Here is a 72,089-nt window from a genome sequence, read left to right as displayed (position 1 = left end):
GCATTAGATGAGTACTTATTGTATGCTTGTTTGTTTGTCTGTGATAGAATACCCGGAGTGCGCCGCTTGTTACTTCGAATCTCTAGGTTTCGCGGATCATCAGCAATGCAAGTAACACTTTGATCATACCTTTTCTACTACCCAGTTTTATTGCATTAGATCAATCCTCACACATTGCATGATTAGGATCAAATTAAATTGTGGGATGGGAAGTAGTTGAGGTAGTACCTATTACCTGCTTTATTATCAAACCTTTGGGAGTTACTTCTACGTTTGCCATTATGTTATGCTATGCTAGTAGACGTGGATTGGGTGAGTGATATTCATGACAGATGTGAGTTTGTTTATTAATGGTTTATCTAAGGTGGCAACTTAAACACACATCTGGGTGGATTGAGGTACCTGGGTATTCCAGGATTGCCTGTCTAGGCACCTGGGTAGACCAGGATTGCCTGTTTCTTTTGGACCGCCACCCAGGCTCAAAGGGATCATGGGATTGTTCATACTAGAAACTTCTGTGTGCAGCCACAAGCCATTATGGGCTCTGGCATAGTTGAATAAGTCGTGCGAACTCTTACAGGGTAGACTAGCAGATGTAGGGGAAAGTAGGTGTAACGGTCTATCCATCGTAAGGTGCTAGCGCTTCTGAAAGACTGTGTCGGTCATCCGTCTTCTCAAACACCATGAAGTGCGAGAAACCAAACGGAGGCGATCGAGTCTTGTGGGGAAAAGTGCGCAAACCTCTGCAGAGTGTAATAAACTAATCATGATTAGCCGTGTCCCCGGTTATGGACATCTTGAGTATCTAGTACCTGGATTATCATGTGAATCTCAACATGTTACTCTAAATTAATTTTGTTGGGTTTTGTTTAATGATGATGCTTAATTGGGATTGAGAATGCTGTCAACCATTCTCAATGTTTAACAACTACCATGATAGTTAAATAAATTTATTCCTTTGTAGTAGGGAAAAATTGGCTTTACGCAAAACTGTGACCATAGAGCTTTCCACCAGCGAAATATGCATATAGTATAGTTGTTTCATTCCATTACTCTTTATGTGTTACCTTGCCAGCATATTCCATGTGCTGACCCATTTCGGGCTGCAACGTTAATGTTGCAGACTTTTCAGATGATGATTAAGGAGTTTTTAGGTCGTGGTTCTACACTCAGTGATGCCGTTGGAGTTGATGGACTCACTTATCTTCCAAGCCTTCCGTTGTTATCGTTATTAGATGGCCTTAAGCCATATTTATTGTAATAAGTTCTCTTTTGAGACACTCGATGTAATAAGTGTGTGATTGCAACTCTGTTATAAATCCTCCGAGTACTGTGTGGTGTCAGCATTACTGATCCAGGGATGACACCGGAGCACAGAGATCAGAATGTTTGAGGTCTGGTCGCTACAATCTTGCTCAGCTACTTGTGCTGCAGCTCCCCAGCAGGGCTAACCTTTCTTGAACTCTATTGAAGTGATGTCAGTTTTGTATATTATTTTGTCGGCGTATTTATTTGCACTGGTGGTGATCTTTGATGCCCAGTGTATGTAATTTGCTGTCTGCTTGTGCTTTATTATCATAGTGGCGAACTTTGATGCCCAGTGGATGTAATATGTCGTAATTTCTTTATTGTATAGTCTATGTTTTTTCTTATTCACGATGTTGCAGTTATTTTACTGTATGTATATCCTGTCTTCGCAGTAAACCAGCCAAACCGTAAGATTACGGTACATAATCGGGCCGTCATGCAATCACGATGTAGGTTGGTCCTGAAACGTGCCGAACAGCTCACGGGCCGGCAGCAGCCCAAAATGAACCCCGGCCCATGATTGTGCGAACAAATCACGGGCTTTTAACATGCCAAAATTGTCTCGGTCCTTGTTTGGCCCAATCAGATATTGGCTGCGAGCAGGCCGGATGCAAACCGGGCCGTAGTTAGGCCCAACTATATGACGGGCTTTTAACAGGCCGAAATTAATATAGGGCCGAAATGTTAAAGGGGCCCTTAACAGACCAAAACTAATATCAGGCCGAATTACTAAGTGGGCCTTTAGCAAGTGGGCCCAAAAGCATAGTGTCCAGTTGACGGGCCGAATCTGATATGGGCCATAATTGAGCCCAAAGCCTCTTAAAGGGCCGGACCTAATCTGGGCCGTAATTTGGCCTAGAACATGGTAGGCTTTTAACGGGCCGGATCTCATATGGGCCACTATTAGGCCCGGGGCGTGGTAGGCCATTAATGGACCGGATCAAATATGGGCCGGCCTACTAGGGTCCTCAGAATCTTGTGGGCCTATAGCTGGGTCAGCACATTAATGTCGGTGAAATCTTATGGGCCTTTAGCTAGGCCGGTCCATTATGATCCGCAAGAATCTTGTGGGCCTTTACCTGGGCAGCCCATTATGGCACACAAAAATCTTGTGGGCCTTTACCTGGGCCGGCCCATTATGGCCCGCAAAATCTTGTGGGCCTTTAGTTGGGCCAGCCCATTATGGTCCGCAAAATGTCGTGGGCCTTTAGCTGGGCCGGCCCATTATAGTCCGCAAAATCTTGTGGGCCTTCAGTTGGGCCGGCCCATGTAAACTTGATGGGCCGGTCCACATGTCAACATATCATAGGCGCGTCTCGCCCATTGGATGAGTGACACTTGTGCCAACGCGGACCTGACACGTGTCTCCTCCAGCCAATGATGATTTTACACGTGGAAAATCCCCATTGGTCGGGGCTGTTAATGGGTTATCGGATCCAAAACCTGACCTGATAGCTTAACGGCATTCCGTTACGGTGGATGCCACGTGTCGCTCACCCTTGACGAAAGCACTTCTGTGACGCGCGATATATCGTCATGGAAGTGGACACTTCCGTGATGATAATTTTGGTAATGTCATGGAACACTTCTACGACAGCACAGGTATGACTATCTTGATTCTGTCGTAAATTTGTCATGGATGTACATGCATGACAAAAAATGTGACCTACTGTGACAAACACGTATCATCACGGAAGTGTATTTTTTTGTAGTGTTTATAACCCGGCATCTTGAGCTGCAGATACACATAACACGGCCGAGCCATGAACTTGGCGTAAGCCGGCCGTCCAAACAGAGCAAGATATGGGCTTTTGATTTTAACCACCTCAAAAGTTAACTTCTCAGCCCTGGAATCATATTCATCCCCAAAGGGTACTTCCAATTCAATCTTACCAACTGGATATGCTGACTTACCAGGGACAACACCATGAAAAACATTGTTGGATTGTTTAAGACTCTTATACGTCAACCCCATCTGACGAAACGTCTCATAACAGAGGATGTTGATGCTACTGCCTCCATCCATGAGCACCTTAGTGAACTTATATCCACCTACCTAAGGTGCCACCACCAAGGCCAAGTGACCCAGATTATCAACCCGGGGAGGGTGATCTTCCCTACTCCACACAATAGGCTGTTCTGACCACCTCAAATAACATGGAATCGCCGGCTCAACAGCATTGACAGCCCTCTTATGAAGCTTCTGGTCCCTTTTGCATAAACTAGTGGTAAATACATTGTACTGCCCACTATTCAACTGTTTTGGATTACTCTGATACCTGGACTGTTGCTACTGATTACTTTGGCCGGGTTGCTGATTATAGCCACCCTGGTTACCCAGATGGCCCTGACCGTGAAAACCGCCCCCGCCTAAACCGGCGCCCGGGCCATGAAAGCCGCCTCCGCCTGAACTGCCGCCAGGTCCGTGGCTACCATCAAACATGTTGGAATTTTTAAATGCCTTCATGATCATACAGTCCTTCCACAGATGGGTAGCTGGCTTCTCCCGGGTGCCATGTCTCGGACAAGGTTCATTTAGTAGTTATTCGAGGGTGGGACCTGACCCGCCTGACCGAGGAGGTGGCCTACCCTTGCGTCGTTGGTTGTTTCCCGGTGTATTGGTTTTAGCCACAAACTCGTCAGCCTTACGTTTATTACCTCCTTGATTCGCTGGGTTATGCTGGTGACCCTTGTCGTTGTCGTTCTTCTTTCCCTTCCCTGTTTTTTATTCATCAGACACGGGATCCTTGGTACTGTCAGAATCAGCATATTTGACCAGGGCCGCCATCAACTGGCCCATGTCATTACAGTCACGCTTGAGCCGCCCTAGCTTCTATTTCAGAGGTTCAAAACGGCATTTTTTCTCCAACATTAAGATCGCAGAGCCGGCATCCATCTTATCAGATGAATGTATTATCTCCTTCACCCGGCGCACCCAATGGGTCGTGGACTCACCTTCCTCTTTCTTACAATTAGTCAGGTCCACGATTGACATAGGTTGTTTACATGTGTCCTTGAAGTTCTGAATGAACCGGGCCTTTAACTCCGCCCATGAGCCGATGGAATTGGGTGGCAACCCTTTCAACCAAGTGCGAGCCGTTCCATCCAACACCATGGTGAAATACTTAGCCATTGCTGCATCGCTGACTTCCAACAGCTCCATCGCCATCTCATAACTTTCAATCCATGCCCCAGGTTACAAGTCGGCCCTGTAATTAGGTACCTTACGAGGCCCCTTAAAGTCTTTCGGCAAGCGCTCATTACGTATAGCCGGCACCAAGCAAGGGACACCTCCTGTTCTTGTGGCTACTCCTGCCTCAACAGAGGTTGCCGGATAAACCAGAAAAGCCTGATGTGCCGCCTACTCAACTGCCAGTTGAGCCGCCCACTCAGCCTCTTGACGAATTCTCTCCTAATCCGCCAAGTTAAGGGCTCCACCCTGCGCCGGCTCATGCCTATGTGGTTGGTTATGGCGTTGAGCGTTGCTCGACATAGCGGCTGAATCCATATGCCTGCTATAGCTCGGGCTCCGGCTTGGGTGAGGGGTTGAATGGATTCTGTCTCGACTGTAAGAATACGCATCCTGCTGCGCTAGATCCGTCTGAAGAAGTTCTCTCACCCTTCGTGTTTCAATTTCTGTCGGAGAGTCGCCTTCCATCGGGAGAGCCGCCAAACGAGCCGACGCAAAATGAGATTCTCCAAAGGGTTAGAAAAGTGACCCAGTGGTATTGGTGTGTAATGAGGCGGAGCGGTATTCATACGAGGTGGTTCCATGGCCCGCGGTTGAACCGGCGCCCCAGCCCCGGGGGTCATGATCTGGTTTGCCTCTGGCGGGTTATTTGGACCAGCCCAGGTGTGTGGAAAAGGTTCCTAGGTTCGCACGTTAGAGGCAGACGTGACTGAGTTTTCCGGTGCCTTCTCCTCATGACCTCGTTTGACGCGTTCAGATCCACTGAGAGCCGGAAAGTCTCCGCTTGAAGCTGCTCAGCACGAGCATCCAAAGTCGCCCGCTCCGCGGCCATCCTGACCTCTTCTACTGCTAAATTTTCCTTGGCATGTGCCATCTCTTCGCGTAGTCGGGCCACCTCCGCGTCATGCTGAGCCTTATCCGTCAGCTCCACTACAGCAGTAAACAGAGCCGTCAACTTATCCATGAGGTCCATTAGTACCTAAGCCGGGGGCGCGCGGGGTCTCCCGACCCGGCTACTGCCGACCCGGTGGTTATTGCTGCCGCAACCGTAGAGTTCTGCCCGGGTTGAGTGCTAGCCATGAAGACTCTGGTTCGATTTGGTGGCTCAGAGAGGTCCGGAATACTGCTGCCATCGGAACAGCCCCAAGCACGTCGTCTTGTAGCTGATACAAAGAATATGTCTCTCCTGAGGACGACTCACTGTCGGAACAGATGGCCGTCTCACCGCCATCCACTGATCCTTCAGAAAACTCACCTCCATGGATGCAACCCACGAAGGCATGCCTTACGGCAGGTTGGGCCCGGGCGGATCTCGCGCACTGAGCCGTCTCGATGAGGTTGGTGCAGACGTCCGCCTCAGGGCCCGACTCGCCGATCCTCCCGATGAAGACATGGATTCCGCCAAAGGGGACCCGATACCCGTACTCAATTGAGCCGGCCTCGGGGCCCCAACCTTCGTCGTCGATGTAGAGCTTGCCGCGATGACTCTTGGTCATCCGGCCCACAACGTATCCCTTGAGCCCTTCGAAGTTGCCCTTCAAGAACTCAAATCCACCATGCGTTGGCCCCATGGTGGGAGCCAACTGTCGTGGAATTGTCACTGCAAATGTCCTAGCAAAAGGACTTAGTCGCAGGGCCATCGCAACTAGGAAGCTTAAAGGGGTTAATCGGGACAAAGGACACGAGAGTTTTATACTAGTTCGGCCCCTTACGATGAAGGTAAAAGCCTACATCTAGTTGTGTTGGAATTGCTGGGATCTCGATGACAAGGGAGCGAATCCGCTTTTCCTGGCTTCGAGTTGTTGTTTCTTGTCCTAAGCCACCGCCGGGTCGTCCCCTTATATACATGGGTTCACGCCTGGCGGCCTACAGAGTCCCGGACGGCTCATAAAACGTGTTCGGCTCGGTGACTTATTTTATATGCCTTTCTTTACAAGTCTTTCTTTACATACGGCGGTTTACAATATTGGGCCTTAAGCCGCCTCTGGGCTTAGGCCTTCTACAAGTCTTAATAAACAATCACCTTGAATATTACTGGGCTTCTTTTGTAACCCTCCATTGGGGTTGACTCGGCCCCTCCTGAGCGGGTCTTACCTGGTAGCTATATTCCCAACACTCTTCGTGATGGTGAAATCGACGAAGGTAGAAATCAAGAAAAGCATCAAGTGTTGATGGTTAACAAGACCACTAGTTTCAAGAAAAGGGCAAAGGGAAGAAGGGGAACTTCAAAAAGAACGGCAAGCAAGTTGCTGCTCAAGTGAAGAAGCCCAAGTCTGGACCTAAGCGTGAGACTAAGTGCTTTTACTGCAAAGGGACCAGTCACTGGAAGCGGAACTGCCCAAGTATTTGGCGGATAAGAAGGATGGCAAAGTGAACAATGCTATATTTGATATACATGTTATTGATGTGTACTTTACTAGTGTTTATAGCAACCCCTCGGTATTTGATACTGGTTCAGTTGCTAAGAGTAGTAACTCGAAACGGGAGTTGCAGAATGAATAGAGACTAGTTAAGGGTGAAGTGACGATGTGTGTTGGAAGTGGTTCCAAGATTGATATGATCATCATCGCACACTCCCTATACTTTCGGGATTAGTGTTAAACCTAAATAAATGTTATTTGGTGTTTGCGTTGAGCATGAATATGATTTGATCATGTTTATTGCAATACAGTTATTCATTTAAGTTAGAGAATAATTGTTGTTCTATTTACATGAATAAAACCTTCTATGGTCATACACCCAATGAAAATGGTTCCTTGGATCTCGATCATAGTGATACACATATTCATAATATTGAAGCCAAAAGATGCAAAGTTAATAATGATAGTGCAACTTATTTGTGGCACTGCCGTTTAGGTCATATTGGTGTAAAGCGCATGAAGAAACTCCATGCTGATGGGCTTTTGGAATCACTTGATTATGAATAATTTTGATGCTTGCGAACCATGCCTCATGGGCAAGATGACTAAGACTCCGTTCTCCGGAACAATGGAGCGAGCCACTCACTTATTGGAAACAATACATACCGATGTATGCGGTCCAATGAGTGTTGAGACTCGCGGCGGGTATCATTGTTTTCTGACCTTCACATATGATTTGAGCATATATGTGTATATCTACTTGATGAAACATAAGTTTAAAACATTTGAAAAGTTCATATAATTTCAGAGTGAAGTGGAAAATCATCGTAACAAGAAAATAAAGTTTCTACGATCTGATCACGGAGGAGAATTTTTGAGTTACGAGTTTGGTCTTCATTTGAAACAATGCGAAATAGTTTCGCAACTCGCGCCACCTGGAACACCACAGCGTAATGGTGTGTCCGAACATCATAACCGTACTTTATTTGATATAGTGCAATCTATGATGTCACTTACCGATTTACCACTATCGTTTTGGGTTATGCATTAGAGACAGCTGCATTCACATTAAAAAGGGCACCATCTAAATCCGTTGAGATGACACCGTATGAACTATGGTTTAGCAAGAAACCTAAGCTGTCGTTTCTTAAAGTTTGGGGTTGCAATGCTTATGTGAAAAAGTTTCATCTTGATAAGCTCAAACCCAAGTCGGAGAAGTGCATCTTCATATGATACCCAAAAGTAACTGTTGGGTACACCTTCTATCACAGATCCGAAGGCAAGATATTTGTTGTTGAGAATGGATCCTTTCTAGAGAAGGAGTTTCTCTCGAAAGAAGTGAGTGGGAGGAAAGTAGAACTTAATAAGGTAATTGTACCTTCTCCCGAATTGGGAAGTAGTTCATCACTGAAATCAGTTGCAGTGATGCTTACACCAATTAGTAAGGAAATTAATGATGATGATCATGAAGCTTAGGATCAAGTTACTACCGAACCTCATAGGTCAACCAGAGTATGTTCCGCGCCAGAGTGGTACAGTAATCCTATTCTGGAGTTCATGTTACTTGACCATGACAAACCTACGAACTATGAGGAAGCGATGATGAGCCCAGATTCCGCGAAATGGCTTGAGGTCATGAAATCTAAGATGGGATCCATGTATGAGAACAAAGTGTGGACTTTGGTTGACTTGCCCGATGATTGGCAAGCCATAGAAAATAAATAGATCTTCAAGAGGAAGACGGACACTGATAGTAGTGTTACTATCTACAAAGCTAGACTTGTCGAAAAAGGTTTTTGACAAAGTTCAAGGTGTTGACTATGATGAGATTTTCTCACTCCTAGCGATGCTTAAGTCTGTCCAAATCATGTTAGCAAATTGCCGCATTTTATGAAATCTGGTAAATGGATAAACAAAACTGCATTCCTTAAAGGATTTATTAAAGAAAGAGTTGTATATGATGCAACCAGAAGGTTTTGTCAATCCTAAAGGTGCTAACAAAATATGCAAGCTCCAGCGATCCATCTATGGACTGGTGCAAGCATCTCGGAGTTGGAATATACGTTTTGATAAGTTGATCAAAGCATATAGCTTTATACAGACTTGCGGTGAAGCTTGTATTTACAAGAAAGTGAGTGGGAGCACTACAGCATTTCTGATAAGTATATGTGAATGACATATTGTTGATCGGAAATAATGTAGAATTATTCTGCAAAGCATAAAGGAGTGTTTGAAAGGAGTTTTTCAAAGAAAGACCTCAGTGAAGCTGCTTACATATTGAGCATCAAGATCTATAGAGATAGATCAAGACGCTTGATAAGTTTTTTCAATGAGTACATACCTTGACAAGATTTTGAAGTAGTTCAAAATGGAATAGTCAAAGAAAGAGTTCTTGCCTGTGTTACAAGGTGTGAAATTGAGTAAGACTCAAAGCCCGACCACGGCAGAAGATAGAAAGAGAATGAAAGTCATTCCCTATGCCTCAGCCATAGGTTCTATAAAGTATGCTATGCTGTGTACCAGATCTATTGTATAACCTACACTGTTTTTGGCAAGGGAGTACAATAGTGATCTAGGAGTAGATCACTAGACAGCGGTCAAAATTATCCTTAGTGGAATAAGGATATGTTTCTCGATTATGGAGGTGACAAAAGGTTCGTCGTAAAGAGTTACATCGATTCAAACTTTGACACCGATCTGGATAACTCTAAGTCTCGATCTAGATACATATTGAAAGTGGGAGAAATTAGCTAGAGTAGCTCCGTGCAGACCATTGTTGGCGTAGAAATTTGCAAAATACATACGGATCTAAATGTGGCAGACCCGTAGACTAAACCTCTCTCACAAGAAAAACATGATAAAACCTTAGTACTGTTTGGGTGTTAATCACATAGAGATGTGAACTAGATTATTGACTCTAGTAAACCCTTTGGGTGTTAATCGCATGGCAATGTGAACTATGGGTATTAATCACATGGCGATGTGAACTGTTGGTGTTATATCACATGGTGATGTGAACTAGATTATTAACTCTAGTGCAAGTGGGAGACTGAAGGAAATATGCCCTAGAGGCAATAATAAAGTTATTATTTATTTCCTTATTTCATGATAAATGTTTATTATTCATGCTAGAATTGTATTAACCGGAAACATAATCATGTGTGAATACATAGACAAACAGAGTGTCACTAGTATGCCTCTACTTGACTAGCTCGTTAATTGAAGATGGTTGAGTTTCCTAGCCATGGACATGAGTTGTCATTTGATTAACGGGATCACATCATTAGGAGAATGATGTGATTGACTTGACCCATTCCGGTAGCTTAGCACTTGATCGTTTAGTACGTTGCTATTGCTTTCTTCATGACTTATACATGTTCCTATGACTATGAGATTATGCAACTCCCATTTACCGGAGGAACACTTTGTGTGCTACCAAATGTCACAACATAACTGGGTGATTATAAAGGTGCTCTATAGGTGTTTCCAAAGGTACTTGTTGGGTTGGCGTATTTCGAGATTAGGATTTGTCACTCCGATTGTCGGAGAGGTATCTCTGGCCCCACTCGGTAATGCACATCACTATAAGCCTTGCAAGCATTGTAACTAATGAGTTAGTTATGGGATAATGTATTACGGAACGAGTAAAGAGACTTGCCAGTAACGAGATTGAACTAGGTATTGAGATACCGACGATCGAATCTCGGGCAACTAACATACCGATGACAAAGGGAACAACGTATGTTGTTATGCGGTTTGACCGATAAAGATCTTCGTAGAATATGTGGGAGCCAATATGAGCATCCAGGTTCCGCTATTGGTTATTGGCCAGAGACGTGTCTCGGTCATGTCTACATAGTTCTCGAACCCGTAGGGTCCGTGTCGGTGTCAAAACCGGCGGATCTTGGGTAGGGGGTCCCGAACTGTGCGTCTAGGAGGATGGTAACAGGAGACAAGGGACATGATGTTTTTACCCAGGTTCGGGCCCTCTCGATGGAGGTAAAACCCTACTCCTGCTTGATTAATATTGATGATATGGGTAGTGCAAGAGTAGATCTACCACGAGATCAAGGAGGCTAAACCCTAGAAGCTAGCCTATGGTATGATTGTTGTTTCTACGGACTAAAACCCTCCGGTTTATATAGACACCGGAGAGGGCTAGGGTTACACAGAGTCAGTTACAATGGTAGGAGATCTACATATCCGTATCGCCAAGCTTGCCTTCCACGCCAAGGAAAGTCCCTTCCGGACATGGGACGAAGTCTTCAATCTTGTATCTTCGTAGTCCAGGAGTCCGGCTGAAGGTATAGTCCGGCTATCCGGACACCCCGTAATCCAGGACTCCCTCAGTAGCCCCCGAACCAGGCTTCAATGACGACGAGTCCGGCGCGCAAATTGTCTTCGGCATTGCAAGGCAGGTTCTCCTCCAAATTCCGTGTACCTGTTGAATAATGTCTAGTTTCTTGTAAATGTAGCGCTCCTTGGCTTCTACGCCCAATAATGGCCGTCTTCCACATGTCAAACGAATACGAAAAGTCAGGGTGTTTTTACATTTACACCCCTAGCCACGTGAATGAGCCGCCTATTTAAGGGGACGAGGATTTAGATCCAAACCACACCTTCTCCCCTCCGTGAGTATTCATCAGAGCGTATCCGACAGAGGTCCATTCTATCATGGCCGGCCACCACAGCTCCTCCTCTCGCCCTTCCAGCCCTCAGCCTGGAGATTGGGAGAGATGCTCCATCCCACACAGCGAGCTAGTGACGCTCCAGACCAAGGAATTTCTCCCCCCGGCCTATATGGTCCCGGTTCGAGCCGGACTTGCCACCTATAATGGCGGAGAGCAAGCGGAGAGCGCCCCCAATCCCTCTAAAGGAGAGCGTGTATGCCTTGTCCCTTACTTAATAAGAGGGCTCGGATTTCCAATTCATCCGTTTCTCCGGGGGCTCCTGGAGTTCTATGGCCTCCAGCTGCACAACCTCACGCCTGCCTCCATATTGCATATCGCGGGCTTCGTAGCCCTTTGCGAGCTGTTTTTGGGCTGCGAGGCTCATTTCGCGCTGTGAAAAAGGTTATTCTGCCTTGTGCCCCGTTCTCAGAAGGGGTCAATATATCAAGTGGGTGGAGCCGAAGTGTGGCGCATCGCTGGGACCGGATATCTATCCGGAACCCCAAAGAAGGCGTCTGAGGACTGGCCTTCGAAATGGTTTTATATAGAGGACGTTCCGCTACCGGATCCTGTCCGGATCGGCCTCCCTGAGTTCGACAGTGCTCCCCTAAAGAAGTGCCTAAGCTGGCGTCCACGGAGCCCTCAGAGGGAAAGCGACAAGGACGTTCTTTACCTGATGGGCCCGTTAAGATTGTTAGCTCATTTCGGACTGACCATGATCGGGGTCATGCTCGCATGCATCATGCGAGGGGTGTAGCTGCTTCAGTATAGAGGCCACCCCATGTGGGACTTCAACGGGGAGGACGACACCACCCGCCACGGCCGTAAGGGGCCGGATTCGGCTGTCGCTCTAATAAATATCTTGTCCGCTTTGTAAAAGGGAGAAGAGGAGGGATTTCTCCGCGTCAACCCACAGGGTGCATTTTCTATGTACAATCCCCCAAGTTGGGTGTCGGTGTCAAAACCGGCGGATCTCGGGTAGGGGGTCCCGAACTGTGCGTCTAGGCCGGATGGTAACAGGAGGCAAGGGACACGAAGTTTTACCCAGGTTCGGGCCCTCTCGATGGAGGTAAAACCCTATGTCCTGCTTGATTAATATTGATGATATGGGTAGTACAAGAGTAGATCTACCACGAGATCAGAGAGGCTAAACCCTAGAAGCTAGACTATGGTATGATTGTTGATGTGTATGTTATCCTACGGACTAAAACCCCCGGTTTATATAGACACCGGAGAGGGTTAGGGTTACATAGAGTTGGTTACAATGGTAGGAGATCTGAACATCCGTATCGCCAAGATTGCCTTCCACGCCAAGGAAAGTCCTTCCGGACACGGGACGGAGTCTTCAATCTTGTATCTTCATAGTCCAGGAGTCCGGCTGAAGGTATAGTTCGGCTATCCGAACACCCCCTAATCCAGGACTCCCTCAGTAGCCCCTGAACCAGGCTTCAATGACGACGAGTCCGGCGCGCAGATTGTCTTCGGCATTGCAAGGCGGGTTCCTCCTACAAGTACTTTATAGAAGATTTTAAACACAAAGATAGTGTCCGGCTCTGCAAAATAAGTTTTCCACATATTGCCATAGAGAGAATAATATTTACACAAATCTAATCTGCTGACGTATTCCGTAGTGCAACACACCACGGCCAAGCTTTTATCCGAGTCATTTCATTATCTCACCTCAGCGCGTCATGCGAGGCGGTTTCCTTGGCACGTCTTGTCAAAGCAGAGATCATGTCCCCTTATTCCGGGATTCTCATCAATACGGGCGTGGGTAACCCAACCGCGCCTTTGATTACGGCGCTTGGAGATAAGCGAGTTTTACCAGGCTGGTGGGGACATGTAGTTGCGTCCACCCATATAAGGGGATAAGGATCCACCTTTTCACCCACGCCTTCTTCCTCCTTTGCCTATCCATTCTTGCGCACTCGAGCTCCAGCGCCCAAGTCCGCACTACCATCTCAACCTTCTCCAGTCATGTCCGGAGCGGGAGGCAAGTGGATGGTCTCCTCCGTCACGGAGGGACACATCAAAAAGCTGAGGAAGGCCGGATATCTGGCTAGCGACATCGCGCGCCGGCTTCCCAAAAAGGGGCAGCTCATCCCCACTCCTAGGCCCCATGAGAGGGTGGTATTCCTCCCCCATTTCCTCCGCGGACTGGGCTACCCTCTGCATCCATTTGTCTGGGGGCTCATGTTCTACTACGGCCTGGATTTCCACGATCTGGCCCCGAACTTCGTCCTCAACACCTTGGCGTTTATCGTCGTGTGCGAGGCGTTCCTCCGCATCCGCCCCCATTTCGGCCTATGGCTTAAGACTTTCAATGTCAAGCCAATGTGGTGCGCGGCAGCTAGGCGGAGTGCGGCGGTGCCATGGTTGGCAAGATGGCCAATGCCCTGTGGCTCGAGGGCACCTTTGTGGAGACCCTGAAGGGGTGGCAATCATGGTGGTTTTACGTCACCGAGCCGCGCGATGCCGAATGGGTCGCACCCCCTGAGTTTCGATCCGGCCCCCCTACGTGGCTCACCTCCTGGAAGGAGACAGGCCTGTCTTGGGGTAAAAAAGGAGAGCTGACCGGACTCCAAACATGCATCCAAACCCTGGTGGACAAGAAGCTCAAGCTTGTCAACGTAGTCCAGGTTATGCTCATCCGCCTGATCCTCCCGTGTCAACGACGGGCCATCAACCTATGGGAGTTCGACCCGGCGCAGCATCGAACTCTAAACGGGCTCTTTGACACGACGTATGAAGATGCCTGGAGGATGATTTTCAAAGGCGCCGAGGCTCCCGCATCCGCTACCGAGGATCGCGGATTCAGTACTCAGCATCACGCTCATGCGGTAAGCTGTTTTTGTCCTTTTACAGGGTATCAATTTTTCATAGTTTGACTCTATGCGGGATCTAAGCTCCCTTATCTTTGACAGGATTGGGAGGTGACGTCCGGACAGATCAACTATCTGGCTCCTTTGCCCGAAGGCCCAGCGGACACTCGCTTGGTGAAGCTGCTAGTTCCGGCGCCCTATGTGGTGCCGGAGAAGAAGGCCACAAAAAGGGCCACAGGGACTCGAAAGAGTGCCTGGCGCTAGGAGGTGTCGGATTCGTCATCCGACGGTCTCGAAGCGCCTTCCTCTCGTGAAGACGAGGAGGAAGAAGAAGAGACCTCTCCCCCTCCAGTGGGAGGAGAGAAGAAAAGGAAGGCCGCCCTCTTTGAGGAGGCCGGAGGGTCCAAGAAGGGGAAAACCCTTCCTCCGGACTACTCCAACGACGTCGACGACGGCGAAGAGGAGTGGCAGCCCAAGAACAAGCCCCTGGAAAAATCGTAAGTATCCGGATACCGGAGTAATTCATAGTATTCGTTTATTGCACAGCTTTCCCTTATGTCGAATATGCTTATGCAGCCCACCCAAAGACCGGCTCGATGCGTCGTCGAGCAGCTCACTGGACTCGTCGGATGTGAACTCGCTTCCGACGGCTTCCTCCCCCCGCCCTATGGACGACACCGAGGTGTTGTCCCAATAGGTTCCAAGCAGGGAGGAGGTGGTCCCGGAGGCGCCGCAAGGCGACCTCCCGGACTCCAGGAGTAAAGGGGATGAAACCCCCCAGGGCTCCAAGTACGGCTCTAGGCCGGACACCGCTCCGGAACCTTCAAGGGTTCCGGAGTCCAGTGGGGGACCTCCTTCCAAGAGGAGCAAGTCCACCGTGCCGGCGACCCCCGTCCACCCGGAGGCGCCGGACAATATGTTGGAGCCGCTCCAAGGCGCCTCCATCGACGAGGAGCACTGCGCTATTATGAGTGTGGTGGTCCAGAAGGTTCAGTCCGCCAAGAGCGTACTGACTGAAGCTTGTACTAGCCTTTTGACAGGCTTTGAGGTAAGTAAATAATGTGTAAATGATATTACCGCATAGACAGTAGCCCCTAATGCTCTGTTGGGCGTTCGGGAAGAAAAGCCGAATAGAGGATCAAAAAATTCGCAGGAGTCTAACAAAAGGAGTCAATATGCGTGTGCAGGCTTCTCTGCTGGCGTCCTCCGTACTCACTGCGGAAGTGGACACGCTGAAGCAGAGCCTCGAGAAGTCCGAGCGAGAGCTCGGGCGTGCCTAGAAGCAGCTCGAGGAGAAGGAAGGTAAGAAATACCTTGGTTGAATATGTATATAGAAAAGGTGCAATTGCAAGAAATGACAGGATTAACATGGCTATTGTAGGGGCCACATCTAAGGTGGCGACCCTTAAGCAAGCGCTGCTCGAGGCCGAGAAGAGTGCGGCCGCGGAGCGCACCGAGCGGGAGAGGTATGAGGCCGAGGTTGGCAAGGTGCGGCAAGAGCTCCAGGTTCTCATGAAGAAACATGAGAGTTTGGAGCTTGACTCGAAGATGCGAGCGTCCGAGCTCCCGGCGGCTATTGAAAATGCCAAGTCTGCCAAGGCCGAATCCCAGAAGACCCTCCAGGAGTTGGATGAGGTGAAGAAAATAGCGGCGGGTAAGGCATTCTTTATGCAAAGTAAAAACATAAACGTGAGTTACTTGATACTTACCCGAATCCGGAGCTCTCCAGGGGCATTTGCAGATCTTCCCCGGAGTGTATCCGATGCCGCCGCATTCTATCGAGCCGAGAAGGGCAGCTCGACGGAGAAGGTGTTCTGGTCTCAGTATGCTGAGGCCGGACACCCCGTGCCCCTGAGCGACCAGCTGAAGCAACTGGTCGAGCTCCACAAGGCGGCCGAACAGGCCATGAAGGGCCTCCTAGGTCGGCTGTGGCCTGGAGAGGCTCTGCCTGGGAGCTATTTCGGGCTGGTGCGGCGGCTGGTGGAGGCCTGTCCAAGGCTTGAAGTCATAAAGCGCTCCGTCTGTATTGAAGGTGCCCGTAGGGCCTTTGCCCGTGCTAAGGTGCACTGGGGAGGACGGGCCACCAGCGGGGAAAGAGCATCGCAAGCCCGAAAATTACTATAAGGATGTTCTGAAGGGTCCCCGCCTTGTGGCGGATGAATGTACTAGGGATGTAATTTTTGCGTAAAACTCGCTCATTTTTGTCCTGTGCGCTGAAAACTTGTTCATATGCACTGAGCAATGTTGCTTGAATTTAAAATGTTACCTTCTGTGCGGTTGTTTATCAATACTGAGAGATGGCGAGTTGTCGGCTTCTGCCCCCTTGCCACTAGTGCTGGGGTGTTCGGGGATAAATCTGGGCGCTCTTTTTCCCATGTTTGGGTCCTTCGAGGGAGGCGCTCAGCCCGACAAACGAGGCAATCGGACTATAATGCGTGAACACTCTCACTTAGCCATAGAATTCTATAATTTTAAATTTCGGCGAAGCCCCTAGTATTCGGAAGACCGAGTTCGGGGCGCTATCCACGCCTTGGCCAGACAGAGCCGACTCGTCGCCCTAAGCGGCATAAGTCTTTAGGGACTCGAAAAAACCTCTCGAACAGCGACTAGCTCTCGCTTCATCATGACAGTCAGTTTTAGCTTTCTCCACTGAGGTGCTTGGCCCAGCTCAACTGGGGCACAATCGCAGTGGTTCTCCTAGTGCTACCTTAGCCGATATAGCGGAACGTAAGGCACCAAAACATAGGAGCCGGGCAAACCCAACTATTGACCCAAGACATGATTCGGAGCCGATGCATATAATGCTATAAGTTCGGGGTGCCGCACTTGTGAAAGTGTTTGGACTTCTCACACCATATTGAGGGGTGCTAAAAGCCCCTGGCGTATTTTGGCCGTACCGAGTTGTACGGGTGCAACATGTCGTTAAGGAACATTTATTTATAAAAAGATAATGCAAAAATAGACAAAAGCTATGCATTGTTTATTAGAAATAGCCGCGATCAAAGCAGAACGATACAAGTAATGCGATAAACGAAAAGTTGGACTATTTAACATATCTGCTCCAGGGGCAAGCTGCAGAATAGTATGCGAAACAGGTATACTACTCGTGATAGAGACCACCTGGGATTTCCGTAATGCGGCATGGCTTGTCTGCTTCCCTGGTTTTTGCATCGTTTGTGCGGCAAGTGAACTGCCGAACAGGCCTTCCGAAGAGTAGAGTCCTGGAAGTAAGAGAAAAGTAAAAAATCGGCAGCCCCTGGTCCGGTTTAAGCCGTGTTTTGGGTGTGCCGTGATGGTGCCCCTCCCCCTATGCCCATGGTATTTCTGGAGCGTAATTATGTACGCGAAGTACTGGCGTCGCCTTTTTGCTAGGGTTGGGGTTGGGGCCGCATTGCTACGCCTGCTCGGAACGTGCCAGGCAGTCTTGTTGTAGGTTACTCCGGGCGCGCTTGACGGTGTTCGGACATTTAATGGCCGGACTGGAGAACTGCCTGGAGAGGCTGCTTTGTACTTTCGCTGCAAGGGCCGCCGTGTGCTCCTCCGTTCGGAGGGAGCGTTCGGTGTTTCCATTGACCGTAATTACTCCACGAAGGCCTGGCATCTTGAGCTTAAGGTATGCGTAGTGCGGTACCGCATTGAATTTGGCGAATGCGGTTCGTCTGAGCAGTGCATGATAGCCACTGCGGAATGGGACTATGTCAAAGACCAATTCCTCGCTTCGGAAATTATTCGGGGATCCGAAGACCACTTCAAGTGTGACTGAGCCTGTACAGTTGGCCTCTACACCTGGTATTACGCCTTTAAAGGTCATTTTGGTGGGCTTAATCCTTGAGGGATCGATGCCCATTTTTCGCATTGTATCCTGGTAAAGCAGGTTCAGGCTGCTGCCGCCGTCCATGAGGACTCTAGTCAAATCTGCCATGACAGATGCTAGTGGGATGGTCTCTTCGATCAAAGGTGATCGGGCAGGAGGACCATGGGTTGAACTTTGGGGCGACTGGCTCTACCGTGTATATGTCCCTTAACGCGCGCTTCCGCTCCCTTTTTGGGACGTGGGTGGCGTATATCATGTTCACCGTCCGCACTTGTGGGGGGAAACCCTTCTGTCCATTGTTGTTCGGCGGCCGGGGCTCCTCGTCGTCGTTGCTATGCAGCCCCTTGTCTTCATTGTCGGCGCTTAACTTGCCTGCCTGCTTGAACACCCAACAATCCTTGTTGGTGTGATTGGCCGGCTTTTTGGGGGTGCCATGTATTTGGCACAAGCGGTCGAGTATTTGGTCCAAGCTGGACGGGCCCCTAGGATTCCTTTTGAATGGCTTTTTTCGCTGACCGGATTTAGAGCCTCTAAATCCGGCATTAACTGTCGTATTCTCAGCATTGTCGCCGTTAATGCAGCACTTCTGCTTGTTGCGACGCGACCTGCCACTAATGTCCCAGGTGTCCGAACTACCAGGGTCCTTGGTCATATTGTTGCTACGAGCAAGCCAGCTGTCTTCTCCCGCGCAAAAGCGGGTCATGAGTGTCGTGAGTGCTGCCATAGATTTCGGCTTTTCCTGTCCAAGGTGCCGGGCCAGCCACTCGTCACGGATATTGTGCTTGAAGGCTGCTAGGGCCTCAGCGTCCGGACAGTCGACTATTTGATTTTTCTTTGTTAGGAACCGTGTATAGAATTGCCTGGCCGATTCCTCTGGCTGCTGAATTACGTGACTTAGGTCATCAGCGTTTGGGGGTCGCACATAAGTGCCCTGAAAATTGTCGAGGAATGCGGCTTCCAGGTCCTCCCAACAACTGATTGATCCAGTTGGCAAGTTGTTGAGCCAATGCCGAGCTGGTCCTTTAAGCTTGAGTGGGAGGTATTTGATGGCGTGAAAATCGTCGCCGCAGGCCATGTGGATATTAAGGAGATAATCCCCGATCCATACCGCAGGGTCTATTGTGCCATCATATGATTCGATTTTTACGGGTTTGAAACCCTCGGGGATTTGATGATCCATTATTTCGTATGTAAACCACAGTGGGTGTGCGGCGCCTCTGTACTGGGCGATATCATGACGTAGCTCCAATGAGTTTTGTCTACTGTGTTCGGCCCTGCCGAATTTGTGGCCGGCGTGACGGTTACTGTCTCGAGCCGTGGGGTGCCCACGTGATCCGTAGATCGATCGTGTTTGCCTTGCCTTGTCCTACAACATGTCTCGTAAGTCCGGTGCATATTCCCGTGCCTTGGTACGGGGTGCGGCTTGAGTGGAGGGCCGGGAGGCCTCTCTGTCGCGGCCACGAGGTGGCCGTTCGGCCGCATCAAGTGCTTCCTCCTCTAATTGGGGTAGCAACATGCGCTTTGGGTAACTCTTGGAGGGGCGTTCGAGTTTATGCTCTTCGGCCGCAAGGACTTCGGTCCATCTGTCAACCAGCAAATCTTGATCAGCTCAGAGCTGTTGCTGTTTTTTCTTGAGGCTTCTTGCCGTGGCCATAAGCCTGTGTTGGAAACGCTTTTGCTCAACGGGATCCTCTGGCATGACGAATTCGTCGCTGTCGAGGCTTGCCTCGTCTTCGGAGGGAGGCATATAATTATCGTCCTCGACCTCTCTGTCTGCCGCTCTCTTATGAGGGCTGGTTTCTCGATCCTTCTGTGCTAAACCTTGCTGGAGGGGGTTTTCTTCGGCACTCTCCGGAGTATTATTATCTCCTGTGCTGGAATCACCGTTTTTGTGTTGGCGGGATTTTGAGCGGCGCCGCTGATGCCGGCGCTTGGGTTGTTTCTTGGAGGGGTCATCCTCCGCTGTTCCATCGCCCTCTCCCTCTTTTGGGGTGTCCACCATGTATATGTCATATGACGAGGTGGCTTTCCAGGGCCTGGTAGGCGCTGGTTCTTCATCATCTCCTTCATCGGCGTCCATATCGTCGATGTCTTTGGAGTCGAAGTCGAGCATGTCGGTTAAGTCGTCGACAGTGGCTACAAAGTGGGTGGTGGGTGGGTTTTGAATTTCTTCATCGTCCGTACCCCAACCTTGCTGACCATAGTCCGGCCAGGGCTCTCCTAATAAAGAGAGAGACTTTAGTGACTTCAGGATATCGCCAAAAGGCGAGTGCTAAAAGACATCCGCGGCCGTGAACTCCATGATCGGCGCCCAATCGAATTCGATCGGCAGGGGCGCGGAGGGTTCGGAGTCCTGAGAAGAATCCGGCTCCATGGAGTCACGAGTCTCGCAGAGTACGGGGCTGGTGTTCGGCTCAACCGCCATTGGGATCATAGCCCCCGAGGTGGCGTCCAACCGCCCATCCTCGATCGGCGCGGTTGGCTCCAAACTAAGGGTCGGAGCCGATGCGGGTGCGGCCTCCAGGGCACTGTTCGGCGGTAGAGCTAGATCATGCTCGTCGTGACAGTGCAGCGCGCTCAGCGGTGGTTCGAGTCCGTCGAAGATCAAGTCCCCGCGGATGTCAGCCGTGTAGTTTAAATTTCCGAATCTGACCTGACGGCCAGGGGCGTAGCTTTCGTTCTACTCTAGATGGCCAAGTGAATTGGCCCGCAGTGCAAAGCCGCCAAAGACTAAGATCTGTCCGGGGAGGAAGGTCTCACGCTGGACTGCATCGCCATTGATGATCGTAGGAGCCATCGGGCCTGACAGCGACGGCACAGAGGAACTCTCAATGAAAGCACCAATGTCGGTGTCAAAACCGGTGGATCTCGGGTAGGGGGTCCCGAACTGTGCGTCTAGGCCAGATGGTAACAGGAGGCAAGGGACACGAAGTTTTACCCAGGTTCAGGCCCTCTCGATGGAGGTAAAACCCTACGTCCTGCTTGATTAATATTGATGATATGGGTAGTACAAGAGTAGATCTACCACGAGATCAAAGAGGCTAAACCCTAGAAGCTAGCCTATAGTATGATTGTTGATGTGTATGTTGTCCTACGGACTAAAACCCCCCAGTTTATATAGACACCGGAGAGGGTTAGGGTTACATAGAGTCGATTACAACGGTAGGAGATCTGAACATCCGTATCGCCAAGCTTGCCTTCCATGCCAAGGAAAGTCCCTTCCGGACACGGGACGGAGTCTTCAATCTTGTATCTTCATAGTCCAGGAGTCCGGATGAAGGTATAGTTCGGCTATCCGAACACCCCCTAATCCAGGACTCCCTCATTGGGTAAGTGGACACTTTTACTTTCCCATCCGTTTTATATTCCCATCGTTAAATATTCAGTCTAACGACTTCAACGCAGGAACTGCGCCAGCCTGTTAAAGAAATAAACAGCCCTCCTCCACAACCCAAGGATCCGGGACGGTCCCTCAACCCGGCCTCTCAAGAGGATCTGGACTTATCTGTGGAGCTGATTGATGGGGTGTTTCATCAATTGAGCAAGGACAACACCTTGGTGGCCATTACGGCCGATTACCCAGGGCTACTCCCAGCCTCACAGGTAACTGAGACCGAAGTCCCAGCACTTTGAAAAGGGATCTATCCTCGCGTGTTTTCGATTGCCGTATGACAACCGTGTTTTGTAGGGGAGGTCCTTGAGACAGGAGGCCGAGCCTGCGGCGACTAGCCAACGAGGGGCGGCAAGGCCCCGCGGGCTGAAAAGAAGTGCGGTCCGAACTGAGATGCCGGCGCAAAGGTATAGCGCGCCATATTATTCCCAGGTGTTACTCCTTCAAGGCATATTGACGCTCGTGCTCTCTTCAGGACGAAGAGACCTCGCCGGACTATATCCGGTGAGGTTGCCAATCGCGCCTCCACCAACCAGGCTCCAAAGCCTGGTCTGGAAGCGGAGGCGAACACAAGGCGCGCACCGGACGCTCCTCCGACAAAGGATGCGGACAGGCTGTCTGCCACCAATTCTGAGGTGGAGAGTGCCATGAACCACAGGCGTCGCCGAACAGTTCTTCGTGACGCTTGTTTCTCCCAAGAGGCATTGGATGCCTTCAATTCGGGAGATGCGTACCTCCGTGCCGCTCAAAATGGTCTAGCCAGAGCCACGGAGCAATATGTAAAAGACATACGGGTAAGAAAATTTTGGTAATTATATATATACCAGTAGCCCCCGAGACTTGAAATAGTTAGAATAACTGATTTAAGGATCATTTGTTATGCAGGTTCTTACAGAAAAGAATACCCTACTGTCCCAGGAGCTAGAAGAGTGCAAAGCCCAACTTGAGGCTGCACTAGCCGTGGCAGGGGAGCCCAAGGAGACCCCCTCTGGTAATATATGCTTCAAAAGATAAGTATTTTGCGAAGTGCGGCGTGGGTGCAAATCTGACAAATGAAATTGCAGATGGTGCCGGATTAAATCCGGAAAAGCAACAACTCCTACGCCAGCTGAAGGCTGGTGAGAGTGTGCTGACAAAGGTGAGGCGGGAGAAGAACGATCTCCAAGATGCCAACACCAAGCTGGGCGTTGAACTGAAGGATGTTCGTGCCCAGCTGTTGGACTCTGTTAAGGAGAATCAACGGCTTCGACGCGGCATATTTAGTAAGTGCTTAAACGAACTTTGAAAAAAGAGTTCGGCGAGGAAGTCGACTAATAGAGTAATGTCTATAGGTATGCTAACAGGACGTCCTGCAGAGGAAATGCCCGGTTCTACGGGTGACCTTCTTCCCGAGCTCTCACAACTGCACGAGCGAGTTCGGCAGGTGATGCAAGGCGTCGCCCAGGCTTTGTGGCCATCCGTCTCCATGCCCGAAGGCCTTGGAGAGCTTGTAGAGAAGCTGAAGGGAGCGCGGCGGCGCTTCCGATTGTGGAAGATGTCGGCCTGCCGTCAAGGCGCCAGGGAGGCCTGGGCCATGGTGAAGACGCGATACACGAAGGCTGACCCAAACCACATGGCCGAGGTCGGCCCCGTGGGGCCCGATGGGAAGGAGATCCCTATGAGCTTAGTATACGGCCAAGTAGAATTGGCCGCAAAGTATTCCCAACAGGACTGTAAGCTAGACAGGCTGTTAGATGGTATTGAAGAGGAATACAATCAGTCAGATTGACTATGTAATTTTAATTGACATGTGTAATGCCTTCTAGCCGGATTGTAGATCGTTTGTCATGGCCGACCTTTTCGCTTCAACCTCGGGACCTGACGGTCCGGAGTGTGTCCGAATACCCTCGCGGTTATATAAGAACCGGGGTGTGCATGGAGACCAGGCGTAGGGGTCATTAGTGCTTGAACAGACAAGTGCCCAACTAGTTATGTTATATTACATGGTTAGTAAGAAACATCTTCCAGGGAGAATAGTTCCGTTAGGGGTTCCTTTCCCTGGGAGGCATGCCCTAAAGTGCATGTCCATTCTGCGAAAAGAGACGCGGGAAAAACATCTGGGGGCGTATAGATAAATAAGTGAAAAAAAAGATCATCTTTAGTTCACCGACCGAATATTCCCTTAAGAACGCTAGCTTTCGGCTTCACCCAGTCTGAGGTACACATCCGGCTGACCCGGCAGTAACAATTGTAGAGGTGCTCCCTTTACCACCTAGCCGAACAATCGGGAACGTAGGGGTAAGCACAGGAGCTAGGCAACCCAGCTTGGCCAAAACTTAAGTCATATCGATGCATATAATGGTGAATAAAAGGTACATCCGGAAGTGTGACACATGTGTTGGGCATGAAGCCCGTACAAATAAGCTTCTGTTTAAAGAAGCCCCCAGGTTTAATGAGCGCGGATAGCGCGTCACTTTATGAGCCTATAAAGGCTATAAGAGAGAGAGAGAGAGAGAGAGAGAGAGAGAGAGAGGAGAAGGAGAGAAATGTAAGACAAAAAGTATATAAAAAATGGACAGAGGAAGGAGACGAACACAGAGTCTGGCGCTAGGCATAGAATCTTCGGAAATGGGCTGCGTTCCATGGGTTTGGCTCGAGTCGGTTATCCGATGCATCTCGCAGGCAGTACGCTCCACCAGTCAGGACTTGGTCAATTATGAAGGGACCTTCCCACTTGGGCTTGAGTTTGTCCTTTTTCTTGTCCGGCGGGCGTAGAACTAATTTGCCAATGTTGTAATTTTTGGCCCGTACTTCTCTGCTTTGGTATCTTCGAGCCTGCTGTTGATAGAATGCGGAACGGGCTTTTGCCACGTCACACTCTTCCTCCAAAGCGTCCAAACTGTCCTGCCGATCGAGCTCGACTTCTCTTTCTTCGTACATGCGCACTCGAGGTGAGTCATGAATTATGTCGCAGGGCAAAACTGCCTCTGCGTCGTACACCATGAAGAATGGTGTGTATCCGGTGGTGCGATTCGGCGTGGTCCGCAGCCCCCAGAGTACGGAGTCGAGCTCCTCTACCCATTGCGTATTAGATTCCTTAAGGACCGCACTAATCTAGGTTTGATGCCGCTCATGATAAGACCATTTGCACATTCGACCTGGCCGTTAGTTTGTGGGTGGTAGACGGAAGCATAATCGAGCTTGATGCCCATGTTTTTGCACCAGAGTTTTACCTCGTCGGCCATAAAGTTCGTGCTGTTATCAGTGATGATGTTGTGGGGGACGCCGTAACGGTGTACAACCCCGGATATAAAGTCTATCACCGGTCCGGATTCGGCCGTCTTATCAGGCTTGGCTTCTATCCATTTGGTGAACTTATCCACCATGACCAGTAAGTGTTTTTTCTTGTGGGTTCCGCCTTTAAGGGGTCCAACCATGTCAAGCCCCCAGACCGCGAAGGGCCAAGTGATGGGGATAGTTTGGAGGGCAGTGGGTGGCATATGGCTTCGGTTTACAAAAAGCTGGCAACCGACGCATCGTTGGACTAAGTCCTGGGCGTCTGCCCGGGCCGTCGGCCAATAAAAGCCTGTACGAAAGGCCTTGCTAACAAGGGACCGAGCTGCAGCGTGATGACCACTGAGTCCGGCATGAATTTCAGCCAGGAGGTTCCACCCTTCCTCTTCGGAGATGCACCTTTGAAGGACTCCGGTAGTGCTTTTCTTATAAAGCTCTCCCTCATGGACTTTATAGGCTTTAGATCGCCGCACTATGCAGCGTGCCTCATTTTGGTCCTCGGGGAGTTCCTGCCTAGTAAGGTAGGCGAGGAATGGTTCTGTCCACGGGGCGATGACGGCCATTATTACGTGGGCTGAAGGTGTTATTACATTGGCAGAGCCTCCAATTATGTCAGAGTGTTCGGTGTCGGGCAGTGCGGTTGGGTCCGGGCTGTTATTGCCGGGTTCCCCTTCTAATACTATGGATGGCTTGAACAGCCTTTCCAAGAAGATGTTGGGGGGGACTACATCGCGTTTTGCACCGATGCGTGCCAGGACATCTGCCGCCCGATTATTTTCCCGGGCTATATGGTGAAATTTGAGCCCTTCGAACCGAGCTGACATTTTTAGGACGGCGTTGCGATAAGCTGCCATTTTTGGATCCTTGGCATCAAAGTCTCCATTTATTTGGGATATTGCAAGGTTCGAGTCCCCGCGCACCTCTAGGCGTTGAATGCCCATGGATACTGCCATCCGGAGACCATGTAAAAGGGCCTCATATTCGGCTGCATTGTTGGAGTCTGTGTACATTATCTGGAGTACGTATTGAACTGTGTCTCCTGTGGGGGACGTCAAAACGACGCCAGCCCTAGACCGGCCAACATTTTGGAGCCATCGAAGTGCATGACCTAGTTTGAATATGTGCCGTACTCTTTAGGGAGTTCGGCCTCCGTCCATTCTGCGACAAAGTCGGCCAAAACTTGCGACTTGATAGCTCGCCGTGGTTTGTAAGTTATGTCGAACAGGAGGAGCTCAATGGCCCATTTTGCAATCCGGCCCGTCGCGTCGCGGTTGTTTATAATATCGTTAAGTGGCACTTCCGAGGCTATTGTTATTGAACACTCTTGAAAGTAGTGTCGCAGCTTCCGGGATGCCATAAATACCGCGTACGCAATCTTTTGATAATGCGGGTACTGTGACTTGCACGGAGTAAGGACAGTGGACACATAGTAGACCGGCCTTTGAAGGGGGAATTTGTGTCCGTCCGTTTCTCGTTCGACAACGAGCACTGCGCTTACGACCTGATGGGTTGCTGCAATGTATAATAGCATTGGTTCGCCAATGTTTGCCGCGGCCAGGACTGGGTTTGTTGCCAAGATGGCTTTTATTTCGTCGAGTCCGGCCGTGGCTGCATCCATCCATTCGAAGTGTTTGGTGCGCCAAAGGAGGCGGTAAAGGGGTAGGGCCTTTTCTCCCAAGCGGGAGATAAAGCGGCTTAGAGCCGCCACGCATCTGGTTAATTTTTGTATTTGTTTGAGGTCCTTCGGGATATCCAATTGTGAAAGAGCTCGGATCTTGGCTGGATTTGCTTCAATTCCTCTACTGGCTACAATGAAGCCCAAGAGCTTTCCGGCTGGAACGCCGAAAACGCATTTTTCCGGGTTGAGCTTGATGTCGTATGTTCGGAGGTTATCGAATGTTAGCCTCAAGTCATCTACGAGAGATTCGACATGTCTTGTTTTAACGACCACATCATCTACGTATGCCTCCACTGTTTTGCCGATCTGGTTTGCCAGACATGTCTGAATCATGCGCTGATATGCTGCGCCGGTGTTTTTGAGCCCGAAGGGCATTGTGTTGAAGCAAAATGGGCCGTATGGTGTGATGAATGCCGTTGCGGCTTGGTCTGACTCTGCCATCTTTATTTTATGGTAGCCGTAGTATGCGTCGAGGAAACACAATGAATCGTGTCCTGCGGTAGCGTCAATAATTTGATCGATGCGGGGGAGAGGGAAGGGATCCTTTGGGCAAGCCTTGTTAAGGTCTTTAAAATCAACGCACAGGCACCAGGATTTGTCCTTCTTTGGTACCATCACCAGGTTTGCTAGCCAGTCCGGGTGTTTTATATCTTTGATGAATCCGGCCTCCAATAGCTTGGCTAGTTCCTCTCCCATGGCCTGTCTCTTAGGTTCGGAAAAACGCCGAAGAGCCTGTTTGACTGGCTTGAATCCTTTTAGGATATTTAAGTTGTGTTCGGCCAGCCTGCGTGGGATTCCTGGCATGTCTGAAGGGTGCCAGGCGAAAATGTCCTAGTTCTCTCGTAGGAACTCTCGCAGTGCGACGTCTACATCAGGGTTTAACTGTGCCCCGATGGAAGCTGTTTTATTGGGGTCCGTTGGATGGACCTGGAATTTGACTATTTCGTCCGCCGGTTTAAAGGAGGTGGACTTGGATCTTTTGTCGAGTATCACATCGTCCCTATTCACCATGGAGCGCAGCGCGGTCAGTTCCTCAGCCGCTAGGGCTTTGGATAGCGCCTCGAGGGCCAGTGTGGCTGTCTTGTTTTCGGCGCGGAGTGCTATGTCCGGATCACTAGCGAGAGTGATGATTCCGTTAGGCCCGGGCATCTTGAGCTTCATGTACCCGTAATGGGGTATTGCTTGGAAGATTGTAAACGCTTCCCGCCCTAGCAGAGCGTGATATCCGCTACTGAACGGGGCCACTTGGAACGTGACCTCTTCGAACCTGTAATTATCCGGCGTGCCGAACACCACATCTAGTGTGATTTTTCCTGTACAGCGCGCTTCCCGACTGGGGATTATTCCTCTAAAGGTTGTGCTGCTTCCCTCAATGTCGTTCCCGTCTATTTCCATTTTTTGAAGGGTTTCCTCATAAATGAGGTTCAATCCGCTGCCGCCATCCATGAGTACCTTGGTAAGACGAAAGCCGTCCACTATTGGAGTGAGGACCAATGCGGCTGGTGCTCGGGCTGTTCGGAATTTAGGTTCATCACTGGCGTTAAAAGTAATAGCCGTGTCACTCCATCGGTTTATTGTTGCTACTTGGTAGACTTCGGCAAGGCTGTGGAGTGTCCTTTTTCGCATATTATTTGATGTGAAAGTCTCGAAGACTGTTAATACCGTATTGGTGTCTCTAGGGTGGCTTTCTGTGGCTTCTGGAATTAGAAGATCTTCGCCAATTTTTGCCACCTGCCGGAGTATCCAACATGCTCTAAGGCTGTGAGTTGGTGTGGCACCCTCTGCACTGTGAATTTTACAGGGTCCATTAAGCCATCCTTCCAGTACGGTTCCTTGCCCTGTAGAGGGCTTTTGCTTTTTGGTATTGAACCCGAGTGTCTGGCGATGATGCACCCTTTTATTTCGGACTGGGTTTGTATTCAGGGCCGGATTGTCCCAAAATTTTATTTCGGTTTTCCAGGCGCTTTCCATCGCACAGTACTTTCGAACTATGGACGCCAAGTCAGCGAAGCGTGTAATATCACGGTGACTTATGGCGTTGAGGATTCCCTTGTCCGTGCAATTATTGCAGAAGAATGAAATTGCGTCTTCCTCGCGGCAGTCCTTTATCCTGTTTATAACCAGGAGGAATCTGGCCCAGTAATGATGTACTGTTTCTTCGGGCTCTTGCCTAATTTGGGATAGATCGCTTATGTACGGGTGGGTGGGTGGAATTAAATCCGAAACCTCACCCAATCTGAGACCCAGAGGCCAAGGAGATTTCGAACTCGGAAGTTTGGATTCTTGGATGCTGTCCAATGAATCTAGCCCATCGCCTGACTTTAAGTTTAGTTCTTGAGTGATGTCCTCCCCTCCGCGGGTATCCGGCTTGGAGGGATCGGGAATCCGGACATAGCTAGTCCTTAAGATAGATGAAGGGCCGCCGCATTGTCCCTCTACCACGGCAACGTGATGGGTGACCTGGGGAGAGTTAATCTCTCTCAGATCGGGTTTAGGCCCAATCTGGTCGTAATCTGTAGCGACTCCCAGGATGGCGATGCGATCCAAGAGCTCGTTTAGGGAAGAGATTTCCATTGGATCTAGCTGCTCGGTGAATTCCGAGCTGACGTGAAGATTGCTTTCGATGACCCGAGAGGTCATCGTCGGCGCAGCAGCCGAACAGGCGGTCATAAGGAAACCACCTAGCCGGAGAGTTTGGCCGACAGCCAAAGCTCCCTTAGCAATGGTGTCGTCTTTAAAGACGGGATGAGGCATCCTTCCTGATGGCGACGGAACAGAGGAACTCTCAATGAAAGCACCAATGTCGGTGTCAAAACCGGCGGATCTCGGGTAGGGGGTCCCGAATTGTGCGTCTAGGCGGATGGTAACAGGAGACAAGGGACACGATGTTTTTACCCAGGTTCGGGCCCTCTCGATGGAGGTAAAACCCTACTCCTGCTTGATTAATATTGATGATATGGGTAGTACAAGAGTAGATCTACCACGAGATCAAGGAGGCTAAACCCTAGAAGCTAGCCTATGGTATGATTGTTGTTTCTACGGACTAAAACCCTCCGGTTTATATAGACACCGGAGAGGGCTAGGGTTACACAGAGTCGGTTACAATGGTAGGAGATCTACATATCCGTATCGCCAAGCTTGCCTTCCACGCCAAGGAAAGTCCCTTCCCGACACGGGACGAAGTCTTCAATCTTGTATCTTCATAGTCCAGGAGTCCGGCCGAAGGTATAGTCCGGCTATCCGGACACCTCCTAATCCAGGACTCCCTCAGTCCACACGCTTAAAGTTTCGGTGACGATTGTATTGTGAGTTTATGTGATTTGATGTACCAAAGGTAGCTCGGAGTCCCGGATGAGATCGGGGACATGACGAGGAGTCTCGAAATGGTCGAGACGTAAAAATCGATATATTGGACAACTATATTCGGACATCGGAAAGGTTCCGAGTGATTCGGGTATTTTCGGAGTACCAGGGAGTTACGGGAATTCACCGGGAGAAGTATTGGGCCTTATTGGGCCATACGGGAATAGAGGAGAGAGGCAAAAAGGAAGGAAGCGCCCCCCCCCTCTGGTCCGAATTGGACAAGGGGTGCAGCCCTCTTTTCCTTTTCCCTCTCCCCCTCTTTCCTTCTCTCCTACTCCGGAAAGTAAAGGGGAATCCTACTAGGACTTGGGAGTCCTAGTAGGACTCCCCACACTTGGCGCGCCCCCTCTAGGGCCGGCCTCTCCCTCCCTCCTTTATATACGGGGGCAGGGGCACCTCTAGACACACAAGTTGACCGGTTGATCTCCCCCAGCCGTGTGCGGTGCCCCCTCCACCATAATCCACCTCGATCATATCGTAGCGGTGCTTAGGCAAAGCCCTACATCGGTAGCATCATCATCACCGCCATCACGTCGTCGTGCTAACGGAACTCTCCCTCAAAGCTCTGCTGGGTCGGAGTTCGTGGGACGTCATCGAGCTGAACGTGTGCTGAACTCGGAGGTGTCGTACGTTCGGTACTTGATCGGTCGGATCATGAATACGTATGACTACATCAACCGCGTTGTGCTAACGCTTCTGCTTTCGGTCTACGAGGGTACGTGGACAACTCTCTCCCCTCTCGTTGCTATGCATCACCATGATCTTGCGTGTGCGTAGGAATTTTTTTGAAATTACTACGTTCCGCAACTGGGGAGACCCCTCCACGTAATCATCAATGTGGTAACCGGAGTGAGGACACGCGTTGGTGGCACGAGGGTACGCAGTAACCGTAGTGAGGATGTGTACTTTATTGGGTCCGTCCACGCGAGATCATATACAAGTAGAATTAGTGATACAAATGTAGATCCATACTTTCACATGTGTTGTCAGCATCATACTTGTGGTGATGACTTCAGATCTGTAACGCCCCGATACCGGCGCTCCAGATGCCTTCTTGGATTTCGAGATTCGTCATGTGATTTGTTTTGTTTGTTGCATTATCTTAATTATTTTGCATCTTTTATTCCTCCTTGTCATATTTTGCTTCTTGCTTCATGATCATTATTATTTGCATTGCATTGTGCCTCTTGCCATTTCATTGTATTGCACCATGGTCATCTTATGGTTGCATTTATATGTTCATGTGATATTGTGTGCATTCCATCTCCCCTCTTTCAAAAGTTTGTTTTCCTGGTCCCAATTCACCTCAACACCCAAACCAAGCCATGGTCTAATGCAAACCCATTCAACTGCCCCCTTCCTCTTTATCCCAATTAATTTTTCATGTGACATTTTCCTGTCTAGGAAAATGTTCATACTTTTCCTATAAATGTTGCAACATGCCTACACCCTCTCTGTAACTTGTTATCTCAATTGGACTTGTTTTGGTTGGGTTCAAAAATGACTCAAGTTTGAATTTAATTCAAACTTGAATTATTTTTCTATCTCTAAAATGTCCAAAACATTTTAATCAAATTGTGCATATTACCAGGGCTTCATAAATATCTTCATCTTTGCCAAATTCCATATCTACTCCCACCTTTCTTTTCTTTCAATTTTCTGTTTGAAGAAAAGCAAAATAAGAAGAGAGAGAGAGAGAGAGAGAGAGAGAGAGAGAGAGAGAGAGAGGCGGCCTGCACCGCTGGCCACTTGGGCCTCCCACCAGGCCGGCCCAACCATCTCCCGTTCCCACGGCCAACCTAATCCTAACCCTAGCGCCAGGGGAGGTCTCCCGCTCGATCCCCATCTCCCTCCCGAGCGCCGTCATCTCTCCTCTTACCCCGTGCTCGCTGGTTCCCGGTCCTCCATCGGCAGGAACCCAGCCGCCACCGCGACCAAGATCTGCCCCACGCCAGCGCCTCCCACTTCGCCACCGGCCTGCTACCTCCAACGCCCTCGAACCCCTGCCTCCTGTCAGCCTCACACACACCTCGAGCCAGGGGAGGAGCCCCTGCGCCCGATTCCCCAGCGTCGCCAGCCTCCAGGAGCTCCCTGCCGCGTCCTTGATCCGGTGAGCCCCACAGCCGGATTGCACTGCCGCCCGCGTTCGCCACCGCCTCCTCTGCTTCGCCCGTCCTCTGCTCCGCCTCCATCGCTGGCGACCATGACCAGCGCCCGCCTCTTGCAGCTCGAGCGCCACTGCAAGAGCTGCTCTATCTGCCACACGCTTCCCTCTGTCCCGGCCGTTGCCGACCTCGCCTCGGCCATCTCTCCACCGCCTCCTGCCTAGCCTGCATCCCCGTCGCTCCTCCTCGGCTTCTGCATGGACCGCATCGTGAAGACCCCATGACACAGCCCCGGTCTCATGTACCCATGCTGCACCACCTCGACCCGAGGATGCCCTGCCCGGCGTACTTGCGCACCCTATGACGACCTCCACCGTGGACCTATTCGCGTGAAGCCCCTACTCCTCCACCATCAGTGCCCGGCCACAACGTTCCATGCCTTGCTGCTGCTGCAGGCCATGAGCTCTCCGGCTACCGCAGGGACGCCAAGGTCAAGACCACCTCCAGATCTCCTCCTCAACTGCGAGTAACGCAAGACGAATCCTCCGTGCACCTCTGCTTGTGGCTGTTAACGTCAAGACCGTCTCGGTTTTCGCCAAGCACCACCACCGTCAAGTACTACTACATCACGTTGATACGTGAACCACTACCGTCGACCTTCTAAGAACATGGTTTTGCCGAGTACCCCTTCGTTTTGTCAAGACCGTCAAGTCCTTCGACGACAAGTGCATGACTACGCGGATTGTACCAAGTACCCCTTCGTTTCGTCGAGATCGGCAAGTCCGAAGACCCCAAGTACCATGACGACCCGTCAATGACTACTGTCGCCAAGATCGCTAGTACCACTACCATCGCCGAGGACCGATATTACCGCTACTTTCACTATCGTCGCGAGAACAACTACTTCCACTACGAATTCGAACCGCTCTGAGAGTACTCCCTTGGAAGGTATAACCGCTGGAACGACGCCCTTGGACAAATGCTTGTGATGTATTGTATGAGATGCTCCTGTTTGGTCATGTTCGCACAGTGTTTGTTTTGTCACTCGTTTCCTTGTCACCGATTCATAGGACACCCGGTATCCGGGATCACTCCCCGTACCTCTTGCACATTCCACACATCACACCTTTGTTTCTTGCACCAGCATCTCAACTAGTTGTCTGATCATCGGATCGTTGCCGTGGCACCGTTTCCGTTTTTGCCTCCATGACACCCCTTTCTTTCCATCGTGGCGACCAAATGCCCCATATCATCTTCATGTCAACCTTTAACAAAAATTGCATAAACTTGCATTTGTCATCCGCATCATGATAACAACATTTAAAATGTTTAAAATTGTTGTTTGCTTAAATTACTAATATGCGTATGGGGATTTTCCGGAATTGTTGTTTGTTGTTCCGGCCTCATTTAAACTTGCCTAAATGATTAGTTTACTCATGTTTCACCTCTTGCCATGTTAACCAACATTTAATTTTGTTGAGTACCTAATCAGGAGTGAACTAAATAATGGAATGTGGTGTTTTGTCCATATGCATCCCAATTTATATTGAGCTCCACTTAACTTGTAGTGTTGTCTGTGCACTTTGCCATGCCAAGGATAATTAAACCGGACATGCATCTTACTTGGTTGTGCATCATGCCATGTTTATGTGATGGTTGTTTACTATGTTGCTTGCTTCTTTCCGGGTAGCTTCTCTCGTTAGCTTCGGTTTCGTTCCGGAGTTGTGAGGATCCGTTCGACTACGTCTGTTTGTCTTCTTCATGGACTCGTTCTTCTTCCTTGCGGGATCTCAGGTAAGATGATCATACCCTCGAAATCACTTATATCTTTCCTTGCTAGTTGTTCGCTCTATTGCTTTGCCGCGATACCTACCACTTGCTATAACATGCCTCCCATATTGCCATGTCAAGCCTCTAACCCACCTTTCCTAGCAAACCGTTGTTTGGCTATGTTACCGCTTTGCTCAGCCCCTCTTATAGTGTTGCTAGTTGCAGGTGAAGATAAAGTTTGTTCCATGTTGGAACATGGATATGTTGGGATATCACAATATCTCTTATTTAATTTAATGCATCTATATACTTGGTTAAGGGTGGAAGGCTCGGCCTTATGCCTGGTGTTTTGTTCCACTCTTGCCGCCCTAGTTTTCCGTCATACCGGTGTTATGTTCCTTGATTTTGTGTTCCTTACACGGTTGGGTGTTATGAGGACCCCTTGACAGTTCGCTTTGAATAAAACTCCTCCAGCAAGGCCCAACCTTGGTTTTACCATTTGCCTCACCACCACCTACTTTTCCCTTGGGAGTCGCGCTCCCGAGGGTCATCATTATTTTAGCCCCCCCCCCGGGGGCCAGTGCTTGTCTAAGTGTTGGTCCGAACCGAGCTGCCTGTGGGGCCACCTCAGGGAAACTTGAGGTTTGGTTTTACTCGTAGCTAGTCTCATCCGATGTTGCCCTGAGAACGAGATACGTGTGACTCCTATCGGGATTTGCGGCACATCGGGTGGCTTTGCTGGTCTTGTTTTACCATTATCGAAATGTCTTGTAACCGGGATTCCGAGTCTGATCGGGTCTTTCTGGGAGAAGGAATATCCTTCGTTGACCGTGAGAGCTTGTGATGGGCTAAGTTGGGACACCCCTGCAGGGTTTTGAACTTTCGAAAGCCGTGCCCATGGTTATGGGCAGATGGGAATTTGTTAATATCCGGTTATAGAGAACTTGACACTTAACTTTAACTAAAATGCATCGCCCGCGTGTGTAGCCGTGATGGTCTCTTCCCGGCGGAGTTCGGGAAATGAACATTGTTCTTGTGTTATGCTTGAACGTAAGTAGTTTCAGGATCACTTCTTGATCATTTCAAGTTCACGACAGTGCTTTGCTTCTCTTCTCGCTCTTATTTGCGTAAGTTAGCCACCATATATGCTTAGTGCTTGCTGCAGCTCCACCTCACTACCTTTTCCTACCCATAAGCTTAAATAGTCTTGATCGCGAGGGTGTGAGATTGCTGAGTCCCTGTGACTCATAGATTACTTCCAAAATCCAGTTGCAGGTACCGATGATAACCATGTAGGTGACGCAACCGAGCTCAAGGAGGAGCTCGATGAAGATCGTGTTCGTTGTGTTGTTTCGCTTCCTGTTGATCAGTAGTGGAGCCCAGTCGGGACGATCGGGGATCTATTGCATTAGGGGTTGTCTTTCTTTATTCGGTTCCGTAGTCGGACCTTGATTGTATTTTGGATGATGTAATGCTATATTTATGTATTGTGTGAAGTGGCGATTGTAAGCCAACTCTTTATCCCTTTCTTATTCAGTACATGGGATGTGTAAAGATTGCCCCTCTTGCGACATGCCTACTATGCGGTTATGCCTCTAAGTCATGCTCCGACACGTGGGAGATATAGCCGCATCGTGGGTGTTACAAGTTGGTAATCAGAGCCTTCCACGACTTATGAGCCCCCTGCTTGATCGAATCGCTGGCGTTGTTGAGTCTAGAAAAATGTTTTGAGTCTTTTAGGATTATATATATCGGAGAGTAGGATTCTTTTTACTCCTCAGTCCCTTCGTCGCTCTGGTGAGGCTTCGTGACGTAGAGTTTTGACTCTTCTCTTCTCAAATTTCACAAAAAAAATTAGGATCACGCGGGTATCTTGGAATCGTTCCGATAGTCTTGTGACGGGAACATTGTTCTTGGTGCCTCCTGACATTTAGGGGTTGTGGCAGTGTCCCGGGGAGTTGAGTTCTGAGGTGTTGTCGTCACAATTTATCGTTGCAGTTCTAGAATACCTGAGTTCGCCGACATCGAAAATCTCCTTTATGCAGTTGTTGGTGAGATAACCTCGACGCCACCCTGTACTGGGGCGGGAGTTCGGGAGTATTGCCATAACTCGTATAACGGATGCTTTTCGAAGGTTGAGGTAAATGATTTCCGAAGGTTTCTTGCTTATGTGTTGAAGGATGGATACAGCTGGATGTAGGAATTGTTAGTTTGGGTGAGATATTATGCTTCCCCTGTATCCCCAACACCTGATTGCATAACCAGAAAGTTTCGGGAGTTTATAAGTGGGAATTCAAGTAGCTCCTAGGATATCTTTCCGACAGATGCATGATATGATATTGTGGTTCGACGTCTAGTGGTCCGCCTATCCACGGTTGGTTTTACAGTGGTCTCATTGTGTCTTAAAGAGTCCTTGGCTATGCTGATTCGGGGATGCTTCGTATGTCATGTGCAATTCCTTGTACATGATGGTGCTGTACGATCGAGCCCGTGTGGGCCCCACCACAAAAACTTCAGACGAAATCTCTATCATATGTTTGTTTCGGCTTATTTTGCAAGCCAATCCTTTGTTTTGTTTTGAGTTGTGGTATTCGAGTTGCTTCGAAGTCAAATGTTGATTCCATACCTTTTCCAAGCGATGTTCTCATATTTCTATGTGAATACAAATCCTTCTTGATCTTCGAGTTTGCCATCTCAATTTCTTCTCAACCGGTGAGCTTCCCTTCAAGTGGATCTGATCATTTTAAACATTCGCAAGATCAACTCTAAGTATTCTCAACAGTGTTTGTTTTATCCGTCCCAAGTTGTCTTTGTTTTTCTGCCCTCCCACCCTTTTTCTTCAAGGAATCAGATGTCTTAATCAAGTATCCATCTTATGGATGTGAAGTCGCTTCATTCCTTTCTTTCAGTGCTCTTATCCGGTGATTCTCTTGAAGATGCTAACGGAGCTTAAGTTCATCATTCTTCGTTCTTTTCCTTCTCCGGTGGTTTCAATGCAAGCTTTCGGTGTCGATCATATCTTTTTTTTCTTTGGTTCACATGCTTTCCATGTTGGAAGTCCTTACCAAAGACTCTCTTATTTATTCACCTCTTGCTATTCAATTGTTCCGGAGTGCTGAAAATATCTTGAAAGATTCGCGTTGCCATTCTCAATTGTTCAAGATATCTTGAGGTTGTTATCTCATTCAAGCCATTTAACTCAACAGGTGCGATCTCTCTTCAAAATCATTCCAAAGGTGTTTCTTTTGAGTGGGCCCTAACCCACAGGTCTTTTCCCAGGATCTTACCTGACTCTTCTAATCTTCCATGGAGTTACTCTCAAATTCTTTTCGAAGTTTGACGTAAGAATGAGTTATCATCAGTCAAATGTCTTTCACCAAGGTCTTCCAAATTCTTCACCGTTGGCTCAACCTTTAAATTCGTCATCCTGGAGTATCTCAACAATTCATGGTGGTGTTTCTCATCGTCATTCTCAACATTTGAAGACCGAAGAAGAGTTTTCCTCCATATCTTGCTCCATTCTCTTCAAGATTCATGGTGCTAGCCTTATGACATCCTCTCATAATTATTTTGATTGTGAGAATTCTTTTCACCAATCCGGAGCATTTCATGAGTTGTTTTCCATTTCTTTCCTCCGAAGGCCATCTTTTCAAATATTATTCATTCCAGCTTTCAGCTCTCGTTCTTCAATCTTACCGGTGCATCATTCAAGTTTTCCCTAATCAGCTCGTCATCTCTCCGTTCTCATGTATCTAAATTCTCTCAAGCATCTTCATTTATTTGCTAATCCTTCCCGGTGTTTCTTCATGTTTTATTCGTTCATTTTCAATTCTTATGGTGGTTCGTTCAAGATTTCTCTTCCTTCCTTATCATATTAATTTATCCGGTGTTTCAGTTCTACCGGTGGTTCGTTGAAGACCTTCTCAAGTTGCGCTAAATCTATCTTCATCCTTGCTACGAGAATAAGTAGTGTGACAAATACGTTGCTTTTCATCAATTTAAATTGGTGAAGGATAAGCATAATGTAATTCTTATTCTTGTTTCATCGAGTAAATTCAATTTTTGCTTTCCGGAGTGGTTCATCATATCACATTCTCGGTTCGAGATGCTTTATCTTTTCTTTTCCAATAGTTCCAAGCTCTCACAATGATATCACCACGGAGATTCATCTAAATCATTGCAAGGATTCACCTTGTGTTTTCAGCTTCTCTTTCCTTTCGTTTGATCATTCTTTTATTATCGGGGTTCTTCTTGGAGGCTCTTCATGTTGGTTCATCAAGGACGTAATTCCTTCTCGAAGTGTTCATCGAGATTCTTTTCAGAGGAGCTCAAGTATTCTTCATCTTGCATTCCGAAGTGCAATTCTTTCTAACTTATCTTTTGAGATGGTGGTATGTTCTTTCTTGACAATTTCCCTTCATGTTTCAAAAGTTGTCAGGAATGAGATATTTAAACCCATCAATCTCTTCATTGGAGTTATCTTGGGTTATATTTCACCTAAAGCCTTCCCTAAGGATTGTTGCTATTTATGGTGCTTATAAATGACCCAAGTTCTTCATTTATCCTCCCGGTGAAATAGTTACTCGTCTCCTTGTTGACCCTAATCCAATCTATTGTTTCCGTTAGTAGCAGAATTTCACCTCATAATTTTGAGATGTATTCCATAAGCCCACATCAAGCTTACTCTTTTTCGTTGTTGATTTTCCAACAACTTCATTCGACCCTTCGCCTAAGGATGCCTTTGCAAGCTCATCTGAGGTAGAAGATGTTGTTTTCTCCTCCGTTCTTTTAATTCCTTTCTTACATTTGTTTCGGAGGCATTGTGTTGTTGCTCTCTTCAACCCATCATCTTGTTTTGTTAAGATCATGTTCAATTCCTTCCAGTTACAGTCGGAGTGCTGCCCAAAATTATATCATTCTTATTCCTTCTATATCTTGTTTTTAACCGGAGTGTTGTGTTTATCATTCCTCTTCTAACCGGAGTCTCGTACAAGTGCTTTCTTTTTGCTAAGTTAATATTCTATGCCTTCCATTTTCAACTGGAGTGCTGTCCGAATTTGTTCTTCCTTGTTTCTCTTTTCTAACGGAGTGTTTTCAACTTTGTTCATCTTCGTTGCTTTCTTTCTTTCAATTTGTTCAACCTCTCAAGGTTCTTTGGTTTCACTCGTTTGTCAAAGGAGCAACTTAGTTTACCTCTTCTCTTCCTCTTCCATTTCTCTCCGGTGCCATCCTAGATCTCGGGACGAGATCCTCTTGTAGTGGTGGAGTGTTGTAATGCCCCGAGACCGACGCTCCAGATGCCTTCTTGGATTTCAAGATTCGTCATGTGATTTGTTTTGTTTGTTGCATTATCTTAATTATTTTGCATCCTTCATTCCTCCTTGTCATATTTTGCTTCTTGCTTCATGATCATTATTATTTGCATTGCATTGTGCCTCTTGCCATTTCATTGTATTGCACCATGGTCATCTTGTGGTTGCATTTATATGTTCATGTGATATTGTGTGCATTCCATCTCCCCTCTTTCAAAAGTTTGTTTTCCTGGTCCCAATTCACCTCAACACCCAAACCAAGCCATGGTCTAATGCAAACCCATTCAACTGCCCCTTTCCTCTTTATCCCAATTAATTTTTCATGTGACATTTTCCTGTCTAGGAAAATGTTCATACTTTTCCTATAAATGTTGCAACATGCCTACACCATCTCTGTAACTTCTTATCTCAATTGGACTTGTTTTGGTTGGGTTCAAAAATGGCTCAAGTTTGAATTTAATTCAAACTTGAATTATTTTTCTATCTCTAAAATGTCCAAAACATTTTAATCAAATTGTGCATATTACCAGGGCTCCATAAATATCTTCATCTTTGCCAAATTCCATATCTACTCCCCCCTTTCTTTTCTTTCAATTTTCTGTTTGAAGAAAAGCACAAGAAGAAGAGAGAGAGAGAGAGAGAGAGAGAGAGAGGCGGCATGCACCGCTGGCCACTTGGGCCTCCCACTAGGCCGGCCCAACCATCTCCCGTTCCTACGGCCAACCTAATCCTAACCCTAGCGCCAGGGGAGGTCTCCCGCTTGATCCCCATCTCCCTCCCGGGCGCCGTCATCTCTGCTCTTACCCCCTGCTCGCTGGTTCCCGGTCCTCCGTCGGCAGGAACCCATCCGCCACCGCGAGCAAGCTCTGCCCCACGCCAGCACCTCCCACTTCGCCGCCGGCCTGGTACCTCCAACACCCTCGAACCCCTGCCTCCTGTCAGCCTCACACACACCTCGAGCCAGGGGAGGAGCCCCTGCGCCCGATTCCCCATCGTCGCCAGCCTCCAGGAGCTCCCTGCCGTGTCCTTGCTCCAGCGAGCCCCGCTGCCGGATTGCACTGCCGCCCCGTTCGCCACCGCCTCCTCTGCTTCGCCCGTCCTCTTCTCCGCCTCCATCACCGGCGACCATGACCAGCACCCGCCTCTTGCAGCTCGAGCGCCACTGCAAGAGCTGCTCGGTCCGCCGCACGCTTCCCTCCGTCCCGGCCGTTGCCGACCTAGCCTCGGCCATCTCTCCACCGCCTCCTGCCTAGCCTGCATCCCCGTCGCTCCTCCTCGGCTTCTGCGTGGACCGTATCGTGAAGACCCCATGACACATCCCCGGTCTCATGTACCCATGTTGCACGACCTCGACCCAAGGATGCCCTGCCCGGCGTGCTTGCGCGCCCTACGACGACCTCCACCGCGGACCTATTCGCGTGAAGCCCCTACTCCTCCACCATCAGTGCCCGGCCACTCCGTTCCATGCCTTGCTGCTGCTGCAGGCCATGAGCTCTCCGGCTACCGCAGGGACGCCATGGTCAAGACCACGTCCAGATCTCCTCCTCAACCGCGAGTAACGCAAGACGAATCCTCTGTGCACCTCTGCTTGTGGCTGTTAACGTCAAGACCGTCTCAGTTTTCGCCAAGCACCACCACCATCAAGTACTACTACATCACATTGATACGAGAACCACTACCGTCGACCTTCTAAGAACATGGTTTTGCCGAGTACCCCTTCGTTTTGTCAAGACCGTCAAGTCCCTCGACGACAAGTGCACGACTACGCGGATTGTACCAAGTACCCCTTCGTTTCGTCGAGACCGGCAAGTCCGAAGACCCCAAGTACCACGACGACCTGTGAACGACTACCGTCGCCAAGATCGCTAGTACCACTACCACCGCCAAGGATCGATATTACCGCTACTTTCACTACCGTCGCGAGAACAACTACTTCCTCTACGAATTCGAACCGCTCTGAGAATGCTCCCTTGGAAGGTATAACCGCCGAAACGACGCCCGTGGACAAATGCTTGTGATGTGTTGTATGAGATGCTCCTGTTTGGTCATGTTCGCACAGTGTCCCTTTAGTCACTCGTTTCCTTGTCACCGATTCGTGGGACACTCGGTATCCGGGATCACTCCCCGTACCTCTTGCACATTCCACACATCACACCTTTGTTTCTTGCACCAGCATCTCAACTAGTTGTCGGATCATCGGATCGTTGCCGTGGCACCGTTTCCGTTTTCGCCGCCATGACACCCCCTTTCTTTCCGTCGTGGCGACCAAATGCCCCATATCATCTTCATGTAAACCTTTAAAAAATTTGCATAAACTTGCATTTGTCATCCGCATCATGATAACAACATTTAAAATGTTTAAAATTGTTGTTTGTTTAAATTACTAATATGCATATGGGGATTTTCCGGATTGTTGTTTGTTGTTCCGGCCTCATTTAAACTTGCCTAAATAGTTAGTTTACTCATGTTTCACCTCTGGCCATGTTAACCAACATTTAATTTTGTTGAGTACCTAATCGGGAGTGAACTAAATAATGGAATGTGGTGTTTTGTCAATATGCATCCCAATGCATATTGAGCTCCACTTAACTTGTAGTGTTGTTTGTGCACTTTGCCATGCCATGCATAATTAAACCGGACATGCATCATACTTGGTTGTGCATCATGCCATGTTTATGTGATGGTTGTTTACTATATTGCTTGCTTCTTTCTGGGTAGCTTCTCTCGTTAGCTTCGGTTCCGTTCCGGAGTTGTGAGGATCCGTTCGACTACGTCTGTTTGTCTTCTTCATGGACTCATTCTTCTTCCTTGTGGGATCTCAGGCAAGATGACCATACCCTCAAAATCACTTTTATCTTTGCTTGCTAGTTGTTCGCTCTATTGCTTTGCCGCAATACATACCACTTGCTATAACATGCCTCCCATATTGCCATGTCAAGCCTCTAACCCACCTTTCCTAGCAAACCATTGTTTGGCTATGTTACCGCTTTGCTCAGCCCCTCTTATAGCGTTGCTAGTTGCAGGTGAAGATGAAGTTTGTTCCATGTTGGAACATGGATATGTTGGGATATCACAATATCTCTTATTTAATTTAATGCATCTATATACTTGGTTAAGGGTGGAAGGCTCGGCTTTATGCCTGGTGTTTTGTTCCACTCTTGCCGCCCTAGTTTTCCGTCATACCGGTGTTATGTTCCTTGATTTTGCGTTCCTTACACGGTTGGGTGTTATGGGGACCCCTTGACAGTTCGCTTTGAATAAAACTCCTCCAGCAAGGCCCAACCTTGGTTTTACCATTTGCCTCACCACCACCTACTTTTCCCTTGGGATTCGCGCTCCCGAGGGTCATCTTTATTTTAGCCCCCCGGGCCAGTGCTTGTCTAAGTGTTGGTCCGAACCGAGCTGCCTGCGAGGCCACCTCGGGGAAACTTGAGGTTTGGTTTTACTCGTAGCTAGTCTCATCCGGTGTTACCCTGAGAACGAGATACGTGCGACTCCTATCGGGATTGTCGGCACATCGGGTGGCTTTGCTGGTCTTGTTTTACCATTGTCGAAATGTCTTGTAACCGGGATTCTGAGTCTGATCGGGTCTTCCTGGGAGAAGGAATATCCTTCGTTGACCGCGAGAGCTTGTGATGGGCTAAGTTGGGACACCCCTGCAGGGTTTTGAACTTTTGAAAGTCGTGCCCGCGGTTATGGGTAGATAGGAATTTGTTAATATCCGGTTGTAGAGAACTTGACACTTAACTTTAACTAAAATGCATTAACCGCGTGTGTAGCCGTGATGGTCTCTTCCCGACGGAGTTCGGGAAGTGAACACGGTTCTGTGTTATGCTTGAACGTAAGTAGTTTCAGGATCATTTCTAGTTCACAACCGTGCTTTGCTTCTCTTTTCGCTCTTATTTGCGTAAGTTAGCCACCATATATGCTTAGTACTTGCTGCGGCTCCACCTCACTACCTTTTCCTGCCCATAAGCTTAAATAGTCTTGATCGTGAGGGTGTGAGATTGTTGAGTCCCCGTAACTCACAGATTACTTCTAAAAACTAGTTGCAGGTGCCGATGATAACCGTGCAGGTGACGCAACCGAGCTCAAGGAGGAGCTCGATGAAGATCGTGTTCGTTGTATTGTTTCGCTTCCTATTGATCAGTAGTGGAGCCCAGTCGGGGCGATCGGGGATCTATTGCATTAGGGGTTGTCTTTCTTTATTCAGTTCCGTAGTCGGACCTTGATTGTATTTTGGATGATATAATGCTATATTTATGTATTGTGTGAAGTGGCGATTGTAAGCCAACTCTTTATCCCTTTCTTATTCAGTACATGGGATGTGTAAAGATTGCCCCTCTTGCGACATGCCTACTATGCGGTTATGCCTCTAAGTCGTGCTCCGACACATGGGAGATATAGCCGCATTGTGGGTGTTACAAGATCCCTCGAGAACGATTACTACTCAAGCATCTTTTAATTTAGTTTAGTCTCCTCTAATTTTTTGTTTTATTTTTCGTTTGTACTTTAGTAAGCACTTCCTTTTTATCTGTGTTTCTAGCAACCTATTAAAGTAGACTATTTCCAAACTCCAGTTGGGTGTGTATGGAACTACGTAAAGTGATGTCGTATTTGCGAGGTCTGTAGTGCCATCCTATTTGCTCTTTGTTGAATTTGACACTTACTTATCACGAAAGTGCTAAGATAGCCACGTGCACTTGTAGGTCGTCACCACCACCGCTGGTGGTGAAAGAGAAGGAGCAGGAGGAGGAGGTCGAGTACTTGGTCGCCCACGAGGAGGCCAACCGGCGGCAATATGAGAAGTTCGCACTCCAGGAGGAGGAGCGGTGGCCTGCTGGCGCTAGCTGAAAGCGTGTCCAGCGTGGAGGCTAAAGCGCCACCGCCGCCACCACAACCCACTCCCAACGTGGAGGCCTACATGCCGCCATCGCCACTACCACCCGCGCCCCGCGTGGAGCACACCGACCAGTGGACAACCAATGTGCCCGTCTACGTGTCGTGCTTGCATGTTTGGCTAGGCCCGACTGAGGAGGAGGAGCACCAGCACATCCTGGAGTGTCAGGCACGAGCCCAGGCGGCGGAGTAGGCGGACACAGAGCAAATGATGCAGATGGAGTACATGAGGAGCCCGAGTGGCGTGAGCTCGCGGAGGAGGCAAGGGATGCGCAGTCGCAGGCACCCGATGCGACCCAGCAAGCGGTGGCACTGGCTGCCTATCGGCAAGCCTTTTACCTGAGCACAAGCACCGGAGTACGTCAACCTCACCAATGAGGATGACGACGACGAAGCATAAATGCGCCTTAGATCTGCCGGATGCAGCATTTTTTGTTTTTTATGTTTTTATTTTAAGTTATATTAATGTAAGTGGACTTTGGCCAGCCGTTTGAACTATTATATTTATATTTGAATTTAGTTTCATCCTGAAATTTGAGATGCGGTGGCCGCGTTAGACGCACATCCGGCAAGCTGAACATAGCCGAATGAAATCGTCTACCTAGTCGACCCAAACAAATAAAACCCACGTCCGTTTACGTCGGTCGGTTGGAGTTGGCCTCAGGCACCAACCTTGTTCTATGCTGGACAGAAGGCCGCCAAATCCTATTTGGCGCTCGTAGCGCTCGATATAGTTGTTTTGACAATCGGGCGCATACCCCCCTCCCTTTGTTTGCTACTAACGGGTCGGCCCATCTCCGCCTTGGATTATATGTCTATAACGCAAAAAAGGGCGCTCGAGGAGAATAAAAGCTGCCACCTTCAGCATCGAGGCAGGATGCAATAACCATTGCGCCACCTCTCCCAGTGTGATCAGTTACATCGTTTATGCCATTCGTTCTTCCGTCTTTCCTTTTTTTCCTGTTTTAATTTTTTTTCAAATTCGAGAATGTTTCTTTTTCTTCATGTTTTTTCTGCAAAATGGATGAACATTTATTTTTTCAAATTCAACAAACTTTTTCCATATTTGATGAACTTTTTCATATTCGATGAACTTATTTTTGAATTGAATGAACTTTTTTCAAATCTGATGAACATTTCTAAATTCGATGAACCTTTTTTGAATTCAATGAACCTTTTTCAAATTAGATGAGAAGTTTTCAAATTCGATGATTTTTCCAAATTTGAACTTTTTCAATTTTGGAGAACTTTTTCAAATGCGATGAACTTTCTCAAATTTGATGAACTTTTTTTTAAAATTGATGAAGGTTTTTTAAAATCCGTGAACTTATTAGCTTGCCCAGCCGGGCCAAAAATCCATGCCCGTGGGCCGTGTCAGGCTAAAAATCTGTGTGTAGTATTTTCGGGCGTTAACGAATCAAAGATTCTTACAGGCTGACATAAAAATAAAAATTACAGTTTTGCTAAAGCACATCTAAATGTGCCATAAGTATTGCACATCTAAGTCCTATGTTATTTGATCTTACATCGAGATTCATGTGGATATTTTTCTTTTTTCTCTCTTTATACTTGATTCATTCATTTAAATGTGCAATAACTAGAGCACATCTAGATGTGCCCAGACACACCCAATCCTGAGATCCGAGATGATATCGCCTTCCCAAACCAAAACGCAGCGGAGCTTCCAAAGCCAAACCAAAACCCTCGTCCCTCTTCCCCCTCCTCGTTCCTATCGCCGCCACCCCTCCACCCCTCGATTTCTAGCACCCATCGCGACCCTACTCCCCATCCCATACCCAGCCTGCTCCTCGCACCCTCGCCGCCCCAATGGAGACAGCCGCCGCCGTGTCCGTGCCCAGATCCGCCTGCCGTGCCGCGCTCCCCTTCCCGGCGCCCCTCAAGCTCCAGGGCCGCGTTGCGCTCCCCCGCCGGGCGCTCCCTGGGGCGCCGAGGCAGCGCCTCGTCGCGCGCTGCGCGGCTGCCGACGACAGTGCGGCGGCAGAGCTCCCCATCGAGAAAAGGTTCGCCGCCTTCCCGGCCGTCATGGACATCAACCAGATCCGCGAGATCCTGCCCCACAGGTTCCCCTTCCTCCTGGTAGATAGGGTCATCGAGTACAAGGCAGGAGAGTATGCTGTTGCGATCAAGAATGTCACGATAAATGACAACTTCTTCCCCGGCCACTTCCCGGAGCGCCCGATAATGCCCGGCGTTCTCATGGTTGAGGCCATGGCCCAGGTCGGGGGCATCGTGATGCTGCAGCCTGAAGTCGGTGGATCCCAAGACAATTTCTTCTTTGCAGGGGTTGATAAGGTGAGATTCAGGAAGCCAGTGATTGCTGGTGACACTCTGGTCATGAGGATGACCCTCACCAAGTATCAGAGGAAATTCGGGCTTGCAAAGATGGAAGGAAAAGCTTATGTGGGTGGCGACGTAGTGTGTGAGGGGGAGTTCCTCCTTATTAGCGCCACTGAATGATCAGATCTACCTGTGTACTATGTGATCCTCTTACAAGATCCGATTAGACTGGGTTTGTTGAGAGAATTGAGTTGTGAACTGAACTTACAACATGTGAGGCAATCTTATCTTTTTACATCAAAGTTGTGTAATGGCCTTTTGGGGCCGAGTCAGGCTATGTTGCTGGTGTTACAAGGTTACAATATCTGTAGTTTGGTGGAATAACTATGCTTGTTAAAAAAAGATACTTCCTCTGTTCCAAATTATAAGATGTTCTGATAGACTAAAATAGCCTAACAAGACGTCTTATAATTTGGGGCGGAGGTAGTACATTTTAATGCTTTGCCCCGGAGTGACGCCATTATCAAGGTATTACATCTACCACAGTGAATTCAGACAATTTAAATTTTCTTGGCCATGCATTTTAAGTATAGTGGTTGACTATCTGTGCAACTCATGTATACAGCTGTGGATGCACAACTATCATTTATGCAGATTTTGTAATATAGATACTAGATGATTTCACACGTTAAGTTGTGTGCACACACAAGATTCAGGCTTATGAATCTGTAATGTTGTGCATATCTATTACTGCACAAAATTCATGCAGAAAATGTAGAACCTGAACTTTGATTGGGATTGCATGTGACATCAGAGTAAACATCAGATAGGTAAGCCGTGCAGCAACTGGTATACGTTGATAATATATTACTCCCTCTGTAAAGAAATATAAGAGTTTTTAGATCACTATTTTAGTAATCTAAACGCTCTTACATTTGTTTACAGAGGGAGTACCATATGTACACCTTATACCTGTCCAACAACTGCAATATTTTTTGAAACGTGGTCCCTTAAGGTAGAATAGAGTTTACCGGTTAATTAATAAAAACCATGGCAAAAACCGATACAACGTGCCCACAAGAAAGGGCAGCCCGGGTGACCTGGCACCAACCAGACTACACATGCCCTGAAGAGGATGTCGTTGAGACTGCTTGCCTTTCATGGTCATCACCTCTCCCGAGTAGTCGATTTCAACTTCGCCGTAGACGACCTGTCAAGACCCCTTCAAACGAATCAAGTGCAGATGTCGAGGACTGGTAGCTCCTATTTTGCTGACGTACTTCCCAGGAGAAAGTTGCACGCCTCGCATCTACCCAGGGGCGGAGGCAGCCCAGCGGGCCGCCCCGGGCCCTCTTTGTGTACTGTAGTGATGTGCACAGTAATTCGCTCCAATCTAGGAAGAAATTGGGCCTCACGCCCCAGGCCTGGGCCCTGGGGGCCTGGGGCCTGTATCCGCCACTGCATCTACCCAACATGGCACAACCTCTATTTTCCTGACGTACTTCCCAGGAGAAAGTTTGCATGCCTCGCATCTACCCAACATGGCACAACCTCCAGAGAGCACCGCCCATCGAAACCACCCCTCATGGAGTCATCATTGCCGTAGGGCCCTACCGCACACAGCTCTAACTTCTCTGACACAGTGAGAAACAAGCATAGGTGCACTTGTTGGCGAACCGGACAGTCGACATCAGAAGGACAAGCCACGACCCAGCTCCGCACGCCATCATCGTTATCGCTGCACAAGTCGCAAAGCCCGAAAGGGAAGCGCAGGGAAGGCTAGCGGGTCTTTAAAGCAACACCCCAGGGGGGGGGGGGCAGGGACAACGTTATTTCCCGACCCAGCAAGGTCTAGGCTTTCGCCTCTACAACAAGATCCGAGGATGGAGCGAGTAGAAGAGCTCCACATCAGTGCCTTCAAGAAAGGGGAACGACGCTCGTAGGCGCCACCATCGTCGGCCTACCATAGTCAGGCAAGCCTGCCCTCAGAGCAGACTCAGCGAACACCCTCGCACAACGGACTGTAGCCAGCCGACCACGCCGTCGCCTCCCAGGGACCACCATATTAACTGAATTTGGATTGCACCAGGTACATTCAGATGTGTGCTTATTAGAGCACATCAAAATCTGACGTTACCCCTGATTGTTTTCTTTACTGTTTACCCCACAGCCTCACCCATACACATGCAATATTTACATCATCATATACAAAAAGAGGGAGGAAGAAAGAAAATTAAAGAAGAAAAACTAACCTATCCCCTATCAAGGAGGTAAGAAAGAAACCTATCTCTCGCCATATCATGTTTGAATTTAGAGTTAATCCTATGAGATAACAAAGAGATATCATGTACAAAACCCTTCCTCCACTTGTAGAAAGTAGGCCTTTCATGCCTAAAAGCCCTTGCATTCCTCACGGTCCATATATTCCAACACGCAGTGAACACCACCTCCAAAGAGAAGGGTTTATGGAAATCTGGGAGCTCTTGCTCGACGCCCATGAGCGTCAAAAGCAAGACCTTTCGCTGAAGAATTCGCGTACACAGGCCGGCCCATTTACTAGGCGACAACCGAACGTAATAGAAAATGTGAGAAAAATGGAGTGATGGATGGATTTGATACCGCGGACTAGCGCAGGGTAAACACGTCTCCAGCCACTTCACCTAGCGAGTGAGTTCATCTTAAACTACCGCGCTGAGCTAAAAGTAACATGTACATCGGCAGATCTCTTTTTTAATCTTCCTTAAAAATGAATAATGTTTCTGGAACAAACTTTTCAATGTGTATTTTCTTTTTGAAAAACGTGAACGATTATTGAAAACATGGGATTTCTTTTTAAGGAAACAAAAAAAATATTGAATATATATATAAGATGAATAGTTATACATCAAACATTTTTGTAATATATATGCTGAACAATTTTTAACTACAGAATGAACATTTTGTGATATATGCTCAATAATATTTAAAACATATTAAACATTTTAGTGATATATGATGAACACATTTTAAATGTAGATTAAACATTTTTGTAATATACTCTAAACAATTTTTGACTACACAGTAAACAATTTTGTGATATACGCTAAACAAACATTTAAATACACGTTGAACATTTTGTGATATATGCTGAACTATTTTAAATTGTGAACTAAATTTTAAAAAGTGAAAAAATGAATCCGTGAACTTTTTTTGACATCACGAACAAAAATTTGGATTTCAATTTTTTTTCTTGAAACAAAATATAAAAATAAAAACGAAAAATGATCAAATGAAAGAAAAAGAAAAGGACACAGAAAAAACAGAAACAGAAAGAAAGAAAAAAATAGAAAAAAAAGAAAAACCGGCCAAATAAAAAAACGGTTCAGGGAACCTACTAGAAGGTTCCCAAAACCGGCTGCTTTCAGGAAGTGGGTCGGCCCGTGTCGCCTCGTTCGTCGGTTTTTCGTTTGCCTGGAAATCCAACCTAGCTTGCCTAGCAATGTGCATCATATCAGTTCCAGTCAATCTGTAAGTAAGCCCAAACTCTTCTGGCACTTCTCTCCGAAATTTCCTAGTTGCTGCATGTTGCGGCAAAGTGCCGCCGAAACTGTACACAAAACTTTCTCGTTCATGTTTTGGGAACCTTCTAGAAGGTTTGTGGATCTTTTATTTTATTTTATAGATTTCTGGGTTTTTTCTTATCATTTTTATCTTTCTCCTTTTTCATAAATTAAAAAACTTTAAAAAGCCAAATCATCAAAAAATAGAAATTAAAAAATTGTTCCGTTTATGTAAAAAATTGATTGAAAATTCCAATTATTTTTTCGCATTTTAGGAAAATGTTTGGAAATTCAAAAATTGGTCTCTTTTTTTAAATGTTCAATTATTCATAATTTATTTGAAACTTAAAAAAATCGTAATTTGTTTTTTATCCACATTTTTAAAAAACAATATGTATTTGGTTTTTCACAATTTTCAAAAAATAATTCAGATTTACAAATGTTGTCCAAAAAAATGTTTGGAATAAAAAAACATATTTACAATTTTTGTTCGTGTTTCTCAAACAATGTTCAAAATTCCAAACATTGTTTGTGTTTTTCAAAACTGTTTTTCAATTTAAAATTTTGTTCACATTATTTGTTTCAAATCTACCGTTTCCAATAGGTGCTACCGATAGGAGCTACCGTTTCCTCCACCCCTAACCTTTTTTTTGAGGGGCTTAAACTTTTTCTCTTTCGCTCAAAAAAAGTTTAAGAGCTACTTGACATTCTCTTTTGAGCTAACTGACATTTAGGGACTGCCATTCATGGAAGTCATGGCAAAAAAATAAAATTAGCACTCCAAAATGCTTTTGTTGTGAAGCATCAGTTTTGTTTCTTATTTTTTTGCTACAACTTCCACGAATGTCATTACCTTATGAAACTTGACAAACACTCACAACATTGGTCAATGTTTGCCACCAACTTTTTTAGAATTTTTTACATTTTTTTAGGATTTTACTGTTCATGCTGAGATCATATGAGTTCAAACTGAGATAGAGACTTTCCAACACTTTTGTCATGAATGCAAATGAGATGCACATATAGATGATGTTTTTCTAAACATTTTGATATCTTATTCACGTTTTTCTAAGTTAGTATGAATTTGTTATGAAGTTTTTAAAGTGGCTGTCAAACGGTCAAAGGGCAAAAACATAAACGAGCAAAGTGGTTTGGGCGGAAACAATTATTTTCAGAAACTAGGGGTAAACCTGCCGAGTGTGACCCAACTAGGGGCATAAAATCAATTATTTCTATATATTATGTCACTTGAGTCGCAGTCAACTGAGACCTAGCCACACCCATTCATAAAAGAAATCGGTCAGTTGAGTAAAAAGTTGAGCATTTCGGAACACGTTGATCGCTGACGACCTTGTATTACCAAGCAACACAAATACAAGTACAGATTAACAGGTGCACTGCCACTTACTCGCCAATGCGCAGAATTACACAAATGCAGAAAGGAAACTGAGGATGCATGCAACATTTAAAAACACAGGCACGGTTAATTAAACAAAGCCCGGGGTTGCCGCAGCTGGACTGCTGGCCGGAGCAAGGCTGGTTTCAGCGCTTCCTGATGGAGAAGGCGGCGAGGACGACGAGGAGCACGAAGATGAAGACGGAGAGGAAGGAGGCCACGACGGCGCCGCTCGTGCGCCGGCAGAAGCCGTGGAACTGCATGCAGATGGGCACCCAGTTGGCACGCTCGTTCCCGCTGTGCGCCAGGTCCACGATGGCCGCCGCCGCCGCTGCCCCCGCCGTCAGCAGCCCGAGCATGATCTGCATGATCGCAGTGGTTAACCACCCTGTCACGTGCATGATGTGCGTGGCGCCGTTGGAGCGAGTGGGGAAGAAAGAAAAGGGCTTGTCAGTTGTTACCGTGTCGCAGACGAGCAAGAGAAGCCTGAGGACGGTGGTTTGAGGCCGCAGCACGACGACGGCGGAGAACGGGAGGGATAACAGCAGGTACCCCGCGGCGATCGCGCTCGCCACCATGAGGAACCTGCAAGAAATAATACATGAGGCGCGGCATTCGCCATTAACTTAATTCGAACGATCGATGATGGGATTGGGCACTGACAGGAAGGCCGGGAAGTCGTCGAAACGGGCGCGGAACTGGAAGAACTCGGTGAAGACGGAGAGCGTCTCGTCGGACGTGCCGGTCGCGATGGCCGCCGCGAGCGCGGGCCCGAACGCCGCGATCCTCAGCAGGAAGTCGAGGAACGCCATGCACCGGCTGCCGCGGTCGCTCCGCCGGAAGAACCGCATGGGGAACTTGCGCGGGGTTGTCGTCGTGGCCGCAGCTGCAGGAGCGGCCGCCGCGGCAGACGGGGGCGCGGCCGCGGGGGCCTTGGAGGGCGCGCCCTGGCCGGGGGCGACGTCGTAAACGGGGATGACAGTGGCGGCCTCGCTGGTGCTCATGTTCGGTGCTTGCGTGAGGATCGTCGGACGCGGGAGGAGAGGAGAAGGCGGGGTTTCTTGATGGGGTTTATGAGATGAGAGGTGCTTGTGTTTGATTTGATTGGGTTGCGGTGGCAGCGGCGGATTTTATAGAGGCAGAGACGTCCTGCTGCCTGCTGGGATGAGTTGGATATGGTGTGAATGAGTGAGAGGCGATCATGGAGTGGAGAAGTTTGTGCAGAGGTTGGGAGGGTTGTGGTTTGGGTTTGGGCTTTGTGGGAGTGGTTGCCAACTGCTATGAAATGCAAACGCCAAACAGTATCTTGCAGATGCAGTGGTTTGCCTCTGCTGCACTGGCCAGCTCTCACAATGTATGAATCATGGATGAACTGCCTCTACATCTGCCCTGTTACTTATGATGCTGTACTAACTTTTTTTCGCTTTTCCAGGCTGCTTATTGTCAGTATTTTGAAACCAAAAAACTTAAATGGCCACTTGTTATAGCATCATACATATTTATACAAATAAATCGTTGTTTCCATCAATAAAAATAAGACCTAAAATAAAGAAAAATAGCCTCAAGATAATGATAATAATCATTCTTCACAACTTCTTAATCTGAAAAAACATATTCTTGACAACCACTGTTCTTGTCCATCATGCTCTGCAGTGGCCCATTGCCCTCCTACCATATTGAAAGGAAAATCGTCCCAATTTCATCATCAATGTGAATAGTTTTAGTTTTGTGTCATGTGACAATGCTAGGTGTTGGTGGGCCGATCAGGTCACTGGATTGGGTTGGTTGTCCCGCCCGGTGTTGGATCAAGCAGCCTAGCACCGTTTGATTCGTGAGTCCCTCATCCCGGTCTCCTCGCTTCACAACGAACATACGGAAAATCCCCTCTCACCCCCTGCCCGTCACACAAAGCACACGGCTCCGCTCACCGTCACAACACAATGCTTAGCTTGGCCCTCATCACTACGCGGCACCGAGCTCTTGTAAGGACAGCAGCCACCGACGACTCACAACATGACTCGGGCAAGAGGACACTCGACACTAGTGCCGCTCCGCCTTGCACACCGCTCCATTCGCCTGTAGTGTCGCTGAATACGTCACAACATTGGTGGTGTCGTTCATAGCATCACCACCTAGCTAGTAGTGGTGGTGTTCACCTTGCAGCATTGCCGTAGCAGCGCGCGCTTGGGCTCAAAGCATTGTGCATAGCAGGCCACAACATTGTTGTCCACCATCGTAGCGTCATCGTCTCCGCCTAGCTAGCAGTAGTGTGGTTCGCCTTGCAACATAGTCGCAACTACACACGCTTGGGCTCATAGCATTGTGCATAGCCGGCCACAACATTGTTGTCCATCATCGTAGCATCCTTGTTGCCACCTTGCAACATCGTCCAAACAACAGACGGTTGGTAGCATCACCTGTCGCCGATCGCAGAATAGATGTCAAATGTGCCAGCTCGTCACAGACAACCCTTGCAGCATTGACGGGCGTCTTGCAGTAGCGCGATGGTTGTCCTAGTAGCACTTGGCCCCATCGCTTGCAACAGTGGGCGTCAATTTCCATCACGTGGTGATTCGGTGGCCTATAGTGCATGACACACAACTTTGGTCGGGGAGTGAGCAACAGGAGCAAGAGAGGGAGACAAAAAAAAGGAGAAGAGGAAGAGATAGCGGTGCGAGACTGCATGGATGGACGAGAGCGACATGCCGTGAAAAGGGATAAGGCATGGGGCCCATCGGGCCACATGGCAAGTGTGTGTCATGATCGACGCAAGAGGCGGATAGGTGGCTCCATTAGAATCATTTACATGTGTTCAATGCATTGCATATGCGTGTAATCAATGTCAATCTCTTCCAGTGTGCAACTTAATTCCGCGTATTCAGATATACATTGTTAGTATATCTCCTTGGGATATGTTGCAACGGTGTTCTGTATTTATATAGAACTAGAGGATACCCTGCGCGTTGATGCGGCAATTGATTGACGAAAATTAAAGTTGATAACATGAGAAACAAAATGAAAATCCATGTGACTTATTTTATTTGATTATAGGATGACTCTCTTAGATATATAGGACTGAATAGGTATTAAACTTGATTATGTACCTATAAGTGACTAGTATAAGTTATAACTGTAAGCATATTGCAGAAAATGCACACTAGCTCAATAGAACTCCACAAATCCAGCTTTTCTTTGTGGTTTCTAGCTCTAGGTAACAATCTCAGATCCATTCGGTTACATCGGCAATAAGGATGGCAATGGGTCGGGTTTGGGTCGGGTTGAACAATATTAAATCCATATCCATATCCATGAAGACAGTCTTTGTCCATCCACGAAAAAAATCCATGGGTGATAAATCATGTCATGTCCAAACCCGATGGATATCCATACCCACTGGATATCCATTGGGTCCTCTCAAGACATATAAATTACACATAACACAGTGTTAACATAAGCTCCTCCATTCTTCACCTTGTGGCAGACTAGGCCTCACTTATGCTAAACATCAACTTATGGTAAATCAACATCCACTAACAAGCTAAGATCATTTAGTATTTTTCTAATAGTTGTGAATGACGAGTCATTTAACAAGGAGATAAAAATAAGGGAAGGGGCATTGGAGTATGTTACAGAGGGGATTGAATGTCAACTAATAAAAGTTATGACGGAGATTGTGCAATTTCTTTTACATGTTTTAGATAACAAAGTGTAAAATTGCAGTGGGACATGTGACCGTGGGGTAGGGATAGCAGATTTTGGCCCATTAAGTCACACTATCGGGTTGGGTTTGTATATATCCACGGGTACAAGATTATATCCATGCCCTACCCACGAGCAATCGGGTCGGGTTTGGGCGGCGTCCATGGACACAAAAGCATATCCAGACCCTGTCCATTTGGGTCGGATATCCATGGATATCCATGTCCATGGGTAAAATTGCCATCCTTAATCGGCAACTTCTACCAACGATGCAGCCTAGTTGGGAGGGTTGTGGACTATTCAAAGCAGATTGGGCCAGCTGGAGACAACCCAATTCGGGTCAGTCAGTGCATCATTTTGAGGGTGGGAGTGTACCAATTCGAGCGGGATCGCTCGTGCAACGGTAGGTTCTTTTTTCGACAAGGGGGGGGGGAGGGGCAACGAGTCGGTATGTTCGGCGGTGGCAAGTTGTCGTAAATTGGGCGAACTCCAAATTTTCCAATCAATGGAGCTAGGCCGACCGAGCTCCTAATTTTTTGCACTTCCAGTTTCGTGGAGCCCAAGCGTTCCGATCAAAATTATCTATGGAGTTTGTCGAGTTAGTGGTTGGAGGGGATCCGAACACGTCCCGTGTTAACGGATGACCATGACACGGATTTGGCATATCTCTCTCAAGGTAGTTTTGGTGATTGATGACAACATGTTTGCGGACTAATCATGTGCTTTGAATAGTTCACAGATTCACCCCTGGCACGAAACGTTTCCTTCCCTTCGGAGTGTCCTTCAAGACGGTGTAGCTCTTTCGTTTCTCTCTCGGTGGACTAGTTGCGTAGAGGGCACCGTACTATCAAGAGGGGGTCCGCTGGGGTTTTGCATGGGTGGAATCAACACGTACACATCAGCTTCTCACCCTCCGAGCTTGTCCATTCCTTTGAAGAGGTCTCTCCACTTTTCCTTGTCCTGTCTGGGTCCCAGCGGTAGTACCGCGCAACCCAGCCGTAGTACCGCTGAGGAGACACAAGCGGCAGTACCGCTCCACAGCGGTAGTACCGCCCTTGTCTCCACAGCAGTAGTACCGCTGGGGTGCCTGGCACCACCGCCTCGTCCTCAGCCTCATTGGAGAGATTCTCTCTATCTCTTCAGTGTCCCAGTGGTAGTACCGCACTACCAGCGGTAGTACTGCCGAAGGGTCACAAGCGGCAGTACCGCTCCACAGCGGTAGTACCGCCCATGACCCCGCTGTCGTAGTACCGCTGGGCTGCCTGGCTCCTACCGCCTCGACTCGAGGGGTCTTTTTATCGTGTCAGGTTTTGCGGCACTAGTTGCGGTTGTAGAGGCGGTAGTACCGTTTCAGGAGCGGTAGTACCGCCCCTACCACCGCGGTAGTACCGCGTTGGGTCCTATTCCCTACTAGTCTCCTCTGCGCGGCAGTGCCGCTGGCTGGTGCGGCAGTACCACTGACCTCGCGGTAGTACCTGAAGGAAATATGCCCTAGAGGCAATAATAATGTTATTATTTTATTTCCTTATATCATGATAAATGTTTATTATTCATGCTAGAATTGTATTATTCGGAAACATAATACTTTTGTGAATACATAGACAAACTAAATGTCACTAGTATGCCTCTACTTGACTAGCTCGTTAATCAAAGATGGTTATGTTTCCTAACCATAGACATGTGTTGTCATTTGATTAACGGGATCACATTATTAGGAGAATGATGTGATTGACACGACCCATTCCATTAGCTTAGCACCCGATCGTTTAGTATGTTGCTATTGCTTTCTTCATGACTTATACATGTTCCTATGACTATGAGATTATGCAACTCCCGTTTGCTGGAGGAACACTTTGTGTGCTACCAAACGTCACAACGTAACTGGGTGATTATAAAGGAGCTCTACAGGTGTCTCCAAAGGTAAATGTTGGGTTGGCGTATTTCGAGATTAGGATTTGTCACTCCGATTGTCGGAGAGGTATATCTGGGCCCTCTCGGTAATGCACATCACATAAGCCTTGCAAGCATTGCAACTAATGAGTTAGTTGCGAGATGGTGTATTACGAAACGAGTAAAGAGACTTGCCGGTAACGAGATTGAACTAGGTATTGAGATACCGATGATCGAATCTCGGGCAAGTAACATACCGATGACAAAGGGAACAACGTATGTTGTTATGCGGTCTGACCGATAAAGATCTTCGTAGAATATGTGGGAGCCAATATGAGCATCCAGGTTCCGCTATTGGTTATTGACCGGAGACATGTCTCGGTCATGTCTACATTGTTCTCGAACCCGTAGGGTCCGCACGCTTAAGGTTTCGATGACAGTTATATTATGAGTTTATGAGTTTTGATGTACTGAAGTTAGTTCGGAGTCCCGGATGTGATCACGGACATAACGAGGAGTCTCGAAATGGTCGAGACATAAATATTGATATATTGGACGGCTATATTCGGACACCGGAAGTGTTCCGGGTGATTTCGGAGAAAACCGGAGTACCAGAGGGTTACCGGAACCCCCCCGGGAGAAGTAATGGGCCATATGGGCCTTAGTGGAGAGAGAGAAGGGCAGCCAGGGTGGGCCGCGCGCCTCCTCCCCCTGGTCCGAATTGGACTAGGAGAGGGGGGGGGGGCGACGCCCCCCCTTTCCTTCTCCCTCCCCATTTCCTTTCCCCCTCCTAGTAGGAGTCCTACTCCTACTAGGAGGAGGACTCCTCCTTGGCGCGCCAATAGGGCCGGCCGGCCTCCTCCCCTTGCTCCTTTATATACGGGGGCAGGGAGCACCCCTAGACACAACAAGTTGATCCACGTGATCGTTTTCTTAGCCGTGTGCGGTGCCCCCTTCCACCATAATCCTCGATAATATTGTAGCGGTGCTTAGGCGAAGCCCTGCGACGGTAGAACATCAAGATCATCACCACGCCGTCGTGCTGATGTCTCCCTCAACACTCGGCTGGATCGGAGTTCGAGGGACGTCATCGAGTTGAACGTGTGCAGAACTCGGAGGTGCCGTGCGTTCGGTACTTGATCGGTCGGTTCGTGAAGACGTACGACTACATCAACCGCGTTGTGCTAACGCTTCCGCTTTTGGTCTACGAGGGTACGTGGACAACACTCTCCCCTCTCGTTGCTATGCATCACCATGATCTTGCGTGTGCGTAGGAAATTTTTGAAATTACTACGTTCCCCAACAGTGGCATCCAAGCCTATGTTTTATGTGTTGATGTTATATGCATGAGTAGAACACAAGTGAGTTGTGGGCGATATAAGTCATACTGCTTACCATCATGTCATACTTTGGTTCGGCTGTATTGTTGGACGAAGCGGCCCGGACCGACATTACGCGTACGCTTACGCGAGACCGGTTCTCCCGACGTGCTTTGCACAAAGGTGGCTAGCGGGTGTCAGTTTCTCCAACTTTAGTTGAACCGAGTGTGGCTACGCCCGGTCCTTGCGAAGGTTAAAACAGCACCAACTTGACAAACTGTCGTTGTGGTTTTGATGCGTAGGTAAGATTGGTTCTTACTTAAGCCCGTAGCAGCCACGTAAAACTTGCAACAACAAAGTAGAGGACGTCTAACTTGTTTTTGCAGGGCATGTTGTGATGTGATATGGTCAAGACATGATGCTAAATTTTATTGTATGAGATGATCATGTTTTGTAACCAAGTTATCGGCAACTGGCAGGAGCCATATGGTTGTCGCTTTATTGTATGCAATGCAATTGCGCTGTAATGCTTTACTTTATCACTAAGCGGTAGCGATAGTCGTGGAAGCATAAGATTGGCGAGACGACAACGATGCTACGATGGTGATCAAGGTGTCACGCCGGTGACGATGGTGATCATGAAGGTGCTTCGAAGATGGAGATCACAAGCACAAGATGATGATGGCCATATCATATCACTTATATTGATTGCATGTGATGTTTATCTTTTATGCATCTTATCTTGCTTTGTTTGACGGTAGCATTTTAAGATGATCTCTCACTAATTATCAAGAAGTGTTCTCCCTGAGTATGCACCGTTGCGAAAATTCTTCGTGCTGAGACACCACGTGATGATCGGGTGTGATAGGCTCTACGTTCAAATACAACGGGTGCAAAACAGTTGCACACGCAGAATACTCAGGTTATACTTGATGAGCCAAGCATATACAGATATGGCCTCGGAACATGGAGACCAAAAGGTCGAGCATGAATCATATAGTAGATATGATCAACATAGTGATGTTCACCAATGAAACTACTCCATCTCACGTGATGATCGGACATGGTTTAGTCGATTTGGATCACGTAATCACTTAGAGGATTAGAGGGATGTCTATCTAAGTGGGAGTTCTTTAGTAATATGATTAATTGAACCTAAATTTATCATGAACTTAGTACCTGATAGTATCTTGCTTGTTTATGTTTGATTGTAGATAGATGGCTCGTGCTGTTGTTCCGTTGAATTTTAATGTGTTCCTTGAGAAAGCAAATTGAGAGATGATGGTAGCAATTACACGGACTGGGTCCATAACTTGAGGATTATCCTCATTGCTGCACAGAAGAATTACGTCCTGGAAGCACCGCTGGGTGCCAGGCCTGCTGCTGGAGCAACACCAGATGTTATGAACGTCTGGCAGAGCAAAGCTGATGACTACTCGATAGTTCAGTGTGCCATGCTTTACGGCTTAGAATCGGGACTTCAACGACGTTTTGAACGTCATGGAGCATATGAGATGTTCCAGGAGTTGAAGTTAATATTTCAAGCAAATGCCCGGGTTGAGAGATATGAAGTCTCCAATAAGTTCTATAGCTGCAAGATGGAGGAGAACAGTTCTGTCAGTGAGCATATACTCAAAATGTCTGGGTATAATAATCACTTGATTCAATTGGGAGTTAATCTTCCAGATGATTGCGTCATTGACAGAATTCTCCAATCACTACCACCAAGCTACAAGAGCTTCGTGATGAACTATAATATGCAAGGGATGAATAAGACTATTCCCGAGCTCTTCGCAATGCTGAAAGCTGCGGAGGTAGAAATCAAGAAGGAGCATCAAGTGTTGATGGTCAACAAGACCACTAGTTTCAAGAAAAAGGGCAAAGGAAAAAAGAAGGGGAACTTCAAAAAGAATAGCAAGAAAGTTGCTACTCAAGAGAAGAAACCCAAACCTGGACCTAAGCCTGAAACTGAGTGCTTCTACTGCAAGCAGACTGGTCACTAGAAGCGGAACTGCCCCAAGTATTTGGCGAATAAGAAGGATGGCAAGGTGAACAAAGGTATATGTGATATACATGTTATTGATGTGTACCTTACTAATGCTCGCAGTAGCACCTGGGTATTTGATACTGGTTCTGTTGCTAACATTTGCAACTCGAAACAGGGACTACGGATTAAGCGAAGATTGGCTAAGGACGAGGTGACGGTGCGCGTGGGAAATGGTTCCAAAGTCGATGTGATCACGGTCGGCACGCTACCTCTGCATCTACCTTCGGGATTAGTATTAGACCTAAATAATTGTTATTTGGTGCCAGCGTTAAGCATGAACATTATATCTGGATCTTGTTTGATGCGAGACGGTTATTCATTTAAATCAGAGAATAATGGTTGTTCTATTTATATGAGTAATATCTTTTATGGTCATGCACCCTTAAAGAGTGGTCTATTCTTATTAAATCTCGATAGTAGTGACACACATATTCATAATGTTGAGGCCAAAAGATGCAGAGTTGATAATGATAGTGCAACTTATTTGTGGCACTGCCATTTGGGTCATATCGGTGTAAAGCGCATGAAGAAACTCCATACTGATGGACTTTTGGAACCACTTGATTATGAATCGCTTGGTACTTGCGAACCGTGCCTTATGGGTAAGATGACAAAAACACCGTTCTCCGGTACTATGGAGAGAGCAACAGATTTGTTGGGAATCATACATACAGATGTATGTGGTCCGATGAATGTTGAGGCTCGTGGCGGATATCGTTATTTTCTCACCTTCACAGATGACTTAAGCAGATATGGGTATATCTACTTAATGAAACATAAGTCTGAAACGTTTGAAAAGTTCAAAGAATTTCAGAGTGAAGTTGAAAATCATCGTAACAAGAAAATAAAATTCCTATGATCTGATCGTGGAGGAGAATATTTGAGTTACGAGTTTGGTGTACATTTGAAACAATGCAGAATAGTTTTGCAACTCACGCCACCCGGAACACCACAGCGTAATGGTGTGTCCGAACGTCGTAATCATACTTTACTAGATATGGTGTGATCTATGATGTCTCTTACTGATTTACCGCTATCGTTTTGGGGATATGCTCTAGAGACGGCCGCATTCACGTTAAATAGGGCACCATCAAAATCCGTTGAGACGACGCCTTATGAACTGTGGTTTGGCAAGAAACCAAAGTTGTCGTTTCTGAAAGTTTGGGGCTGCGATGCTTATGTGAAAAAGCTTCAACCTGATAAGCTCAAACCCAAATCGGAGAAATGTGTCTTCATAGGATATCCAAAGGAAACTATTGGATACACCTTCTATCACAGATCCGAAGACAAGACTTTTGTTGCTAAATTCGGAAACTTTCTAGAGAAGGAGTTTCTCTCAAAAGAAGTGAGTGGGAGGAAAGTAGAACTTGACGAGGTAACTGTACCTGCTCCCTTATTGGAAAGTAGTACATCACAGAAACCAGTTTCTGTGACACCTACACCAATTAGTGAGGAAGCTAATGATGATGATCATGAAACTTCAGAACAAGATACTACTGAACCTCGTAGATCAACCAGAGTAAGATCCGCACCAGAGTGGTACGGTAATCCTGTTCTGGAAGTCATGCTACTAGATCATGATGAACCTACGAACTATGGAGAAGCGATGGTGAGCCCAGATTCCGCAAAATGGCTTGAAGCCATGAAATCTGAGATGGGATCCATGTATGAGAACAAAGTATGGACTTTGGTTGAATTGTCCAATGATCGACCAGCAATTGAGAATAAATGGATCTTCAAGAAGAAGACTGACGCTGACGGTAATATTACTGTCTACAAAGCTAGACTTATCGCAAAAGGTTTTCGACAAGTTCAAGGGATTGACTATGATGAGACCTTCTCACCCGTAGCGATGCTTAAGTCTGTCCGAATCATGTTAGCAATTGCCACATTTTATAATTATGAAATTTGGCAGATGGATGTCAAAACTGCATTCCTGAATGGATTTCTGGAAGAAGAGTTGTATATGATGCAACCGGAAGGTTTTGTCGATCCAAAGGGAGCTAACAAAGTGTGCAAGCTCCATCGATCCATTTATGGACTGGTGCAAGCTTCTCGGAGTTGGAATAAACGCTTTGATAGTGTGATCAAAGCATTTGGTTTTGTACAGACTTTTGGAGAAGCCTGTATTTACAAGAAAGTGAGTGGGAGCTTTGTAGCATTTCTGATATTATATGTAGATGACATATTACTAATCGAAAATGATATAGAATTTCTGAATAGCATAAAGGGATACTTGAATAAGAGTTTTTCAATGAAAGACCTCGGTGAAGCTGCTTACATATTGGGCATTAAGATCTATAGAGATAGATCAAGACGCTTAATTGGACTTTCACAAAGCACATACCTTGGCAAAATTTTGAAGAAGTTCAAAATGGATCAAGCAAAGAAAGGATTCTTGCCTGTGTTACAAGGTGTGAAATTGAGTAAGACTCAATGCCCGACCAATGCAGAAGATAGAGAGAAAATGAAAGATGTTCCCTATGCTTCACCCATAGGCTCTATCATGTATGCAATGCTGTGTACCAGACCTGATGTGTGTCTTGCTATAAGTCTAGCAGGGAGGTACCAAAGTAATCCAGGAGTGGATCACTGGACAGCGGTCAAGAACATCCTGAAATACCTGAAAAGGACTAAGGATATGTTTCTCATATATGGAGGTGACAAAGAGCTCATCATAAATGGTTACGTTGATGCAAGCTTTGACACTGATCCTGACGATTCTAAATCGGAAACCGGATACGTGTTTACATTAAACGGTGGAGCTGTCAGTTGGTGCAGTTCTAAACAAAGCGTTGTGGCGGGATCTACATGTGAAGCGGAGTACATAGCTGCTTCGGAAGCAACAAATGAAGGAGTCTGGATGAAGGAGTTCATATCCGATCTAGGTGTCATACCTAGTGCATCGGGTCCAATGAAAATCTTTTGTGACAATACTGGTGCAATTGCCTTGGCAAAGGAATCCAAATTTCACAAGAGAACCAAGCACATCAAGAGACGCTTCAATTCCATCCGGGATCTAGTCCAGGTGGGAGATATAGAGATTTGCAAGATACATACGGATCTGAATGTTGCAGACCCATTGACTAAGCCTCTTCCACGAGCAAAACATGATTAGCACCAAAGCTCCATGGGTGTTAGAATCATTACTGTGTAATCTAGATTATTGACTCTAGTGCAAGTGGGAGACTGAAGGAAATATACCCTAGAGGCAATAATAATGTTATTATTTTATTTCCTTATATCATGATAAATGTTTATTATTCATGCTAGAATTGTATTATTCGGAAACATAATACTTGTGTGAATACATAGACAAACTAAACGTCACTAGTATGCCTCTACTTGACTAGCTCGTTAATCGAAGATGGTTATGTTTCCTAACCATAGACATGTGTTGTCATTTGATTAACGGGATCACATCATTAGGAGAATGATGTGATTGACATGACCCATTCCATTAGCTTAGCACCCGATCGTTTAGTATGTTGCTATTGCTTTCTTCATGACTTATACATGTTCCTATGACTATGAGATTATGCAACTCCCTTTGCCAGAGGAACACTTTGTGTGCTACCAAACGTCACAACGTAACTGGGTGATTATAAAGGAGCTCTACAGGTGTCTCCAAAGGTAAATGTTGGGTTGGCGTATTTCGAGATTAGGATTTGTCACTCCGATTGTCAGAGAGGTATCTCTGGGCCCTCTCGGTAATGCACATCACATAAGCCTTGCAAGCATTGCAACTAATGAGTTATTTGCGAGATGATGTATTACGAAACGAGTAAAGAGACTTGCCGGTAACGAGATTGAACTAGGTATTGAGATACCGACGATCGAATCTCGGGAAAGTAACATACCGATGACAAAGGGAACAATGTATGTTGTTATGCGATCTGACCGATAAAGATCTTCATAGAATATATGGGAGCCAATATGAGCATCCAGGTTCCGCTATTGGTTATTGACCGGAGACATGTCTCGGTCATGTCTACATTGTTCTCGAACCCGTAGGGTCCGCACGCTTAAGGTTTCGATGACAGTTATATTATGAGTTTATGAGTTTTGATGTACCGAAGTTAGTTCGGAGTCCCGGATGTGATCACAAACATAACGAGGAGTCTCAAAATGGTCGAGACATAAAGATTGATATATTGGACGACTATATTCGGACACCGGAAGTGTTCCGGGTGATTTCGGAGAAAACCGGAGTACCGGAGGGTTACCGGACCCCCCCGGGAGAAGTAATGGGCCATATGGGCCTTAGTGGAGAGATAGAAGGGCAGCCAGGGTGGGCCACGCGCCTCCTCCCCCCTGGTCCGAATTGGACTAGGAGAGGGGGGGGCGGCGCCCCCCCTTTCCTTCTCCCTCCCCACTTCCTTTCCCCCTCCTAGTAGGAGTCCTACTCCTACTAGGAGGAGGACTCCTCCTTGGCGCGCCAATAGGGCCGGCCGGCCTCCTCCCCTTGCTCCTTTATATACGGGGGCAGGGGGCACCCCTAGACACAACAAGTTGATCCACGTGATCGTTTTCTTAGCCGTGTGCGGTGCCCCCTTCCATCATAATCCTCGATAATATTGTAGCGGTGCTTAGGCGAAGCCCTGTGACGGTAGAACATCAAGATCGTCACCACGCCGTCGTGCTGACGAAACTCTCCCTCAACACTCGGCTGGATCGGAGTTCGAGGGACGTCATCGAGTTGAACGTGTGCAGAACTCGGAGGTGCCGTGCGTTCGGTACTTGATCGATCGGATCGTGAAGATGTACGACTACATCAACCGCGTTGTGCTAACGCTTCCGCTTTCGGTCTACGAGGGTACGTGGACAACACTCTCCCCTCTCGTTGCTATGCATCACCATGATCTTGCGTGTGCGTAGGAAATTTTTGAAATTACTACGTTCCCCAACAGTACCGCCCCCTCTTAGCGGTAGTACCGCCCTATGCAGGGCTGGTTGGTGGGGGGCAACGGTTGGATTGTTGCCCCCACTATAAAAGGGAGTCCCCTTCTTCTCTTTAACCTACCTCTTCCTCCCCCAAGCTCCATTTATTGCTCAAGCTCCATTAAATGCTCCAAGCTCCATTTTCGTCCGATCTATCTCTCTAGCCAATCAAACTTGTTGATTTGCTCGGGAGTGGTTGAGAAGGCCCCGATCTACACTTCCACCAAGGGATTTTCGATTCCCCCACTCATCCCTAGCGGATCTTGTTACTCTTGGGTGTTTGAGCACCCTAGACGGTTGAGGTCACCACGGAGCCATAGTCCATTGTGGTGAAGCTTCGTGGTTTTGTTGGGAGCCTCCGATTAAGTTGTGGAGATTGCCCCAACCTTGTTTGTAAAGGTTCGGTCGCCGCCTTCAAGGGCACCAATAGTGGAATCACGGCATCTCGCATTGTGTGAGGGCGTGAGGAGAATACGGTGGCCCTAGTGGCTTCTTGGGGAGCATCGTGCCTCCACACCGCTCCAACGGAGACGTACTTCCCTTCAAAGGGAAGGAACTTCGGTAACACATCCTCGTCTTCACCGGATCCACTCTTGGTTATCTCTTACCTTTACTTGTGCAAGCTCTTTAGTGTTACTTCTCTTGCTTGCTTGTTTGCTTGTTGGTATTGCATCATATAGGTTGCTCACCTAGTTGCACATCTAGACAACCTACTTTGATGCAAAGTTTAATTTGATAAAGAAAAGTTAAAAATTGGTAGTTGCCTATTCACCCCCCCTCTAGTCAACCATATCGATCCTTTCAATTGGTATCAGAGCCTCGTCTCTTTATTTAGGACTTTACCGTCCAAAGAGTATGGTTGATACCGTAGACGGTGTGGAGGAACACTCCGGTGTGAATCCGATCTTGTCCACGGGCGATGGGGGAACCTCGGTCTCTCGTGAGGAATTCAATGTGGCCTTAGTGACATTGAAGACCTCCATGACGACCGAGGTTGAAAGCATGTTTACTAAATTTCTTGAGGGGCTTAAACTTTCCACCGCACCATTGAAAGTGGGTGATCCCACCAACAAGGTGACGGATGTTATCCCCGACAAGGGGGAAGCTAGTAGTGAAAAGGCTCCATCTTCTAGTGGTAAAAATGGCACCGGCATCTTTGCTCATGTGGAACCACCACTTGTTTATGGTGGACCGGTTCCTTCTACTCATTTGAATCATGCCGGTCCTCCCCCTAAGATTGTGAAAAATGAGGACTTTGATTCTTGGGTTTACCGCTTTAAACATCATTTAAATCATGTGAACACTAACCTTTGGAGAATCATTGAAGAAGGTTTTTATCCGCATGATCCAAGCAACTTCACTCCTCGAGAAGCCGCGGATAATCAATTCAATGAGAATGCTCTCTTCATCATTCAAGATGCAATTCCACCCGAAGACCTACCTCATCTTCGTCCCTTCGCCTTGGCCAAAGATGCATGGCATTGTATTGTCTCTCTCTACCGGGGAAGCGCAAGCATTCAATGCTCCAACTATGAAGTGGTGCAAGATGAGGCCGATGAGTTTGCTATGAAAGAAGATGAAGAACCTCGTGAGCTTTATCATAGAGTAACCAAACTCGCAGTCTCACTACGAGATCACGGGAGCAAGGACACGGATGACAATTGGATCAAGCGCAAATTCCTCAAGGCAATGATGCCCTACCACAAGGCCATGTCCTCTGTCATTCGTCAAAGACTGGACTTCCACACTTTGACCTCAAGCGAAGTGTTGGATGAGTTTGTGGCCATGAACATTTTGGACAAGACCGCCGACATTGCGGTGCTCTGTTCTCAATGGGCAAAGAAGCCTAACCTTGCATTGAAGGCCAAGCTCACCGTTGAAGAAGAAGAAGACGAAGAAGAGGAGAGCAACCCCGAAGATACGAAGTATGCATATCATGAACACATGGCACTTGCTTCAAGGCAATTTTGGAGCAAGAAAAACTCGAGGCCAAACTTTAGCAAAAACAACTCGAGTGGCACGAGGGGCAAGCAACGTGTAAGGACTTGCTACAATTGCGGCAACGTGAGTCATTTTGTTGCGGAATGCCCGTATGAGAAGAGGGAAGACAATGGTGGCAAGCTCATCCGAAAGGACAAGGCCAAGTCATTCCCCAACAAGAACAACTTCACCAAGAAGACTCCTCCCAAGACATTGGCTGTACAAGAAGAGTACAATGAGGATGATGACGATGATGAAGATGATGAGTCGGTTGCCATGGCCTCCGTTGCCATTGCGACGACTTCACGGGTGTCTCTCTTCGACTCACCCAATGAGAGCATCACCGCCAAGTGCCTCATGGCTAAAGCCACCAACAAGGTAACCCCCAATATCAAAACTACCATCATTAATCATCCTTCTCCGAGGGATAGCATCAATGAACTTAAGGGAGCTAATGTGGAGGCTAACGAGTTTGAGGCCTTTATGGGCAAACTCAAGGGAAAATCCAAGAAGCACTTTGTTGCTCTCTTGGAACAACTTGGTGAAGCCAATGACATGATTGAGGCTCACGAAGACACCATCACTAAGATGGAAGGGCATAGTCATGACTATGCCGATGAGATTTCGGATCTTTCCAATGCTCTTGAGGAAGAGCGTGGTCTTCGTTTGGATCTTGAGGAGTCACACAACGTTGATCATGCTAAGTTAAAGAAAGATTATGATCATGTCCTCATAGTTTCTCATGTGCTAAACTCCGAGAAGGCCGAACTTGAGGTTGATCTTGCTAGACTCAAAGAGGAGTTTGATCTACTTGACAAGGCTCACAAGGTCTTGAAGGGTGCTCATGCTAGCCTCAAAGAGTCTCATGATCAACTTCAAGTAAAGTTAACCAAGGAAAAAGCCACTTTCCCTCGTATGATGTTAATTGATAATGCAAATGCTACTAACCCGTGTTGTGAGCATGTGCATCTCGTTGAGGAGAACGCTAAGCTAAAGGGGCAACTTGAGAGAGGTCTTGGGACTTGCATACAAGTCAAGAAGAACCTCAACGATCTCTTGATCAATCAAAAGGGAGTTGTGGCCAAGGAAGGGGTTGGGTAAGTGCCCGACTCCAAGAACAAGAAGAAGAATGACAAGACCAAACGACATCCTCCTCTCATGCAAACCTTTGTGAAGGAGGGAGAGAGTGCCTCCGAGGAGAAGAAGAAGAACAATGCCAAGAAGGGCAATGTCACCCCTCCCAACAAAGCCGGCGATTTTAATCCTTCTTATGTGTTATGCCGTGCTAGTGATGCGCATGTTTATGCCAAATTTGTTGGTTGTCCTCATGAATACATTGAATGGTCTATTTGGGTTCCAAAAACCCTTGTTACTAACATCAAAGGACCCATTACAAAATGGGTACCTAAAACCAAGCATTGATCTCTTGTAGGTGTTTGCTTCCGGTGGGGGATCATGGTTGCTCGATAGCGGAGCTACAAATCATATGACCGGAAGCAAGGACTTGGTGGTGGACGTGCACAAGGTTCCATCTATGCCCACCAATGTCGAGTGGGGTGACGCCTCATCTTCTAAGGTATTGGGACTTGGCAAGGTGGTCATCTCTCATGATCTCACGATCGAGAAGGTCATGCTTGTTGAGTCCCTTGCATACAATTTACTTTCCGTTCGTCAACTTGCAATCATGGGCTTTGCTACTTTCTTTGATATCGATACTGTGGCCCTCTTGTGGAGCAAGACTCTTAAAGTAGCTTTTGTTGGGCATGTCGAGAACGGTCTATATGTGATTAACTTTTCGGAGCGACCCACTAAGACCGCGACATGCCTAATGGCTAAAGTTGATGTGGGGTGGCTTTGGCATCGCCGTTTAGCCCATGTCAATATGAGATCTTTGCAAAGTCTCCTCAAGGGGGACCATGTCCGTGGACTAACGAATGTTAGTTTTGCTAAAGATCGTACTTGCAGTGCCTATATTGAAGGAAAGCTACATGAGAAGGCTCACCCTCCCACGACTATCATTTATTCAAAGAGGCCTTTGGAGCTCCTTCACATGGATCTCTTTGGGCCTCCATCCTTCGATAGTCTTGGAGGTAGGAAGTATTGCTTGGTGATTGTGGATGACTACTCAAGGTACACGTGGGTGTATTTCTTCAAGAGGAAGAGCGAGAACCAACAAACCGTCATTGACTTTGCAAATGAAGCACAACGTCAACACAATGCAAAGATCTTGACAATAAGAAGTGACAACGGCACCGAGTTCAAGAACTACACCTTGGATGAGTTTCTTAGTGATGAGGGAATCAAGCATCAATATTCCGCACCCTACACCCCTCAACAAAATGGTATTGCAGAGAGGAAGAACCGGACGTTGATGGATGCGGCAAGGACCATGATGGCGGAGTTCAAGTCTCCGTACAACTTTTGGGCCGAAGCCATCAACACCGCGTGTCATGCATCCAATCGGCTCTACCTCCGCAAGGGCTTGAACAAGACTCCATATGAGATACTCACCGGTAACAAGCCCAACCTCAAGTACTTCTGGGTATTCGAGTGTAAGTGTTTCATTCTCAAGAAAGGTGTTTGGTTGTCTAAATTTGAGGCTAGAGCTTATGAGGGCATATTTGTTGGCTATGCTACAAACTCTCATGCTTACCGTGTCCTCAATAAATCCACGGGACTTATTGAGGGGACGTGTAACGTGGAGTTTGATGAGAATAACGGCTCCCAAGTGGAGCAAAGTGGCACTTGTGATGTAGGTGATGAAATTCCTCCCCAAGCCATAAGAAGAATGGGTGTTGGCTTTATCCTACCCATTGAGGAACCCCTTTTGGCCGAAGGAGAAGGACAAAGCTCCACTCAAGTGGAGCCATCACCAACCCAAGGCCCACACGCTTCCGAAGTTCAACATGAAGGCCCTCATCTTCAAGAACATGAGCAAGGGCAAGATCACGCTCAAGACGGTGTTGACACATCGAGTGATGCCCAAGGTCAAGTTCTCTCCTCCGAGCAAGTTCAAGAACAAGAACAAGCCCAAGACGACGCTCAAGATGATCAAGTGACCACTCCTCGTCTCACCCCTGAGGAGGAATTAGAGCGTCGTGCCACCAAGGTTGCTTCCAAGCTCTCCACCAAGGATCATCTCATGACGAATGTGCTTGGAAGCTTAAGAAAGGGGGTAAGCACTCGTAGACAATTAGCAAATTATTGTGAGCATCACGCGTTTGTCTCTTGTGTGGAACCCCACAAGGTCTATGAAGTGCTAGAAGATCCGGATTGGCTCAATGCCATGCATGAAGAACTCAACAACTTCGAGTGCAACAAAGTGTGGAGATTGGTGCCAAGACCAACCGGGAATCACAATGTCATAGGAACCAAGTGGATATTTAAGAACAAGCAAGATGCCCATGGGATTATCATTCGCAACAAGGCTCATTTGGTAGCACAAGGCTACTCCCAAGTCGAGGGTATCGACTACGGTGAAACCTTTGCTCCTATTGCTCGTCTTGAATCCATTTGCATGTTGATTTCATATGCTTCTCATCATAACTTTAAGTTACAACAAATGGATGTGAAGAGTGCTTTTCTTAATGGTCCTATTAATGAATTGGTTTACGTCAAGCAAGCCCCCGGGTTCGAGGATCCCTACTTTCCCGATCATGTGTATCAACTCGATAAGGCACTCTATGGCCTTAAACAAGCCCCACGTGCGTGGTATGACCACCTTACCGAGTTGTTACAAGACCGTGGTTTTGAAGTTGGGCTAATCGACCCCACTCTTTTTACTAAGAAGGTCAAAGGGGAGTTGTTTGTGTGCCAATTATATGTTGATGATATTATCTTTGGTTCTCCTAACAAAGCTTTCAATGAGGAATTTGCCGCTCTCATGACCTCAAAGTTCGAGATGTCCTCCATGGGAGAGTTGAAGTTCTTTCTAGGGTTCGAAGTGAAGCAAAGAAGAGAAGGAACCTTCATCAATCAATCCAAATACACTCAAGACATGCTCAAGAGATTCAAGCTAAGTGACGTCAAGCCGGCTTCCACTCCAATGCCCACCAAGTGCCAACTTGACTTAGATCCCAATGGTAAAGTGGTGGATCAAAAGGTATATCGCTCCATGATTGGATCCTTGCTTTACCTTTGTGCATCTAGACCGGACATCATGTTGAGTGTGGGAATTTGTGCACGGTTTCAAGCCGCACCGAAGGAAAGTCCCTATGTGGCGGTCAAACGGATCTTTTGATATTTGGCTCATACCCCAAACTTTGGCTTATGGTACCCAAGAGGATCAAACTTCAAGATTTTAGGGTACTCGGACTCTGATTGGGCGGGAGACAAAGTGGATAGGTAGTCCACTTCTGGAGGGTGCCAATTCCTTGGTTGCTCTTTGGTGAGTTGGTCTTCCAAAAAGCAAAGTTGTGTGTCTCTCTCGTCCACTGAGGCGGAGTATGTTGCCGCTGGTAATTGTTGTGCACAACTCCTATGGATGAGGCAAACTTTAAAGGATTATGGTGTCACTTGTGACAAAGTGCCTCTTTGGTGTGACAATGAAAGTGCCATCAAGATCTCTCTCAACCCGGTGCAACACTTCAAGACAAAGCATATTGAGATTCGGTATCACTTCATCCGGGATCACATTAGGCGAGGAGAGATCGAGCTCAACTATGTCAACACTCATGACAACCTTGCAGATATTTTCATGAAGCCCTTGGATGAAGCAAGATTTCGCGAGTTAAGGCATGAGCTAAATATCATCGATTCGAGCAATGTGGCTTGAACCCTTGCACACCCCACCACGCTCAATTTGCTGTCTAGTTTAGGTGTAGGCATGGACATAGGGGGGGGTGTTGTTCTCTCAATGAACTCTCCCTCCCCCATTATGCATAAATTGATCAAGTCTTTCACTTTAGCCATTGTTGATGGTACTTGTGTTTCAAAGACGAGTTTTGGTCATGGGACCAAGGTTAAAATCTTCGCGGCGCCATACCTCTTGATTCATACATAGGTGGCCTCGGCCACCGCCCTCTT

General features: G+C 47.5%; 2 protein-coding genes across 2 annotated transcripts; one reads left to right on the top strand and one right to left on the bottom strand.

Annotated features, from left to right (window-relative positions):
• The first annotated feature begins 45,622 nt into the window (after positions 1-45,622).
• Positions 45,623-46,555, top strand: LOC125539151 (3-hydroxyacyl-[acyl-carrier-protein] dehydratase FabZ-like). Its single transcript, XM_048702524.1, has one exon. It carries the CDS (start codon positions 45,783-45,785, stop codon positions 46,431-46,433), a length of 651 nt encoding a protein of 216 aa, XP_048558481.1. The 5' UTR covers positions 45,623-45,782; the 3' UTR covers positions 46,434-46,555.
• A 4,553-nt stretch (positions 46,556-51,108) lies between these two features.
• On the bottom strand, positions 51,109-52,299 carry LOC125533771 (casparian strip membrane protein 1). The gene is made up of 3 exons (XM_048697128.1): positions 51,852-52,299; positions 51,650-51,773; positions 51,109-51,550 (listed from the first exon to the last, which is right to left on the bottom strand). The coding sequence occupies exons 1-3, from the start codon at positions 52,190-52,192 to the stop codon at positions 51,335-51,337; spliced, it is 681 nt and encodes a 226-aa protein (XP_048553085.1). The 5' UTR covers positions 52,193-52,299; the 3' UTR covers positions 51,109-51,334.
• Between the last annotated feature and the right edge of the window lie 19,790 nt (positions 52,300-72,089).

Source organism: Triticum urartu, chromosome 2, assembly GCF_003073215.2.
Source record: "Triticum urartu cultivar G1812 chromosome 2, Tu2.1, whole genome shotgun sequence".
Classification (NCBI taxonomy): Eukaryota; Viridiplantae; Streptophyta; class Magnoliopsida; order Poales; family Poaceae; genus Triticum; species Triticum urartu.
The sequence above is the reverse complement of the archived record's forward strand: the minus strand, read 5'-3'. Positions and strand labels throughout refer to the sequence as shown.

Bases quoted from the DNA above. Each gene is read 5' to 3' on its own strand.
- LOC125533771 (XM_048697128.1), bottom strand. From the start codon at position 52,192: ATGAGCACCAGCGAGGCCGCCACTGTCATCCCCGTTTACGACGTCGCC. The intron at 51,774-51,851 runs GTCAGTGCCCAA...TATTTCTTGCAG, and splicing joins GACGACTTCCCGGCCTTCCT to GTTCCTCATGGTGGCGAGCG. The intron at 51,551-51,649 runs GTAACAACTGAC...GCGATCATGCAG, and splicing joins TCTTGCTCGTCTGCGACACG to ATCATGCTCGGGCTGCTGAC.
- LOC125539151 (XM_048702524.1), top strand. From the start codon at position 45,783: ATGGAGACAGCCGCCGCCGTGTCCGTGCCCAGATCCGCCTGCCGTGCC.